We start from the raw sequence: 72,089 nt of genomic DNA, 5'->3' as shown, positions 1-72,089 counted from the left end.
TACTGGTTTCTCCTTTATTTTAGCAGTCCTGGTCTTGTGGAGAAAAGGGCAGTCTCCCCAGACGCCACCCTGCTGGCTCAAGGCCGGACAGGCTAGCACCCAGGGCTACTACCCAGAAATTAAGGTATCCTGTGAAGATCTGATCCAAGGGGAGAGGGGTGTTCATGTTCCGGGAAGGAATCCAGGGAAGAAAGAAGCTAGGAAGGAACAACACTGTTATGCAGATCCCAGCAGGTACCGTGCGGCCAGGAGGGCGGCGTGAATAAAGGCAATGTTCAGGTAGCGGTAGTCCGATAAGAGCACAGAGTATTTAGAAACATGCAGCAGGTCTGTAGAAGGCAAGCAGCAAGCACAGGGCACCAGAAGGGGGCCACATGGAGCAGAGCAAAGCCATGAAGGAACAGAGAAGATTGTACAGAAAGAACAGCACAACCAGGAAGGAAGGAAGGAAGGAATTCAAAGTTAGAGCTGAGAATGGCTGAGCTGACAACTGGACGTTTAGGTGTGCCGGCTCGAGGGAGAGCGGCACTTATCAGATGATGTTGTGATTCCAATGCTGGTAGACTAGACCGCAGCACCATGAGTTCCGGACGTGGTGGCCACGTTGGAAGGAAAGATGGACGCTGCAAGACAATGCTGACGTGTCCAAGTCGCCCAGAAGGGACGCAATCGATGAATCATGATAGCTGTATCCAAACCAGTTCAAGGTAGCAAGGCAAGTGGTCTAGATTAAGGACCTCATCACAAGTTTGGAGGTAACCCTTAAATGTGGCGGTAACGCTATTACAGCTGCATTTAAGAGTCCACCAAATCACAGGCTTGGCGGATTTACCTCCAGCTCTGAGCTGGAGGCAAATCTGCTGCAATTTTGCTGATTTTTGGCGCTATTACTTCCAGCGGTAATACCGCTGCACATTCCCCATTGGGCCCATTGGGGAATGTGAAATTCCAGAATGGGCCCAATGGGGAATGGGGACTTACCGTTCCACCAAACCTGTGATCCAGCACTAATAGTGGTAGGGCTAATAGCCCTGGTGGTAATACCACCAGGGTTAGCGCCCAACTCGTGATGAGGCCCTAAGTCTCAAGAGGTGGTGAGCTTGTAAGGGGTCCACAATGAGCACACAGTGAAATAGTTAAGGAACACACTTAAACAAGCAGGTATAAACATATTTCTTTACTTATGGCCAAATAACACAGTGAAAAATGACTACAAACAGGTAATACTATCACCCAACACTAATAATAGATCCATATACACAATCAGTGGAGTGTGGCAAACTACATATCAAACCCTTGAAAAGGACGATACAGATTAGTATTAGCACTACAAGTGAACAGAGATTAAATCCTAGCTTCAGAAGTCCATCCCTAAGACTAAGATGTATGGGGCTTTGTGCACAAAAGTTCAGCAACGTTCCATACAGTTTTGTGAAGCTGGAAAAAAATGAAGGTAGGGTCTCTGGGTTCCAATGAAAAGTTCCAAGTGTTAGGGAACAAGTTAATCTAACTAATAAACGTGCCCTGAATTTTGGACTGCTTGTGTGAACAAGCAAAAGAAAACCCAAATTGATTCAAATGTTTATAAAAGTAATCAAAACTTTTAAGGGGGACCTACAAGTTACCATCATATTACAATTCTTTGTGGGACTTGGCAGGTCTGCTGAAGAGGGTTCAAGGTCACTTTTCGTGCCGTCAGCATCAGCTCTTGATCCCCAGAGGTTGCAGGTTGAGCACTTCTCTGGTCGGCGACTAATGCTTGTGCAAGGTCTTAAGTTGAAATATTTAGCAGAAATCGATGCAGGGCCCAGCTCAGGACAAGCCTGGATGCAGGTAAGCACTTTCAAATGCCAGCCACTGATGCACTCTAACACAAAGGGTTTCACGTGCTGCGGTCAGTCTTAATTTCCTATCTCATGTTCCCTTGATGCTAGGACCACAGGATTTCGCAGAGGTACGTCTTGTTGCACAAGTTACGGGATCCCCCATGTTCCAGACCTCAACTCAGAACGTTGTCTTCTGCAGGATGCTAGCCCAAACTCAGAGATGGACTGCCACTGGGCAGTCCAGCAGCACATCCGAAGCTCTTCTTCGCAGGACTCCAAGCTGAGATCAAGAATGGATGTTCACTCCACATCAAAGGTCTCTCAGCTCCTTTGCAGGACTGCTGGAGATCTTCCACAGGACAGGGCTCTACCAGGACAGCAGCAGAAGTTGGTTGCCAGGCCTTCATCCAACAGGTCACCGGTCTCCTTGTAAAAGCAAAAGGAAATATCGAGGCTGAGTACCCCAAAAGGAAACACACCAAACACAGGTTTATAAAGATTCACAGATCTTTATTCTAAAACTGCACAGTTACAAAGAAACAGTGTCAGATACAGATAGCTATCTGGCCCTCAGTACATCACAGTGAATACCAGCCCTTTCGGTGTGAAAAGTGAGAGGTACTGGACGTCTAAACAGTTGTGGATTTTATACATATGTGATCATAATGTCCAGCCCCTCTGCAAGTTAATAATCCATGGTCTAGAGTTTGTGCCGAGTTCACTTCTGGCTTGGCCGACAATATGCACATGGATCATTCTCAGTTGACATACAAACAAGTCACAATGGCAACAGTGTATTCTTGGATTTAACACATGCCCTTTACAATGCAGTTCAGCTAGTGTCCACGTTCAGTATTTGTTCAGCATTGTGGTCGATGTATGCCCGTCGATCAGACTTATTGGTGCAGACAATCCTCTGTCTACAAGTCAGGCATGGGACAAGGTGTCTTTACTCAACCCAAACATTCGGCCAATGGACAGTTTATACATTAATTATCATACAAAGTTCAGGACAGCTCAGTTACAAGCGGGAAACACTGTCCAACATTTTGGAACACAGAGTTACACTCGAATGAAAATCAAAATGGCAGATGGACCTAAAATGGCGGCGAAGTTGATCTAGAATTGGAACTTTGCAACGTGGTTTTCTTCGCAGAGCGACTGGGCTTAGGCCAATATATACAATAAAGGAGGCACCATATGATATCCCGTTTAACATCCTTGTGGTCTTGCAGCTGGACGGTATTCTTGACTCCTTTAGTTTCTTCAAGGATCTCTCTAGAGTGGGTGCAGCGGTCCTCTTAATATCCCAAAAGCCAGGTAGATCTAAAACTCCCACTAGCCAATGATATATCTAGCCCCCCCCCACACACACATACGCAGTGGTCCAATCAGGACCAGTGACAGGAAAACTTGTGCATACCACTCAGACACAATGGCACCAGTTTGTGGATTGGGACCAGACCGTCTCAGCCAATTCCCTGGCAGCAAACCCACATAGACCTCCAGTAGCCGGTCAATAGCCTCTACCTTCACAGCACTGGAAGTCTACATAAGGATTTTCCTGGCCTCACAGGCCAGGAAGAAGGGTAAAACCCAAAATGGCCAAAGGACAAGGGAAAAAACTTGTGGCATGACCATGTTTGACTTCTAGGTGCAGTTAGTAGCCAAACACAGTAAACGTGGTAAGGCTAAAATAAAATGCACCAAAAAGTTGTAAGAAGTAACTGCTGCCACTGGCTTGTACATTTAGTGCACCTAGAGTAACCAAAAATCCACTGAGTGTTAGTCTAGGGCAAAGGAAAAGTGCACCCCATTGTACTGCAATGTAAGATGCATTGTACAATGATAACAAGTTACCACAATTGATAACAAATTACTAAAATGAGTAACAAACTAATCAGACTAAGGGAAACAATGCTTTCCAGTACTGACCACATGAAGGACATGTCTGTTTCCCCATGACAGATCAGCAAAACGCCACTGTAGTGCAGTTTAAGGCTTCACTGCATTGCAAAAACAGCAGGTGAAATACAAAAATAAAAACACTCAGTTTGGGGTTCATAGAAATGGAAGTTAAGGTGCTGTAAAGAGAAATCTGTCCCAAGAGTCATTTGAGGGTTAATGGTCACAATAATATGATGGGTTAATGCTGTGATCGTCATATCAGAGAACAGGGACATGATAATCTGAGGGGAAAATAGGGCATGCATATATTGAGTTTAAAATACCTGTGACTGCAGGCCATAGCAGTCAGTATGGAATGCTATATATATAATATCCTGATACGCAACTGGGCCAAGCGGCACACGTGTTTTGTTTTCATTTTGGAAAACTTGCATATGCTTGGAATGCAAGACGCTCAGAGAACAAACAACTTCACCACAATGTAAACCAGCAAACAAAAAATGGCCTCCATTGGAACAGTGCTCAGAGATGCAAGGGAGTAGAAGAGCTAGGACCATCTGAGAAGCTGACAAAAAAAGAGACATTAAAAAAAGGATAGGGGTCAGCTAGTAAAAGGGAGGTCTGGTAGGGAGAGGCCAGTCAGCAGCTTAAAGCACAGGGTTGTAGCAAAGCGTTTAGCCAGCATTCTGTGCGTTCTGATTGGCTGCAATGAATGTAATAGACTAGTTACTTGAGTCCATAGATCCGAGGCCTTCTTTTTTGTTACTAATTTGACAAATCCACATTAAATATTGACTGTCGGTCTTCTTTTCCCTACATTTTCAAGACCAACATTAATTGTATACACATTGGGCCTCATTACAACCCTGGCGTTAAGGGGTTAACGGCGCCGTAAAAGGCTGCGGCGCGGTTAAACCCTTAACGCCAGATTCACACTTTAACGCCAGCTTTTTGCAGGTGTTAAAGTCCAACCCGCTAATTTACGGTGCCGTAATTAGCGCCTTCCCCATTCCCATTGAGCCCTATGGGGCAAAAATGGGAATGGGGAAGGGCCCATGGTGAATGGGGATTTACCGCCCCACCAACCTTGGAATGGGGCGGTAATTCCGCCATTCACCATGGCGGACCCCGGCATGGACCATGGTGCTAATAGCACCATGGTTTAGCGCCGGGGTCGTAATGAGGCCCATTGATATAGTATGAGTTATTTTCTCAGTAAAAGAGTATCTGTGCCAATTTACCTGGAGCTGAAACAATGCTTGTTCATGCTGACAAATAAAGCTACCAAGATGAGACACGCCATAGAAGAAAGCAATCAGGAAGTGGATCATAACCGAGGTCCCCCGATTTCAGTCTTTAATGATGTTTACACAAACATGCAGACGGAAATCAGTCTGCTTTCTGTCTGTATAAAAAGGATTTGTTTAAAACGAGAAAAGATGGTCTTTCTGCTTGGTTCACTATGATGTCAATCAGGCTTTGCACTGCAATCGCATGGCAGACTGGCTGCATGAAGAGGGTAAAAGTTGTTTGAAAAATGATGTTAATGTTCTTCAAATTGCTGAAGACATATCTTAGTTCAGCAGTAACCATTTGTTGTTATGGTAAAAATTGAGCCGACATTGATGTAGAATAACTTAGTTCCATTTTTGTGTCCCGTGTGGCTGCATATGTGCTTTCACATATGCATATTTTTTAACCAGGAATGTAGAAAAATAAATGTTGCAAGTTAACTTTTTATTTGAAAAATGATAAATATGGATAAATACAGAAAAAATGCCAGAAAAATCAATATGGATAAATACAGATGGAAATCACAGAAAAATAAATACCATACATCTGGTAGTCTTAATTATAATTTAGGAAAAGAAGGATTGATAATGTAATTTCTTACTATGATTCGCACACAACAAATCAAATACAAACCAAAATTGGCTGGAGTTCAAAATTAGTTTGCAGTTTGGGGTGTTATATCACTGTCTTGCCAATGGCCAACCTCGCCTATTAGCTCGTTATCCCAATTAACATACTGAAATATTTCATGCACCGTTTTTACAACCTATCCCCATCATCTCCTTGGTCACTATTCCCTGCATCCTCCTGAGACCGAAATGGCCGAACTGTGGTTAAAGATCAGATGTGCTGACTTTCGCAGTTTGGTGGATAGCCTTATGATTGCCAGAGACAATCGGCCTCGTTACAAGTTTGGCAGTAGCCTTGCCGGTAAAACCGGCAGGCTGCTGCCGAACTTGCCAATTGTTCCCGCGCCTGGAAATGGCCTATTACTGGGTCATTACAGCGCCGCCGGACCAGGTAATTGCCCATTCCCAGGTGCCGGTAAAAAATGCTCCTCATTCACATTTGAGCCCCATAGGGCTCAATGGGAAGGCCGGATGCCCCGGTACCATTCAGAATGGTGCTGTTGCTTCCGATATGCTCTGCTCGCGGGTGCCGGTCTGCCCACCAGGTCAGACCTGGCAGACGATAAGGCACCCGCGAGCAGAACTTGTAGTTTGCCATTACGGTAACAACAGTACCGGCAAGTTTATCGGTACCATTGTTACAGTACCGGCAAACTTGTAATGAGGCCCATTGCCTTCTGGGTTGCTTGTTATACGTGCTCATCTTATTCTCCTAGCCCATAGGCAAAAGCGCTGCATCTTGTGAGTAGCTTCCACACATAAAACACCTCTCACTAAGGTATTACACATTTAGGCCTGTGACAAAATACTGCATCACAATAGTTAAAGATCAGTGTGAAAGGAGGCTGATAGCGAGATAACAGGGAACATAGTCCTATTTTGCCGCAGTGTTGCATTCCCAAGAGGAAACAGGGCCAATGGGTACATATAACACTGACAGGTGATGAATGAATACACTTAGAATTAATCATAATGACTGGCAACTGCTGTGGGCGACTTTCTCTCCAATTGTGTTTTAGCTTGCTATGGAATTACATCTAGGGAAAAACATTGAGGCCCCATCTTTTCTGCACCAGAACACAAGCAACTAGACATATTAGGTCAATGGACATTTACCTAGCTGAGCACGCACACACGGATCACAACTTCATCCTCCAACCAAAAAAGACTGTTCTCTTCCTATGTGCATGAGATCAAATATTTGACTTTGTGACTTTTGCAATATATATGAAACCACCCTTTATGGGTCACTAGCAAATCCAGATGGGGCATCTCAGAAAATGTATAATTGTTTAGGCTTCTTGCTGGGACCTGGTGATGAGAGAATGGTAAATGGTAAATGATATAAGTAATTGGCAACCATGTGTCTCTGTTTCAGATCAGGAAGATTATATCATTTCCCCAGCAACCCACAGGAAAGGAAAGTGGTAGAGCAATCTGGTCACTCCTAAAAGAGACCGGAGCCCAGAGATGACGGGAGAGAGCTTTTTCACCTTTGTATCTCAACTCTCTCAGAAGAGTGCTCCTATACCAGAAGGTGAGGTCCCAATGCAAAACCTACGTCAGAAGGCCTTCTCCAGACGGAGTACTCACAATCCTCTCTCTACCAGTTCAGGTGGACCCCCCAACCCCAATGATACAGATGTACGAATCCTTGTTGGCATGGGTCTGTCCACTCAGGAGTTAGCCCTGGCAGAGTCTCTGGAGAGACTCTTACACCCAGGGGAGTTAGGGGACAGATGACCAGATGATGGACAGGGGGATAAGTACTCTGGCCCTATACCAGGAGGTAGACCCCTAGCCGTATAGGTCTGCCAGTTAGACACCAGTCTAAATATGCTAAGAAGAAGGGAGAAATAAGCCCTACACATATCTGCTTTACGCCTCCACAGGGATCCAAATGTTGCTCGGTCCCTCGGCCCTGCCACTGTCCTCATGGCATGTCCCCATCAGATACTCCACTGAGTTGTGAATGTGACTGCATAATTTATCGATCGGGCTAATGTAAGTGCACTTACCCCTGCCCCGTCTCTACAGTTTTTTATATAGTCCATGTGTGCTCACTTGTTTGGTTGTATTTGTACTCATAGGTTTTATTTTTTTTATAAATATGCATTTAGTAGCATAGGTATGAATGAAAGATCAGTTACTGAGGGTACATTTTCTGACTGGGCTAATTTCCTTTAGGTTCCCTGGCTGTTCTTTGTGAAGGGGGAGGTGCAAGCACTAGATAATACACTTGCACTGGGCTGGTAGGTAGGGTTTATGGAATACCAAAGGTAGCTTGGATTGGCACAGCCTATGGCCTTTGTTCTTTACTTCGAAACAGGTAGTGCCAATCTCCTATGAAAACACTCAGGGTTATTTGTATATTCTCAGTGACACCACATACACTGGGTGCCTCTGAAACAACCCTCTGACCACTTCCTGATTCCAACGCAATGGCAGGTCTGATGGCGAACTGTCAGTTGAACATACGAATCGCCTGGTGTCAGGGATTGGTAGACTCACACCAGTGACTCAAAGGAGTATTCGGGCTTATGTTGAAAGACTACTTTGTTCCTTTGAAGTGTCCACACTATAAGGTGGCAGTCACTTTCCATCTGATATGATGATTATAGGGACTAGGCCAGTTCCTGGCGTGCTGCTGTACAAAGGAGCAGGAAGAGTACTGTAACAAGGTAGTAGTGGGCAGGGAAAGGGCAACCATCCAGGTCACAGATTAGTGTCTCGTGAGTTGTTCTTTGAAGAGTAGAACCTCCAGTTGCTTCAGAAAGTGCTTAAGAGAGGCTTAGGAGAGGCAATGCTCTGGTATGTGTCAGGATATAAATAAAGTCTTTGGGTGCCTAGTGTGCTATTGAGGAGCTTTGCTTCCAATCCATCTTGCATGGATCATCGTTTTCTTTTCAAAAGTATCTTTTTGATGTAGCTTGTGCTGTGAGGAGACTTGATTCCAGCTATGCGTCTTACTGGTTATCATATCACCTTAAGTGGTTGCTTTGTCTTTTCCCTTTCTCACACAAGCACATTTATTTTGTATCTGCATTGGTCTTTTCCCAGCCGTTTTAATTATCTTTAAATGAATACCAGAATTTCTTGTAAATCTAATTATTGGTTACTTCACCAAATCCCTCCAAGAAAGACTCCTTGCATTTGTATTTTTGCTTTGTATTATCCATAACGTCCTGCATCTTTTTCAGAGTACTTACTCACCTCTGGGAATATAGCCTTTATTAATTGGTAGCTACAGTTGCCTGCACATCTGTGACAGCACACATGAATCAATAGCTCCCATGCATTAGCTCAAAGACTCCTTGCTACGGTTTACCTCAGAATAATCTCCAACCCCTGCATCTCTAGATGCTATGGCCTACAACTCCCATGGTCTCTCGTCATTGACTCGGTTGGCTAAGGCTGATGGATTTATAGGCCAAAACATCTAGACAGCCACTAGTTGCAGACTACAGTCTTGTTAATGTTTTGATGTATCATCTGTTAAACTAAGAGTCCTTTGCGTTCTTACACTTCTTAACCAGCTTGTCTGCGACCACTCTCATGCTTGCTCCTCCTAATGGAAAGTCTCAGTTTCTCTATTGGATTTTGAGTTCTTGGGATTTGAGCTGCTTCTGTGGATCTACTGTTTAAAGCGGACTCCCCTGTCACCAGCACAATGTCAATATAGACATCTCCTCAAACACAACCCTTTTCACTGCTTTCTCCAGAACTGGTATTGCATTATCACCGGCGATGCTCCAAAATGGTGACCTCATTTTTAATTGCACCACAAGTATGCCTCGGAAATGTAGTTATCCATCCTGTTAATAACAAATCCAAGTTATTAAGAGGTTTGTTTATGACCTAGCCTTCTGTTGCAGTCTGTTCTTCAAAACTATATAAATTAATCTTTTTTAGCGTGATAATTACCAAAGGCCAGTCTCTAAGCGCCAGGCCAGGATTCAAACCTGTGCTGCGCTGCCTTGTCTTACTTTCAAGACAACAGCATTGCTCCTGAGCTATCCTCCTGGCCCTGGCATTACTGCTTACAACTAAATTAATGTTCAATGGTTTCATTTGGACTCAGGTAATAGTGACCAGCATATGTAGCTGTAACGAGTATGAAATGGTATTGTCATGGAAACCTTGTCCCACTAGATCAGCTCTATTTTGTTATGCCTCTTAACAATAATAATATTACATGCCTGACTAGACTTGCATCCATGAACCAATTTGGCCTCTCCCAATAAGAGGTCTCTTATCCCTCTGGTTGTTCATTTCAATATTCCATTTTGGATGGACAAAATGAAAAAGGGAGGTGGGTGTGGTTTGTTAAAATATTAGTTTTTCAATCTGTGGATTTTTTTAATTTGCCCTGAGCAAGTCGTACATGGCTTACATCAGAAGCCATTGGTACCTTTCTCCCTTTTGGAATGCTGTATCCTCCTCTGTGACGTCATGACAGACGAATTATGACATTCATAATCAGCTGCTGTGTCATCACAGCGGGTGATACACCATTTTCTCGGGCAGGTCTTTTTTTTCATTTTGGATTGCCGTGGGATGAAGTGAGAAGGACCCAAGTATCTTTTGTATATTTCGTAGAGTTCCCTCAAACCTTCCCTCTAATCACTCTGCAATGCTGGTCCACGGGAACATTGTGGCGTGTGAAAAGCAGAGGCACAGCATCCATACACAACATAAACTTATAGATAGGTAGGTTTCAACTATGTTGTGTGTTCCACCTCAAAATTCCTGGTCACATCATAGAAAACTTGAGCTTCTCTCCTGTTGTCTATCAGAGGTCCCTGGGTAGCCGTTGGGGGAATAATACAGGGATTTGCAACTTTTGGCACCACAGATGCTTTGTACTACAAATCCCAGCAGCTCTAGCCAACATAGTCTACGGTAGGGATTCATGGACGTTGAAGTCCAAAACAACTCGAATGGCGCAGATTGCAGAGCCTTCGTTGATAGATACTCATTTATAACGCAAAACAGAACACCTTCAGCACTGGGCTAAAGTTGGCTCATGGCCTTTTCCACATTACCCTCAAACTTGATGATATAGAGTGCACACTGCTAAGCATGAATGTCTCAACAGTTTTTTTTGAGCCTCTTGTTAGACGCAAAGCAATTTGTGAAGCTTCCTATGTACAGAGATTGAGAAAACATGTTAATGAAATATCACCAACATAAAGGCCCCTGTCCCCTGCCAACTATTACAAAAAGAGGACAACCTCCAAATTCGATATGAAGGTAGATTTGGGGTGGATACTGCCAACAACATTCCAGTGTTTTGGTTGATGCACTGATAGCAAAGAGGAAAGTCGGCTCGGGTATCACGTTAAGGGCCTCACGTCTGCTTCCTGCAGTGCAAACCAGTCCCGCAGTCGCTGCTGATTTAGGCATGCATTAATACAGAATTATAACTTAAAGTGGCTAAGTACAGTCTAAATAAGCGGAGTCATTTTTAAGCACTAGCTGAATGCAGCTTGTAGAACTGGGTCTCCCAGTAATATAGAAGTACAGCACTATCTTTCTACCGAGAGACGCAGCCCTGGCGTGGAGAGATCTTGGCCGCCATGTGCCCCGTACAGATGTTCTCAAAATCACCATTACTGCTGCGCTGTCATTTCGCAGCAAATGAATTGAACACAGAGCAGGACATCATTGATCAAGAGCAAAAGCAGGAAAGAACTAAAGCTGGGCGTGCTGATTGATTGTCCATGGAGAGGCGCGCCGCCAAGCGGATTCCTGGATGTGCCTGTACTCCGTTTACTCCTGGATAGCTTCGATGGGGCTCCCAGGCAGGGCAGCCATCTTAAGGCATGAGCACCTACATGTGTAAACATAGGTGTGTGCTTGGATTGGACGGTTAATAGATGCAAATACATGATTCTAACTTTATATGCTCTAAATGGGGTGTGCTAGATTCAATTGGCACAATCGTTGAAAGATGTTACACAGACTGTGAGTGGTACCATCTTTGATTTCTTATTGCAATATTTGTTTTAAAAAAAGGTTTTGCAAAAGCTGAGAGTGGTACCAGATTGTATATTTGTATAATAAAGGCAGCCCCGCCCCCCTCACGTCTCCATAGGACTGGTGTTTACACTTTTGCTAAATGACTCACCTCTTTTGCGAGCTCTCTTTAATAGATATTGGCCATGTTAGTAAAATATTGAATTCACCATACATTCATCTCCAAATCAAATCGCCCCATTTGAGTTGCTTTTTGAACAGTTTGAGCCTTACTACTTTACAAACACGAACTACACGGATATAAAAATAGGTCGTGTCATTTGATGTAGTTCTTTGTATTCACCTAGGTCTTTGGGACCACTCAATGCGGCAGTCTTCAGATTTCCTACCAGGCCTGTACCTCCTGAGGGAGGATATGTTTGAGGAAATCCAGTCACATGTTAGGCTTGACACTTAGGGCACATACCAATCATCGTTTTTATTGGCTCGGCTGCGTCTTACATTACTAATCATGGCGATGTGAATGTGTGCATGCTCAGGATGCAAGACACTTTTATTATATGAAAATTAAAAAATAAAAACATGTATTCAACTTCATACAATCCCTTATTTTGTGGTTTCTAGCCAATTCAAATGTACAAGATTTTGGTTACATAGGTAAAAAGAGCTAGCAGTTGTTTAACTAGAGCCTTTAATATGATGGCACCGTCTAAACAGAGTGTACGCAACCAAAAGAAGACGAATATTGTTTAGTATGGATAATTCATCTCCATTCTAGTGAAGACGTCGTTGGTGATGTCTTCTTCTTGGTCCTTACTACAGACGTTTCAAAACGATCTGATAAATTAAGCATTATTCTGTTAGTGTGACTATGCAGTGTTTCTTTGGGGTTATTCCGGTGGCAACACCAACAACAGAAAAACAGTGACAGTGATTACTATAGTGATTACATAAACAGTCCACATATACTGTCGTGATTAAGCAAAGGTGTGCTTGTCGGAACGGAAGATATTCTTTGAAGTGCTGACAGTGGACATACTAGGGGCTCTCTGGAAATACTTTTTCTCTGTACCCTAATTGACTTGTAAAATATTTTGTTATGTCTTTCATCTTCTGAACTTGAGGAAAACGTTCTAATAAATGGTCAAAGCTCCGATAGATTAAAGGAGGGCCAGTGAAATGGGATTTAATAATGCAAGTTCACTTGGCTGTTCTATTCTGCAGGCCAATAGATATTTATTAGGTTTGAATCTTTCTGCTGTGGGTAAGAAGCACAACATGAATATCTACAACAACTCTATCGACAGGATGGATACAACTATCGTTTGTTGTTTCACTCAGGCACAGTCCTTCGGCTTTTCCTTCTGAGTAGACACTTCTTCGAATAGTCAAACATCTGAAGGCTTCACTTGAAGTAACAAAGAATAATTCAACCTAGGACCCTGGCTGAAGGTACAGTCTGCCTTACATTTTTCCGCCAGTGAAGGAACGCTTTGAATTCCAAAGAGCAAGAATGCTCTCCTAAACATCGCCCAGGGAACAGAGGGAGATAAAGAACCCAGTGAACCCTCAAGCTGCTCCAGAACTGGCACACCACATGTCCTGCTAGGATCTGCAGCAAGCTTCTTGGATAGGAAGTGCCAGTAGGTCTCTGAACCTACAACCTAGGACAAGGCAGCTGCCTGCACACACTCCTCAACCTTGGGCTGTCCAACTTAAAGCACAACACAAGCCCATTGAATAAGCTGTTAGAAGTGCCTCAATGAGCATTTACCAATGACTGCCTTCAAATGACAATTGCAAGCCAGTCGAGTTGCTCGATCTGCAACTGATGGCAACGCTGACCATTGTCAAGTCACCGTCAGTTAAAGATATCTGAGATGTCTCGACCAGTGCTTCAGAACTGCTGAACAGCACCGAGAAAGCGATTCCCAACCCAAATGCCATGTAGGCCAGCCCGGAGCCATTCATTCAGCTTCGCTCACCGAACCATTTTACCACCTGATACCCACAGCTGACTCTCATCTTGAACTCTGTCACAGAAGCCTGCAAAGCACCCCAAGGCCAACTTGACCCTGCCGAGCAGCAAGAACACCTACAGCACAAGGTACATTGTGGTTCTGTCAACCTGGTCGTTCCCAGAAGGCCCCTAGAAACATTTGACCCTTTGCTCCCTTTGTGCTAAAGCCAAGAAACCATAACAAACTGTTGTGGTTATTAACCATACCGACTACCCTCCTGTCAACATCAAGAGTACATCCTGTTCCCTTCTTTAAAACGGTCTGTCCTCTTCATTCCTTTACAGAGTGGGATGTATTTTATAGTGTTGCTAGAACTGTCTGTTATGATATAAATGAAGTATTTTTTTTTTATACAACCTTGACTCGACAGTCGCTTTTATCATTGGGAGATAAGCTTGCCGTTCTGCCCACATTACCAAAATTGGACAAGGAGTTTTATAATTTGCTTGTTATTCCAATCAGTTCAGATCCCTTCTGGTGTATTAGAGGTGTGGGGCTCATTGATGGTTTAGAAGCCGATATTCAACCCTGCACCACTGGTACCCTGGAAGTTGATTTCACACACATTGGCCACAGACAGTCAGAACAGTTGCAGCCTTGCACACAGCTTAGTCCAGTGGAGTAACTTTGCCGAAAATGTTGCGGGGGACAGGGTTGGGGTGGTGGAAGGGTGGATGGTGGCTCTTAGGGATCGTTTCAGCCAAATTGTTAGAAAAAATGTGGTTGAATAGTAGATTTAACTGAATTCGGTCAACACCATTAATCCAAGCTGAAGATACCGAACATGAAGAGCTGGGTTTACGGGGGTGTACCCTGCTCCCCATGTTTGGTATTCTTGGCTTTGGCAGTTGCAGGGTGTACCCTGCTTCTTCAGCATTGGGGACCCAACAAAAAAAAAGAAGAAAAAGGGACCCTGCACTGTCAGATCCAACCTGCGTTAGATGGATGGATCTGGCGCTGCAGGGTACAGGAGAGGTGGCGGATGGAGAAAAGGTAAGGTGGGGAGGTTAATGGGTGTACTGGCGGTTTGGGGGGACATGGGTTTGGTTTTTTGTATCGAGGTAAAAACGTATTTCCAGCGAAAATGACTACGGTCAATTCCGCTGTGATTTTGTACCTCAGTCAAACAACCTAAAACATTGAGGGATAACACTTTACTACTACACCACATTGCCAATGCTCTGTTATAACTTTCATAATAAGACTGGCGGTGTGTCTTCAAAATTCAATTGGGCCCCCACACATCTTCAGCCAGCCTGCCATGCACCCAGTGACACAACATAACATTCACAAACTTAATTCCAATAGAACATACAAACAATGCATTATTTATCATTCATTCAGACACAAAGGTCAACACACATATGCTTGCATACACTCTCACTCACACACAAATGCACCCAGCACCGCCATTGACATACACTGTGCGCACACAACATTTATATGTACATTACACATGAAAACAGTGGCGCAACATCCATTGAGCAGACCAGACTTTATCATCCCCTGACCCCTGAAATTTTGGGCTAAATTGACTTGACCTAGCTGATCTATAAAGCCAAGGCTGAAAGGAACAGATTCACACGAATGTCAGCAATTCCCTTGATTTTTCCTTTCATTCAAAGGAAGAAGCCATCCTTTAATGCAGTGCAGTGGGTGTCCAAGTATACTTGGTATCAATTTCTAATTATCCATATATCTCCAAACTTGGGTTCTGCACAGCACCTTCCTTATATGCGTATGTGCTGATAGATTTTTTTCTACAAGATTCTGACAGATTGAAATTAAGGTATGTTTTCCTGTATTCAAATTGCTCCAAGCAGTGGACTACCGAGCGGAAGTGGCAGGTGGGGCAAGCTGCCCCCATGGCTGTTTTAAAAGCCAGACAGGAACATTTGCCATTGGGAAACCTCTCCTGGAAGGCACCTCAAAGAGGATGCACAACGTCAAAGGTGTCCCGCTGGCAGGACAATGTGTGCTGAGCAATTCCTGCCCAGCACGCACATTGTCCTGGCAGCAGGACACCTTACCTGTTCCGAATAGTAGAGGTGCCCCGCTGCCAGGACAATGTCCCAAGGAGCTCCGAGCAGCACAGGGTCCTCACGTTGCTCTGTATCAAAAGAGCATTACAATGTGAGCCATTAGGCACTGATGGGAGGGATGGGGGTACTATTAGCAGGGACTTTTGTCCCTTTAGAAATGCGAATGGGAGGGAGTGATCAGAAGTGAGAAGGGTGCATAATGGTGTCTGCTTTATGAAATAGTGACTATGGCTTTAAAACCCAAGGGGGATTTGTTTTGCTCACTTTAATCTACATGATGCTATTTTGACTTTGCATGCAGAATGGGGAGAATAAAACTAAATAAAAAATGAATATGGGAGAGTGCACAGCTTATTTAAATTATTTTCTTCTGTGGTATTGCCTTTTTGATGCTTCAGTTTGCTAATAATTAGTAGGGTGGAGCCCACTATTAAGTGCCACCATGCTGGGCCCTAAAGTTGACTCATAAGAGAAAAAGAGACCTAGCCTTTGGTGTGGGCCGCACAACCGTAATACCCACTTAGGGTTGAACAACTTAATTCTGTCTGTATAATCACTCTGAACAAGTTATAAGGTGTTTCAAATTCCTTTATTTTCTCAGAAATTATATATTGCTTAAAAGATAGTTGTGATTGGTTCTGTTTCACCAATTAGACTAATGCTGAAATTAGGGCAAACAATAACCCTTTGGCTGATGCATTTCAGAACAATTCCTTCTTCAGAGCCGGGTTTTATTGTACAATATTTTTTAGTGGAAATATACTGTTGGTGCATTCAATTTGAAACAGTGCCATTAATAATTCAGTTCAAAAACAGGGCGCCCACAGGTAAGAACAAACATGTAACATAAAGAAAGAAGAAAAAGAGAAAGAACACATTGAACTCAATTGTTCTCAATGTTAATAAAGGTTCAGGTTGACTATTCGATGCTTATTCCTACACAACGTCTCAGTAACCTGTGTCAGTCAGCAGTATGCTGATTATTGCACTCAAAACACGTGTGTGTTACCATATTTAGTGAGTTCCAAATCTTCAAAGTTGCACAGCTTGTCAGGAATATTGGTGGTAGCTATTGCACTGCGAAAACATGTGAACATTGCTTCTTTCCGTTAGCTTTTAACTTGGTGTTAACTCTCTACATTTACATGCTTACATGATCGCTTTTGTATACCAAAAGCTTGATTTAATAATTAGAGTACTTGTTCAGTGACATGTTCTAGTCTATTTCACCCCCTTCACCATGTGCATTTTGCTAACCTGTCTGCCAAAGTCTTCCCTGTCCGGGAGTCGAGATTGAATCAGTTCACCTTTTCTGCACTCTGCAAAGAATCGAGCAAGGCGCGCTGTGATTTACGCTCAGATAACGATCTGTGTTGACATAATACATCCGTATGCCAGACTGTCAATGTTATAGATTACATTTTACCTAAATTAGTCGATAACGCGGCGCTCAAAGTCCTGCTGCTGTTATCTCGAACTGCTGTGACTGCCGGCCAAAACTACGATTCGATACGTTGTCATGGCAACGTTTAGGTACCAATATGGCCACTCGCAATCACTTGTGTCGGCCATGTTGGTATGGGAAATGGCTTAGTTTACTTGATTACGCGCAGTAAGGTGACTAACATGCTCTGATCTACGTATCGTTTTATAAAATAGAATATAATGAGACGTTTGTCTAATGTTAACATCATTATGAGGTAGTAAAACTACTTCTCATCCCTTACCCTATCCGGGGTACTATAGAATGCTAATAGATAATGCTGACTGTTGGTTGGTGATGCAAATTAGGGAGAGTAGTGATGCTAATTAGTGTGAATATATAATGTTACACGCGCATGCAATTATACAATTTCGAGTATATGTGGTTGTGTCAACCATATTGTGTGCTGGTGTTGAAGTAATAAGCACGTTTGTAGCAAAGCTCACATGGTGTAGCGCCTTGAAACTGACTGTGGCTTAGTCCATTATGCGGCCGGACAAAAATGTTATTTGTCCTATCTTTTGCATAGTTCCTATGAGTATCTCTGTGGCAGTGGTGTTGATCACCTGCTATGTTAGAAGTGGCAGTGTTGGTATGCATGTATGCTTGTGTATAACATGAATAGTTGATCTGGCAGAAGTGATAAGTTTCTACTCCTGTGTTGGATACAATTATGTTGGGTGTAGTAACTACATCAGTGCAACAACACTAGCTATTTCGGTGTTTTGGACTATTATGTGTATGAAAATAAAACTAAAGCCATACTGCCATTGCTCAACATATTTCTGTGACAATGTATATAGTGTATGGTTAGGTTACTATGAAAGGCTAGTTTATTATGTAATGTGGTTTGCTTCCAAGGCATTGCTATAAATAATTAAAGCACATGAGATGTAAAGCAAAACCTTAATAAATATCTATATCAACTAAACCTGGAAAGATGTGTGTGGTTGCTTAAATTGTCCACATCCCAGTTTCACCATTTAACCAAGTGTGTGATCCTGAGCAAATCATTTAATCACATTGTGCCTTATCTGCAGCACTGCAAGTGACTCTGATTCACTTCAAAGCTTATGTTAATGTATCATGGTATAATGATGGAAAAGCCTAATGACTATAGAGATGCTCCACATATAACAATAGTGCAATTAAGGTATTTTGCACCATAAAGTTATTTGTCACTTTGCTCATTTATGGCAACTTATTCTAAAGTCACTTCCATGGTGCCTCCAAGTTTCATAGACTGATGATGCGCCTTGCAATGTCCTTTTCTGTGAAGTCACTTCTGTTGGTGCAATCCATATATTTATTAGGAAGTTTGCATGCATTTTGCCTCATAGGGCTTGGACAGAGCTCTAATAGATGAGTTTCCTGCATCTGGAATGATTCTGCAGTTTTATTTTTGTTGTTGTGTGTTAAAAAGCCATCTTCCACTAATCTTACCAAAAAAGTAGATTGGGGGAGTGGTGGGCGCCAATGAGACCATGTGGAATTCCACACATTGCATTTTGTTATTCCCTGCCCCTGACACTGCCCCCCGCCCACACTCCTGCAACACCCAGTTCAGCACCCTGGCTGCTGACTTTGAGTCAGGCCAGCCAGGGTGAGGGACTGAGCCACGCAGGGCATCCCGGCCCTGGATGTGTTGCAGCGCGGCTGCCAGGCATCTCAGCATTATGTGCACCCCAGCTAGGCTTGTGCTGTCCAATTACATCATTTATGATTGTGGCCCCCCTGCCCTCCCTCCAAAATATGGGGGGTACAAAAAGGCATGCCACAGAGGTTGGGGGGGGGGGCAAAACCCCCTGTGCCCCCCATAATTACGCCCATGGCTTAGTCACCCAAAGATAAAAGTACTGTTGCAGGAAACGTTTAGAGCACTGCTTGGTATTTGTTAATAATCATCGATATTGACATAGAGACTGTGAAAGCCATGAGCAAAGATGTCCTTCATGTCCTATGTCATGAGAGGGGACTTCCTCACAGCACCAGGATTATTAACTTGAAAAGCATCTCAGCCTCCAAGCTTGGGTATGAGTGAGGGCAGCTGCGGAAGTGACTCCAGGGGACGGGCTAGGCACTGTTTACATGCATAGTGAAGGAATTCCAGAAGGGGTGGTGGAAGATTGTGAGGAAGACAACCTCAGTAGTGTTTCTCACCAACCATCCCTCAGGGGGCCAATTGTGTTTTCCCAGCACTCCATAGTGTCAGTGAGGTCAGGGGTTACTGCAGCATCCCACAGATCCCAGGTCTTAGCACAGCCTCTAAGTGGCCCAGTAATTGTTCCAGCTGGTAATGATGTAGCGGTTAGAAAGCTCCTGCTAGAGGCGAGGAGACAATCGCTGGAGGAATAACAGCAGGACAAGGTCACCCTACAGCTGCACAAGCTGGCACTTGAAGAAGAAGGAGGCCAACAGATCTACCTCCAGCGAAAGCAGTGGTAGTGGCTCAAACCAGGGCAGCTGAGATAAGCCCCAGCACCACATCCCCAAAGACTTAGTGCAGGCTTATGAAAGGAGGAAAGATATTTTTGATTGGTTTGAAATGCTCAAGCTGCATTTTCAGCTGCAGGAGGTGGAGGAGGTACTGTTGGGTAAATCCCTGATGAGTCACTTACCGACCCAGGGGACTGATGCAATTCCTTAGATAATTCCATTGGAAAGGCCTGTTTATGAGAGCATGAAGGCAGCCCTTATCAGTAACTTCTGTAAGGCCAGGTAACAGTAGCTCAAGAGCTTCAGAGAGCTCAGAAAGAAAAATGGCTAGTCATTTTAAGCATTCATACACTTGTCGTTGAAATATCTGAGCGGGTGGGTGTCTGGTAAAAAATATGAAACATTTAAAGGGATGTACAATTTGATTGCATGTGAGAAACTGTGAGGTTGACCTATATCAGCATCTTGTGGACAAGGCTATTGCAGACCCTATGGAGTTTGTAAAGGCTGCCAACTGGTCTGTCAATGCTCAAGTCCAGAAAAAGGCTCAGGAAAGCACACTCAAACCAGATGAAATATCTTTGGACATAAAAGGTAACCAGGATGGGAAGGACAAAGGTCCAACCCACTCCTCTTCAAAGTCAGGTCCCCAAAAGCATTGCACGAAATCCCATAGAAAGGTTTTCAGTTAGCATCTCAAGGTGCGATTCTGCATTTGCAATTTGTGAAAATCTCGACGGTGCCGCTGCGAACATTGTACATAAGTTAAGTAATCACCATACTAAACTACGGGGGGGAAGCAACACCAAATATATCATGGAAGGTATAACAAATCCTACAAGGGAAATTTTGGAAAACTGTGCTGAGACTCCCCAAGAGCATTCCGATGGTGGCTATTCGTGTAGAACTAGGGCTGCAATCGATGGAGTAAATAGTCCTCTAGAAAAGTATTTGTCTGCTAGGAGAACTTTCAGAAGATCTTCCGGCTCAAGGTTACAAAATATTGAAACATGATGGAACTGGAAAATTGTCATGAACCGCCACTTGCGCCCCTTCTGGACTTCCTGGTCCATGATGCATCGTACCACCGGAGCAGTATTCCTCTCAACATGGCTGCCGCATCAATCATACTGTGCTCCAGTGTTTATGCCGGAGCAATGAATTCTTACAAAAAGGGCACGCCCCTGCGGCGCTCTGCGTCTCAACGCTCCTGTACGAGTTCGCAGCTAGAGTGCCTATCGTTCCTTCCTCGTATCGCTGTACCGATACCTCTATCCCTTTTTTTTCCTTAATTCCTGGCCCTTGTGTGGCTACAAGTCTTCTGACCGCTCGCTCTTCCTTCCTTGTTCCTTACCTTGCTCCGTGCCCACGCCCGCTTGTTTAGCCTGCAGACAACAAGTTCCTTCCTGGTTCCGCGCTTATTCCTGGACATTGTCAACCCTCGCTCCCTGGAATTCTGAACTCTTCCTCTGTCTCCAATCACGGTTCACGCTGGATATAGAGGATCACCGGCCGTACCTGTTCAAGTCCAGGACATCCCGGAAACCTGAGAAATCCACCAAGAAGAAATCGGTGCAGGACAAACAGGTAGGATCGAGTGCTGTGTGTGACAATTTGAGACGCCCAGAACTTGATACAGTGTTCAATATGGAGGCTGCTGTCCAGGACCTAATGAGAAGAATGCAGGAATTAACAACAGAGGTCCAGAACCTCAAGCGCTGAAAATGCAGCCTTAAAACAACTTGTTCTTTCCCAGGATTCCGCACTACAGGAAAGTGCTCTAGTCGGTGGCATAGTGGACAAGTATGATGGTTCCAGCAAAACACTGCGGTCCTTCCTTGATTCTTGTATGGTGCATTTCACATTTAAACTCTACTATTTTTCTACACCCCGAGCTAAAGTGGGGTTTATAATTGCTCATCTCTCAGGCAATGCCCTAGCCTGGGCAACTCCCTTAGTCAATTCTGCGGATCCGCTCCTGGATAATTAGGACGGGTTTGGGGAAGCCTTCAAAACCATATTCGATTGTCCTGAACAGGTATACAGCGCTCAGGAAAGGCTCCTAGAATTCCATCAAGGGAGTCAAGACATGCTTTCTTATGTAACACGTTTTAAGCAGTTGGCTAAGGCGGCAGATTGGTCCTAGGAAGCAAGCTTTACCCTGTTCCGTAGTCAAGGACGAACTTGCTAGAGTGGCCCATCCAAGTTCCTTCCAGGCCCTGATTGATTTGTCTCTCCAAATAGACTTTCGAATCCAGGAAAGGAGAGCAGAAAAGAAAAAAAACAAAACCATTTCTCCCAAGAGTCCCATGGAATATCCTAGCCCTAAGGAAGCGGCCACATCACACTCTCCTAATCCTGAGCCTATGCAATAACCGCCCAAGAAAGGATGCGTAGAATCAATACAGGGCTCTGTATGTGTTGTGCCTTGGATAAACATCTTGTACGGAATTGCCCTATTGCTCCACCTCGGCGTTCGAGAAATGCCAGCTCCCGATCTTGAGCGGAGACCAGCTTTGGGAAAATGGTGTCTGCTCTGCATCTGCTTCTTCCTTGCATTACCCTCGATTGAACACCTTGGTAGTCCTGCAAACATCCTTATCTATCGCCAATAAGGAGACCCATTCCGTTATGGCCCTAGTAGATTGTGGCGCAATGGGAATCTTCTTGGACCATGAATGGGCCTTCGAACACAGCATTCCCTGGGAGACTAAGGGAACAATTCAGGCTGTCGAAGGAATTGATGGAAAACCACTATCGTCGGGACCCATAACCCAGCAAACCATAGAACTGTTACTTTCGGTCAACAATCATCAGGAGATGCTTTGTTTTGACATCATCAAGTCAGCACATTACCCCTTGGTTCTGGGAATGCCCTGGCTACAAAAACACAACCCGTATATCAATTGGGCAGCAGGATCCTTCTTTCTAGGATCTGAATACTGCCTGGCCCATTGTTTACTCCAAAACATGGTTCAGAACATGGCTATGGAACCCCAGAGCCCCCAACAACCGTCTATCTGTGTCTCCAATGTTTCCCAGGTTCCAGAAATGTATCATCACTACTCTGACGTGTTTTCCACAGCTATAGTTCAATCACTACCACCTCATCGACCAGAAGATTGCGCTATTGACACAGAAGACTCTGCAGTGATACCATTTGGAAGAATGTTTATCCTCTCCGAGCCGGAAAAAAGGGCATTGCGGGAGTATCTGGATACCAATCTTGCCAATGGAACCATTCAACCTTCCAAATCTCCAGCCGGCGCATCTTTGTTTTTTGTGCCCAAGAAAGACACCAAGGAACTTCGACCCTGCCTGGACTATCGGGGACTCAACCGCTGCACCCTCAAGGATCGCTATCTGCTTCTGCTCATATCCGACATATTGGAAGCAGTCAGGGGAGCCGTAATCTTTACCAAACCTAAGAGGCGCGTACCATCTCATCGGATAAGGGAAGGCGACAAATGGAAACTGCATTCCGAACTCCCTTTGGACATTTTGAATACCTGGTAATGCCATTTGGTCTTGCAAACACCCATGCTGTCTTTCAATGATTCATGGATAGAGTCTTCTCAGATATGTTGTTCCTCTTTATCATAGTGTATTTAGACGACATCTTGATTTATTCCAAGCATCCTCAGCTACATCAGAAACATGTGACAGCGGTATTACAACGTTTACGTAAGAATAAACTCCTGGTCAAACCTTAGAAATGCATATTCCACAGCAAAACAGTCCACTACCTCGGATTCGTTCTAAGTGCAAGAGGAATTGAAATGGATCCGTCCAAGGTTCAGTCTATCCTATCATGGCCAGTCCCTACCACAGTAAAACAGATTCAATCCTTCCTGGAACTCACCAACTTTTATCGGAAATTAATTACCACCTTCTCCGATGTTGTACAACCAATAGTTGCATTGTTGAAGAAAGACACTCCCTTCATTTGGTCTGAAGCTCAAGAAACGGCCTTCCAGGAGTTAAAACGGAGATTCACTCAGGGTCCCACCCTGTGTAAGTGACTTCAATCCAGCACTCCAACTAAGTCAATGCTTATTATAGGATGCCCAATGGAAGCCCTTATTTATACATTTTTATGTCAAAGTTCTTTAAATCTGGATGATGAACCGTTATATAATGCCCCTCTCTTTGAAACGCGATTACGGGAAGACTATAACATTTCGGTTCTAGGATGTGCGGTTCAAATGTTACTGAGGTTTTTTTGTGAAGGTAGATTTTTCAGAAATAAAGTCAAGATTTCAAAAATGACAGATCGCTCTTTAAAGATTAGGAATCAATATGGACTTATACTAAGGAGCTCTGAAGAAGAAAGACACTCAACGGGCAGCCACCAGAATCGTGGCACCACCGCTCTGATCTCTGTCCATCAAAACACTTGTCCCTCTTCAGAAAATATCAGCGCAAGATGATTATTGCTACAATTATCAAGAATTATGTGGAGGAGAGAAGAATTTAGGATAGACAAAAGAAGTTCTGTAATGCAGTTCTGGACAGGTTGAAATGGATGTAATAGATTACTTTAAACTAAGAGATGACAATGCACAGTTCTAGACTAGATACTCACTCCTAGGCTTTAGAATGGAGTGGGCCTCGTCAAAGATCTGGTCAAGGGTTGGGCTTCGCTCGCCACCGGACAAGTCTCAGGCACTCTGGTCTCAGCACGGCACTGCGGTCTAGGTGGCCCCTTGAACTGGATCTGACAGGTTCTGGATACAGCTCTGCATTCTGGGTCTGGACCTTGGTTCTAGCACAGGGTTCTTGGCTAGTACAGCAAAACAACTCAGCTAGGCTGTTGGATTTTGAGATGCCCCGTGGAAGTTTAGGGGTTAGAATCAGGTTGCTAGATTCTGCAGGCCTGCTGAGAAGGGTTCAGCTTTTGGATAAGGCCTCTCTGCTTCAAAGTTCTAGAGTTTGGTTGTAGAGTCTGGTCTCTGGATCTATCTGGAGTCTGGAGTCTTCCTGCAGGGTGCTTCACCAAGAATAGTTGAGTAGTGGAAAAATGTGTGTGTGTCCTATCTGTCCTCACAGTCCCTATTTATGTATTTCCAAAGTGGTTGGGGAGGCTGATTCTCTATGCCAAACCCTCTAAGGATTTGATTGGTCTGAGGATTTCCTGTCCCCTGACTGGAGAAAGGATCAGTGTGTCACCCGGTGTCATGTTTATGGCTTAGGTGAAAACACTCCCCTTTGTGTCTGTACAGCATATCTGATTTTTCATGAAACCCCTATTTACAATAGACACAACTTGTTAATGCTACCTGAATTGCATTACAGATTGCCTAAGGTACATTTCTGTCCAACTCTTATCTTCCTAGGAGCTTTGGTTCAGAAATGACCACTTTTTGCACTTTTGGTGGGTTTCCCAATATTATTTCTGCACCCATTTTTAGACATGCATTCATATCCTCTCTGGGCATATTACTGTAGTTTCCTATGTTCATAGCAACAACACAGCAGCTACAATATGAAAAAATTCCGGGGTTTGGTCTCAGAACATCACACGGCGTCCAGCTTAGTCTTAAATCGTGAGGGAATTTTTCATTTTAAGAACCTCAAAGTTTCCCATTTTTGTCAGCTTGGTACAATTTGTTATAAGCATACATTTGCTTTCAATTCAATTCACATCTCAGTCTGGTCCACCTCCTAGAGCTGGGCTGACTCAGAGGGTCACATGTCTTGTTTCCTGCCAACACTTTGTGGTCAGTTACAGCCCAAATTAGAATTCCTATTCAGCCCAAGGAATTTATTGTTCCTTTCTCCGTGCTGCAGATAAAATCTCCTCCCTTTTTGATTAGCATGCCAATGCGACATCCTTCTTCTGGTGGGAATGACAAGGTGTGAAGGGTTCTCAGGGGAAGCAAGCCTTTTGGAGTTTTAACTGCATCAGGTTACTTTCTGATCAATTGCAACATAGTTCCTTGTGAGAAAATACATTTATAAACTTAAAATAAGCAACATATCTTTAATGAAGTATTTTTCAACATGAAATCACTGTGTGGCACTCTATATGGCATTTTGATGGAATTCTCCTCTTTGACATATTTAACTTCTGAAACACCAGTTCTCCTGTCAGAATTATAAATCGCCAGCACCTGACAGAGGCGAGTAATGGTACTACACCCATTTTGACAGCTGTCTTTCCATCAAGTATCTTTAAAATAGGATTTTGTTTTGAGAACATATGATTCTTGCTGACATTGTATTGATGTGGATTCTTGCAGTAAATGATGTGTAACACTCAACAAAGAGGTTGGATCTTTTAGATGATTTGTGAGCCATGATTTTAGAAATTTTTGACAATCAAGAAAACAGATTTTCAAACAGCTCTGTGTTTCTTTTTCAATCAGCATTGCTATTTCCTAGTGGTTTCAGGCTCCTTTGTGGGTAGCCCAATGGTGGTTTTTGGCAGTGATCTCCTGTGCTCACTAAGATAGGCAAAAGTGGATGGTGGCCTATTTTTCAGGTTTTCACTGCACAATTTCTGGTGATTTCTAGCGAGCAGCATGCTTTCCAGTGGTCATTATGATGTTTCTGCTGCCAGCAATGCACAGTGATGTTGCAGGGCTTGGATGAGTGGGTGATACATCCCACAAGCCCCCCTCTTGCGATGGCCATTGAACTTCCATCAATGGAACTTCGCAAGAATCAAATGTCAGCCTCATCTCTCCAGATTAAACAAATGGTAAAGTTCAGCATCTTTTCCTCCATCAGGGGTGGATCGATCGGTTCTCCTCACCAGTCCTGATTGGAGTATTGAGCGATACTCCGAGCACCTCAGATCTTTGCTCCCGGTCGCCGGGTCATCCTCCTTGGTCAGTCTCCATAGTTTATCTCTCTCTCTTTCTCCTAGGATGTCAAAGCAAAAACATATTTGTAGACATTTCCCCACCACTATTAATGTTGTGGGGCGGACATATACATTTTATAAATCAGGAGACATTTTTATTATTGTATTTTTTGGACTATATGTGGAATATTTTAGGGTTGATATTTTATGGATCTGGAGTGGCCCCCTTTGGGGTTCCAGAAGACTCCTCCAGTTGCTGCAGAGTGTGCCTAGGATGGCAACACTTCAGCTGATTAATATGGAACCACTTATCTTCCCCTTCTGCCAAACTGCCTTTTGGGGATGCGGATCTTGTAGGCGACTGGTGAGATCTTGTCTACAATTTCAAAAGGTCCCTTCCAGGTAGGCAGAAATTTCCGCTGTTTGGCCTGGTTCCTTTGAACCTTTGGTTCCTTTGAATAGATAAACCCGGTCTCCTACCTTGTATTCTTTCCTAGTAGTCTTTAAGTCATAGTGGGTCTTCATGCTATCGGCTGATCTTTCTAGATTTCGCTGAGCATAGGCAAAAGCATGTTAAAGGTGTTTTCTTAAATTTCAACATACTCATGAGTTGTGGAGGCATTGATCAATGTCTGCTCTTGGGTCCTGTAGAGCAGATGCTGGGGAAGCACCATCCTGCGTCCAGTCATCAGCTCAAATGGTGACATTTTAGTTGCAGATGAAGGGGTAGATCTGATGGCCATTAGGACAAGAGGTAATCGGATATCCCAACTTGGCCCAGAATCTGCCACAAACTTTTTAAATATGCTCACAACGGTTTTGTTGTAACGTTCCACTGCACCACTAGAGGCTAGCCGGTAAGCAATATGTAGCTTCCTTTTAACCCCAAGTAGCTCCCACATCTTTGTCATGACTTCGCTGGTGAAATGGCTACCTCTGTCTGACTCGATCCTTTGGGGTAGTCCAAAACGCGAAAAAATGTGGTTGATCATCAGGGCAGCTGCTGTTTCGGCCTTGCAGTTTGTGCCCAGGAGACATTCCATCCATTTAGGAAACAAGCATGTCACAGTCAACATGTACTTGTTCTCCCTAGAGGAGCGAATGACGGGCCCGATGAAATCTACTTGCAAATTTGACCATGTCAGTGTCATCCCCCTCTTTTGGAGAGGCGCACAGTGTGTGAGGGATGTTGGCTGAAATTGTGCACACACAAGACACCCCTTCAAGTATTGGTCGAGGTCCTGCCCCATGTGTGGCCACTATGCGACCTCTCTTAAGATTTCAAGTGTTGTATGAAAATCCCTATGACCGGCTGTGGCGGCATCATGGGCGTGACTTAACATCAGGCTTCAGAATGAGGTAGGAACCGCCCACTGATCATGACCAGCTAAGGATTTCCTTACCAACAAACCGTCTTGGATTCAGAACATTTTTGGATATTCCATCAACACTCTGAGGTCCTCTTTCCCAATGTAATCGGTATCCATCAGTGGAAAGTTCTCAGGTTCCTCAATGTGTTGATAAAACCTACCAATTATTGGATCCCCTTTTTGAGCCGTGATCAAATCAGCACCTGGGGTCTCCTTACTCCATTGTGCAGTTGAAAGATCATTGTGAGCATTTGCTGGGACCTAGTGATAGCAGTGACCTGTATTTCCCCCAACAGGGACTCAATCTCTATTAGATCCCCTTGGATGGCCCCGGTTTTGGCCAGCTGATCAGCTAAGTCATTTCCAGTTTTGTCTGGTCCCTCTACTTTGGAATGATCCTTGATCTTTTTCCAGTCGATGGTCATCCCATTCGAGGTGACCAGATCATCAATATTTTGAATTAACTTCCCATGTTTCAAGGGTTTGTTATTAGCACATAACATGCCTCTGGTTTTCCAACTAACCAGGTGTTCCACAAACCCGTTTCGTACATAATCCAAATCTGTGATTGTGACCAGTTCGTGGAGTTTATGTTGGACAGCATTGAGGATGGCCTGATGCACAGCCATCAACTCTGCCACTTGACTACTTCGGAGACCAATCTTGTACCCAGCGGAGGGTTCTGGGGATTCATTCACCCATGCATTCCCTACGCCGGCCACAAGTTCTTTCTCCCCATTGTTGTCAACATGGTAAGAGCATCCATCCACATAGACAGTGGGCATTCCCTCACACTTGTCTTCTTCAAAGACTTTGTGTGGGGAATTGAGGTATGCCTCCATGTTGTCCTTGATTTTTAGACTTTCGTCCTCGAGACAGTTTTCTCTGGCACAATCATGCAAGTCAGCCAGACCTTGCGCGAGGGGACTCTTCTTGTTTTGGCCATATCTGACCTCCACAGGAAAATCTTGCATTGACAGAATCCAGGAAGTAATTCGGGAATTACTCACATTTCCGGCACGGATTCTGTCACTTTGGAGATATTGCAGAGGCTGGTGTGGAGTCTCCACTATGATGTGTTCCCCCTGGATAAACGGGTGGTAATTCTTCAATGCCCACACCGTTGCCAGGAGTGCCTTCTCACAATCGTTGAATTTTTCCTCCACAGAGGATAAAGTTTTACTCACATAGGAGATTAGTTTATTGACCTTGTCATGCTTTTGGTATAATACTTCAGTCAAGCATGTATTAGAGAACCAAGTCTCCAAGAAGAACTCCTTGTTTTTGACAGGGTAAGCTAGGCAAGGCGCTTGTGAGAGGCTTCTTTTGAGCTGTCTTACTGCCTCGGATTGTTCTGGACCATATTCCCACTTGAGCCCCCCTTCAAAAGATGAATCAGGGGTCTTGTGATCCCTGCGTAGCCCTCAATGAACTATCTGCTGTAATTAGTCAGTCCAAGGAGGCTCCTTGGTTCCCGCAGAGTTGTGGGGTCCTTCAGTTTCAGAAGTGCTTCCACTTTCTTTTCCTGGGGACAGAGGCCCTGAGGAGTAATCCCATGCCCCAAGAAATTAACACGGTTCTACACCACTGTGCTTTCTGAAAGTAAAGTTTTGCTCCGGCGGCCCTCAACTGTGTCAGAACATAACGGATCTCTGCTATGTGTTCCTCCACAGTTGAGATTTTGATGAGGACATCATCTACATAAGCCAGGTTACCCCTTTCACCCAGGCCGGGCATGGCCTTATGTAGAAAAATGTTGAACTCATTGCCGGAGTTGAGGTATCCGAAGGGAGTCCGGGTCCATGTGTACTGCTGGCCCCCAAAGGTAAAAGCCAGCTTGTATTGGTCCTCCCTACTGACAGGTACAGTCCAGTATCCATTGGCCAGGTCTATTGCAGTGAATACCTGTGACCCCTGGATCTGGGCCAGCCCTTGGTCGATGTAGGGAAGAGGCCATCTGGAAGTATGGACCCGTTTGTTGAGCTCCCTAAGGTCAGCGTTGAGTCTCCACTGGCCGTTTGGCTTCAATATCCCCAGCACCGGATTATTGAAGGTGCTGTGGACTGGACGGATTATCCCACGGTACTCAAGGTCCTTAATGATTTCAGTAAGAGCCTCAATTGATGCGAGAGGTAAGCGATATTGCTTCACAAATACTGGAGTCATACCAGGGTCCATGGGAATTGTTGTTGTGTGGATGTCGGTGCAACCACAGTCATATGAGTCCACCGCAAAGAGATCTTGAAACTCCAAGAAAACTTGTTTCAACTTTTGCTTCTGCTCCAGAGTCACACAGGCATCAGCTAGGTTGACTCTCCCTTCAACCATCTGCCTGAAGCCTGGAAAGACTTCTGGTTTCGCTATCTCAGCAGCCTCCTCCAGCTGGGTGGAGAAGTCCTTGGTCAGAGTGCTGATTTGGATTAGTGGCTTCAGGTGGGAAAGGCAGCCCTCATGGACCTGGAAAATCACCTCATCCCTCCTGAAGTCACAAGTCACATCTTCCTTACCATAAGGGCAGGAAGTGTACACCAGGAAGTTCCCCCCATGCCGGGTAAAGATCCTGTCTGGTGTTGTGTTCACTGTCACTGTCCAAAAAGTCCTTGGGGATTGGTCCTAACAGTTCATTACCTAGATGAATGGAAACTTGTCAGTCATCAACCGCCATTCCAATAATGGTGCCTGCGGCTAGAGTGATACTCTTTAAGTCGCTGTTATCCACCTTTATTGGAATGGTGTCATGTTCTATATTGAGAAAAGGTTTTGGGTTTACCCCTACCCCTTGCTGTTGGAGAGAAGCGTTTAGATGAATATAAGCATCAGGGTTTTTCAATTTCTGTCCTCTTTTTAACTTTCACTTCCAGGGAGAATTGTTGGGTCCTTTCTGGGATGGTGACTTCCTCTCCAATCTGAATTTCAACTGCATAAGGTAGCAATTGAGCTGACCTAAATGCTTTCACTGGATCATCAAAGCCCATGGGATTATCCGCTAATTGGGACCAAGCTTTGAAGTTTATTAGGTCCAAACTAATGGCAAAGCGATTGAGAATATCACTGCCTAAGTAAAAGGCGGCAGTGATGTCTCGCACGACCCAATAATTATGGACTATGCTCTTGTTGCCCATGGAGATTTTGAGCATACACCTGCTTGGCAGGATATGTTTGGAATTGGGTGCTTCCAGATCCATTTCCCATTTGTCTATGAGTCTAAATGTGGAAATGGCTAGATCTTTTGGGAGTTGGCGGAGCATGGCTTCGCTGATGAAGCTCTTACCATTGTTCACACACACTTGGGCGAGAACAGAGTCCTTCCCTTCATTTAACTGAACCGGGATGAACAACTTCTCTCCAATTTGCTGAATATCAGCCAGGCTCTGAGCTGATTTCACATCTTTCTGGACTATTGGAGTGGGAATGTCTGTTTGTGGATTGGTAAAGAATTTCAGAGTGTTTCCTTCCAGTGTGGAATACCACCTTAAACTGGAATGAAGGTTGATTTTCAGACATAGAGAGGACCACCCCATCACCAGTCTGTTGTCTTACTGCTATTACTGTCACGTCTGGAATTTGGTTGTTCTGAAGTGAAATTCTACTTGGTCAGATTTTTGTTCAACCATGTGGCAGGTGCCATTTAAACTAACATGGTTGACACTCTGTTTCAATATTCTGGGTCGTCTAGTCTGGGTCCAGAGGACCTTGTTTACACAGTCTATTAGGGGTGACAACCTTCTCAGGAGGTCATTCCCTAGTAAACAAGGGGTGCCCTCTGGAGTCACTACTATGACCGGGTGTTTCACCTTATGTCGCCCAATTTTAATGTCCAAATCCGCAGTCCCCTTGACGCAAATTTCCTCCCCGTCGATGTTCTGAAGTTGTCCAGGAAGGGAGGTGAGAGGAATTTGGTAATTCTCCCCCCTTCCTGAATTTAGTTCATCAAAACCTTTTTGGACAGAAGGGTAGCTTGGGATCCGGTGTCCACCAGTGCCAAAATTGTACCCTGCCCCTGTACTTTAACCGGGGCATAGTATCTTCCCTCCTTCTCTGCAAGGGGGCACATATAATGCACATTCTTGGACAACTGGTGGGCTAATTTTCTGGTTTTGGACATTGAGAGAGAAGAGATTTGGGCAGAATTCTGTGGGGAGTCTTGGGAATCTGAAAGAAAAAGTTGGCAACTGGAGATAGGAGAAGTTTCTGGTTCTGGGCCGCCCTCCCCTTTTTGGAGGCAGTCACCAGGATGGGTTTGAACCAGAGGATTTTGATGTTGTTGGTTCTGGGATGGGATGATGGGCGGCGCTAGCTCAGTCCCCTCATCTACCCAGTCTGGATGTGAATCCCTTGGGACCCATTTTTCTTTGGGAGGAGTTCCCCCCATCTCTGAAGGAGAAGATCCTTTTCCCAGGATCCTCTCAGGATCCCTCTCCTTCAAATTGGAAGATTTTTACCCCCTCCTCAAAATGGGTCTGTTTGGGTCCTTTGTTTCTCCTACCCCCTCTCTGCTCCTTGGGTGGCAGACTTTCGGGGGTAGGAGATTTTGTTTCCAGTTCCTGGGTTTCCAGGGGCTGTTTACAAGTGGGGAAGGAAGCTTCCTCCAAGGCTTTACACCCCCCTTCTCCTTGTGCCTCCTCCCTGGGAACCGGTGAGTTAGCTGCCCCGTCATTGTTCTGGAGCACCAGGTCCAGAGTTTGGGGCATTCTGTGCCAGCATGCTCATCGGAGGGTTCTGCTGAGCCCTCAGCATGCGACCCAGATCGTGTGCCATATTTTGGACCTGGCGCTCAAACTGTGAAACCCGCTCAGGCTGATACGGAGTTCTGTTTTCTCCCCTGGGCTGATCCCGGGAAGGGTAGCTATCCCTTCTCTGGTAGTACCCCGGGTTGGGAAGATTTTGGTACCCATCCACCCTTGGCCTCCCCTCTCCCGGATTAGGTGGTCTGGGCTCAGGGAAGTGGGAAGGAAGGATGGATGATTTTGGGGTTGGAAATTTTGTGGATACTTGGGGAAAGAGTTCTACCCAGGATTTGGTGAATTTCTGCCCTCCTGGGGGAAGTTAGGAGGGAAGTTCCCTGGGTTAGGTGCATGGTTGGATCCCCCCTTGGGCTGGAAGGGTCCACACATAACCCAGGATGGGTCGGTTTCCCTTGTAGCGGGGACTTACATAGTCAGGGGAGTGAGGGACCCCATTTGTGGGACTACCTCCTTGACTCCCTGTCTGTGAAAGGCCCGAGGGCCTTCTGGGCTTAGAATTATTCTGTGCAGGCAGGTTTTTAGGCCCCCCCATCTCCAAATCTAAAATGGGGGCAACATTGACCTCTACCACCTTGGCAGCGGCAGGTGTGCAGGTCGCTTTGGGGCTTTTCTGAGCATTATTTTTATTTTCTATGGGCTTCTGCACCTCATAGATTTTGGTGGCCTGTTCAATGACCCAATCTAGTGACCTTTTCCATGAAAATCTCTCACTAGCTGGGTCATGATGTATTTCGGCAGTGCATGGAAAAACGTATGAACACATTCTTCACTGTCTGTGCGCACCCTTTTGGTAGTCTGCGCAAAGGCACACTTCAACTCCTGCACAAATTGTTGTGGGGCCTGATCCTCCCCATATTGCAAATTGTAGGCTGCCTTGCGAGCCTCTTGGGGATTTCTATGAACAGAAAAGTGCTTTAAGATGGCCGCCCTGTATGTGGACCATCTTGAATGATTTTGGCCCTCCAGCCCCAAAAAGAAACTGGAGTTTTCTGGAGAGAATGTCGATTTGACGTTCTGAATGCAGCTACTGCTGTCTTTCAAATGGAAAGTCTCCATCATTTGCTCAAAGAACTCTAAGTGTTCCCAAACAGAATACTTGGCGTTCTTGTGATAAGGCGTGATGACACTGCTTATTGCCTTAATCTGTTTTAAGGAGTCCTTAAGCAAGGCCCTTTTTTGCCTTATTAGCCTTCTTGGTTCGGGTAACCCTGGTCCGTTCATCCTCTGACTCAGAGGCACTGCTCCCAGAGGTGCCCATTTGATCTTCCAGGTTTTCCTGGATTCTGCGAGCCTGGGAATGGCTGGCAGAATGTGGGGACCTAGTCTCCTGTGTCCTTGGATGCTCAGAGGAGTCTTCTGATTCCTCCTTGCTCCCAGGATTTGATGGGTACCCCCTCACTGACCTAACTGGGCAGAGGTTTTCAGGATGCCCTTAGTCGGCCTACTCTCCAGGGGTTCCCCACTAAATTGCACTGTACTTGGGTGCCCATACCCAGATGCCCCCCCTTCCATGCCTGGGAGGTACTGGTCCATGAGTCCCATATTTCTGACTGGATAGTAGTCTGCCATCCCCATGGCCCTGGGCTCATGTGTGCCAGCGGACATGGGGGTGGCAGAGTCCAGGGACTGGGAGAGATGAAGGCCTCTGGTACTAGGGCTCCTGAGGTTATGCTCAGGTGATTCCCTTTCCCAGCGAACCTCATCTCTATCAGCCCCTGCTCCCTGTTGCCATGCAAGACCCTGAGCTTTCTGTTCCTCAATCAAGGCCTTACTAGACTCTATCAGTCTCTCTTGCATGGCTACCTGTAGCTGGAGCCTATCATTGTGCTGACAGAGAGCCTCATTTTCCCTCTGTGTTTCCTGGTTGGTCCTGGAGTACTGGGCCAGTCTTTGCTGCAGGAGGGTTACCTCCTGAGTCCCATCCCTACGGGCCTGCTTATTTCTTGCCAGAGCATCTTCCACCCTCCTGGTGTGCTCTAACAAGTTCTGATGCTCTTTTTGGAGGTCACCCACTCCCTGGAGGGGCAGGTGATTTTCTTCCAGCTTCCCTTTTAAGTGGCAGACTTCCTGGCCTAAGGTATCCCTTTCCTGAGCCTGCCTCTGTACTGCCAGGTCGTCCCTCTGCTTTTGAAGGGCACCAGCTTTCTGGCGCTCTTCCTCAAATTCTGCCTGGGTGTCCAGGTCTTTCAGAAATAATTTGTTGCACTTTGCCTTCTCTCTATCCAGGTGGCTTTGCAGGGTGACTACCTGCTCTGCGCATACCCTATTGAAATCCAGTTGTTGCTCCAGCTTTTTCTGGCTCTGCAGTAGGGAGTCCAAACCTTCTTGATACTCCTTCTGCAAGGCCAGAATTCTGGTATCCTGGTCTGCCCTTTCCTGTTGCAGGATACCCATATCCTCTTTTATTTTAATGATATACTGCCTACTTTCTTTTTCTGACTCCTGGCTCCTCTGCAGCCTCTGCTCAGAAGAGTCCAGATCAGATTGGACCTTCTCTAATGCCATCAGTTGCCTACTTGCTAGAGCTTGGCCTTCAGCACATTTGTCCTGTATGGATCCCATAGACAAATATAGGTGTGCTGCTAGCCTGGCAATCTTATTGTGCTCATCCTTGGCCTTAAGGGCCATGTATAGTTCACTCAGGGCCACATTTAAGGGACCCTGATCTCTCCAGATATCTAACTCAGTTGCAGTGACCTGTTGTGTGATCGCCTGCAACCACGCATTCTGGTCCTGCTCAGTCCACTTACCTCTCACAAATAGTTTATATAAAAGGTGCTCTCTAGCTATCTCGATGTCTACCAATGTCGCCATTCTGGAAATTGATTTCCTTCCTGATTTACAGAGGTTTATTATTTTATTTTCCAAACAGACTGTTTCCGTTTGAGGGGTGCTTTTACAGCGTAAAACAGCGTGGTAGCCCAACAGGATTTATGTATCCTGTCAGTTAGCACACTGTATTAAGCTGCACAAGTGGTAGATCTAATCCAGAAGTCCCGGTTACCGAGCCCCTAATCTGTAAGTGACTTCAATCCAGCACTCCAACTAAGTCAATGCTTATTATGGGATGCCCAATGGAAGCCCTTATTTATATATTTTTATGTCAAAGTTCTTTAAATCTGGATGATGAACCATTATATAACGCCCCTCGCTTTGAATCTCCCCGACCTCACTGAGCCAAGAAGTAGGTTTGTTTTGCAAATTAAAAGGTTTATTTGAAGAATTGAACAATATATATATATATCACACTTTTATGAATAAAATAATATCTGAATAGCACACTTCTGTAGATGAACGGTAATCAGCAATGGGGAATATTACAATATCAACAATCTCTTTAATCAGTAAGGAGTAGGAATAGGCAGGATAAGGTAGCAGGGAATACTTTATATGATTCAAGGAAATGCAAGATGGAAAAAATGCAACACAGAAATAAACTTGATATGGTTTCAATCAAAAGACAATATGATCACTCTTTCCCCGGTGACTACTCACTCCCCCCCTATGCAATATGAAGAGATGGAAACGATGGCACACAGGTTTCAGGAATACAATCAATAATGCAGTTCAATTGCAGTTCCCCCAGCAAGTTTAGAGAGAACAGGTATGATTTTAAACACAGGCAAAAATAGTTTTGAATGTGATTGCAATGAATGGAAAAATATGCTAAAATTATTTTAATTCACTAAAGGAGATTCAGCACCAGCGAGAATTACTTTGGATTGGTACAGGTCAAACCTAGCAATAATTCATGAATGATTATCAGATTGAAAACGAAATTCAGTAGTTGCAAACAAGAAACAGCTATTTTGACAAGTGGTGAAATGGAGCTAAATTGCAATTCGCTGCAATTTTTCCATGTGCCTGAAACGCGATTACGGCAAAACTATAATGATTTGGAATGTCGTTTTAGGTTTGTTGGAAAGATTAGGATCTTATCTTCAAAATGATAGTTACATTCTAGGATGTGCGGTTCAAAAGTTACAGAGGTTTTTGTGAAGGTAGATTTTTCAGAAATAAAGTCAAGATTTCAAAAATGACAGATCGGACTTTAAAGATTAGGAATCAATATGGACTTATACTAAGGAGTTATGAAGAAGCAAGACACTCAACAGGCAGCTACCAGAACCGCGGCGCCACCGCTCTGATCTCTGCCCGTCAAAACATTGGTCCCTCTTCGGAAAATATCAGTGCAAAGATGATTATTGCTACAATTATCAAGAATTATGTGGCAGAGAGAAGAATTTAGGATAGACAAAAGAGGTTCTGTAGTGCAGTTCTGAACAGGTTGAAATGGATAAATAGATTACTTTAAACTAAGCGATGACTATGCACAGTTCTAGACTAGATACTCACTCCTAGGCTTTAGAATGGACTGGGCCTCATCAAAGATTTGGTCAAGGGTTTGGCTTCAGTCACCACCGGACAGGTCTCAGGCACTCTGGTCTCAGCACGGCACTGCAGTCTGGGTGGCCTCTTGAACTGGATCTGACGGGTTCTGGATACATCTCTGCTTTCTGGGTCTGGACCTTGGTTCTAGCACAGGGTTCTTGGCTAGAACAGCAAAACAGCTCAGCCAGGCTGTTGGATTTTGAGATGCCCCGTGGAAGTTTAGGGGTTAGAATCAGGTTGCTAGATTCTGCAGGCCTGCTGAGAAGGGTTCAGCTTTTGGATTAGGCCCCTCTGCTTTAAAGTTATAGAGTTTGGTTCTAGAGTCTGGTCTCTGGATCTATCTGGAGTCTGGAGTCTTCCTGCAGGGTGCTTCACCAAGAATAGTTGAGTAGTGGAAAAATGTGTGTGTGTGTCCTATCTGTCCTCACAGTTCCTATTTATGTACTTCCAAAGTGGTTGGGGAGGCTTATTCTCTATGCCCAACCCTTTAAGGATTTGATTGGTCAGAGGATTTCCTGTCCCCTGACTGGAGAAAGGATCAGCGTGTCACCCGGTGTCATGTTTATGGCTTAGGTGAAAACACTCCTCTTTGTTTCTGTACAGCATATCTGATTTTTCATAAAACCCATATTTACAATAGACACAACTTGTTAATGCTACCTGAATTGCATTACAGATTGCTTAAGGTACATTTCTGTCCAACTCTTATCTTCCTAGGAGCTTTGGTTCAGAAATGACCACTTTTTGCGCTTTTGGTGGGTTTGCCAATATTATTTCTGCATCCATTTTTAGACATGCATTCATATCCTCTCTGGGCATATTACTGTAATTTCTTAAGTTCATAGCAACAACACAGCAGCTACAATATGAATACATTCCGGGGTTTGGTCTCAGAACATCACACGGCGTCCAGCTTAGTCTTAAATCGTGAGGGAATTTTTCATTTTAAGAACCTCAAAGTTTCCCATTTTTGTCATCTTGGTGCAATTTGTTATAAGCATTTTTATAAAAAAAATACATTTGCTTTCAATTCAATTCACATCTCAGTCTGGTCCACCTCCTAGAGCTGGGCTGACTCATAGGGTCACATGTCTTGTTTCCTGCCAACACTTTGTGGTCAGTTACACCCCAAATTAGCATTCCCATTCAGTCCAAGGAATCTATTGTTCCTTTCTCCGGGCTTCAGAGAAAATCTTCTCCCTTTTTGATTAGCATGCCAATGCGACATCCTCCTTCTGGTGGGAATGACAAGGTGTGAAGTGTTCTCAGGGGAAGCAAGCCTTTTGGAGTTTTAACTGCATCAGGTTACTTTCTGATCAATTGCAACATAGTTCCTTATGAAAAAAAATATGTTTATAAACTTAAAATAAGCAACATATCTTTAAATCAAGTCTTTTTCAACATGAAATCACTGTGTGACACTCTGTATGGCATTTTGATGGATTTCTCCTCTTTGGCATATTTAACTTCTGAAACACCAGTTCTCCTGTCAGAATTATAAATCGCCAGCACCTGACAGACGCGAGTAACGGTACTACACCCATTTTGGCAGCTGTCTTTCCATCAAGTATCTTTGAAATAGGATCTTGTTTTGAGAACATATGATTCTTGCTGACATTGTATTGATGTGGATTCTTGCAGTAAATGACGTGGAACACCCACCAAAGAGGTTGGATCTTTTAGGTGATTTGTGAGCCATGACTGTAGCAATTTTTGACAATCAAGAAAACGGATTTTCAAACAGCTCTGTGTTTCTTTTTCAATCAGCATTGGTATTTCCAAGTGGTTTCAGGTTACTTTGTGGGTAGCCCAATGGTGATTTTTGGCAGTGATCTCCTGTGCTCACTAAGATAGGCAAAAGTGGATGGTTCCTATTTTTCAGGTTTTCACTGCACAATTTCTGGTGATTTCTAGCGAGCAGCATGCTTTCCAGTGGTCATTATGATGTTTCTGCTGCCAGCAATTCACAGTGATGTTGCAGGGCTTGGATGAGTGGGTTGATACATCCCACACCTGGCCCAACCGGATATCGACAGACCCTTCCTGGTAGAATCTGATGCCTCAGATTATGCAATTGGGGCCGTCCTAAAACAGGAATTCGAGGACAACTTGGAACACCCCATTGCCTACCTGTCTCGAACATTAACTCCCAGTCAAACCCACTACTAAGTGCTGGAGAAAGAGTTGCTCGCCATCCGGCAAGCCTTTACTGATTGGTGCCATTTACTCCTGGGTGCCAAGTTTCCTGTCCAGGTACAAACCGATCATAGAAATCTACAGATTCAACAATACCTGGAATGCAGGAACAGTCGCCAAGCTCGTTGGGCTTATTTATTTGCACAGTATCCATTTTGCATTCATCACGTTCCAGGAACTCACAATGTAATTGCTGATGCCTTATCTAGATGCTCGGATTACGAGCCAGTGGAGGCCCCGACACTTTCCAAAGATGTTTCCTGACATAGTGTTTGTGGCTCAAGCCGACTCCTTGATGGAAAGGTTCCGAGCTGAGATCCCATCCTCTGAAATGTGGAAGGACTACGTTGGAAAGAACCAATGGTCTTTAGTCACAAAAGATGGTTACCTCTTTAAAGATAATAAATTGGCAGTACCCACGAACTACTTGAGAACCAAGATCTTACACCTTTGTCATGACACCTTCCATTCCGGGCATTGAGGCATTACTTCCACCCTTCATCATATTCAGAGACAATTCTGGTGTCCTAACATGAAAAATGATGTAAAGACATATGTCCAGGCCTGCCCAATCTGCAGTCAGAATACGTCAGATAATAGGAAACCTGCTGGCCTTCTCCATCAACCTACTTTGCCAGACCGTCCTTGGGAAATAATAGCTACCGACTTTATCATTGAGCTGCCCCCTTCCAAGGGATTTACCACCATAATGGTTACTATTGACCTGTTCACCCACATGGCTCATTTTACCCCATTGCACAAGTTACCCTCAGCCCGGGAAATGGCAGGGATATTTCTGAAACACATCTTCAGATTACATGGCCTACCCTCTAAGATCATTTTAGACCGTGATCCTCAATACATCTCACAGTTCTGGAAACATCTATGCCACATGCTGGGCATCCAACGTGCCTTGTCTTCAGGTTACCACCCTCAGACCAATGGGATTACAGAGCGAGTTAATCAGACCCTAGAACAATATTTGCACTGTTTTTCAGCCAAAGTCCAGGATGACTGGTCGATCTTGATTCCAGTGGCAGAATTTGTGTATAACAATTCAGATCACTCAGCCATTAAGACAAGCCCCTTCTTCTGTAGTCAAGGTTTCCATCCATCAGTCCTGCCAACGATCCTACCTCATACCGCCCCGGTCCCATCGGTCAATTCCTGGATTGAAAGGTTAGTCACCACACACAGGAAAGCTAAAGAACATTTGAAAAAGGCCAGGATGAATGTCAAAGACATGCTGATGCAAGACGGAGACCTGCCCCTGTCTATGGAATCGGTGACAAGGTCTGGTTGTCATTAAAACTACTACCTCTACACCTACATCCTAATAAATTAGCCCCCAAATTCTATGGGCCATTCCCTATCAAAGAGGTCATCAATCAGGTAGCTTATCGACTCCAGTTACCAGACTCCTGGAAAAGGATTCATCCTGTCTTTCACACTTCCCTGCTCAAACCTTATCTTTCATCCACTAGGTCAACTCACCAACCCAATCCTGTGCCATTCATGATCAAACTGAATTTTAGGTCTCCAGGATCTGCGACTCTAGATGTAGAAGAGGTATACTTCAGTACCTAGTGGAATGGAAAGGATATCCTCCCAGTGAACGAACATGGGAACCTGTCTCCAACATGAATGCCCCTCGCCTGGTGCGGAAATTCCATCTGACTCATCCAGGCAAGCCTGGTGGATCGGGGTTTAGAAGGAGGCATGCTGTCATGAACCGCCACTTGCACACCTTCTGGACTTCCTGGTCCATGATGCATAGTACCACCGAGCAGTATTCATCTCAACATGGCTGCCGCATCAATCATGCTGCTCTCCAGCGTTTACGCCGGAGCAATGGATTCTTACAAAAAGGGCACGCCCCCGCGGCGCTCTGCTTCTAAATGCTCGTGTATGAGTTTGCAGCTAGAGTGCCTAGCGTTCCTTCCTCATATCGCTGTACCGATACATCTACCCCTTATTTTCCCTTAATTCCAGGCCCTTGCAGTGGCTACACGTCTCCTGACCACTTGCTCTTCCTTCCTGGTTCCTTACCTTGCTCCGAGCCCTTGCTCCTTCGCGCTTATTCCTGGACATTGTCAACCCTTGCTCCATGGAATTCTGAACTCTTCCTCTGTCTCCAACCACGGTTCACGCTGGATATAGAGGATCACCGGCGTACCTGTTCAAGTCCAGGACATCCCGGAAACCTGAGAAATCTACAAAGAAGAAATCGGTGCAGGACAAACAGGTAGGATCGAGTGCTGTGTGTGACAAAAATGCTCAAGGACACTGAGGGAATGGAAAGGAAAGTGTGTAGATCATTTATGTATTTACATTTTTCTCTAATCCAGCTGATGGAAAATCCTGGAAAGGTGAAAGAGAAGTTAAAGCATAGAGATTGGATTCACTCATTAGAAGGAAAAATGAGACAACAATCCCAAAGAGTCACTAATAGTCTTCAAAGGAAGAGAAACACAATACCTTGTTATCTTCAGAAATTCCCAAGTTCACTACATCGAGACTTATTATTGCAAATAAGATTAAATGTATATTCAAACAATGAATATCGTCATAGGACAGGAAGAAGGGGAGAGAATGAAGGTTGCTGTAGGCTTTGTAAATCCAAAGTAGCCTTGAAACAGTGAAACATCTATTATTGGACTGTAAAAAAGTAACTGACGTGAGAACAATGTTCATGGGAAAGTATATGGGCAATTATCAAACCTTAACAGCCAAAGGCTTGTGGCTGATGTTCTTGGAAACTCATAATTACGCTATGGTTTGTGTCGGTATCAACTTACTGGAGAAATTAAGAAAACAACTTGACAATTCAGAGGAAAATAAACTGGCTGACAGTTTGAATTGCCTGTTGAATGAAGACTGGGATAATGGCCAACTTGTAAAACAGGGACACTGATTGATGATGGACTAGTCCTAGCTTTGGATTTCTTCTGTTTGTGTAATTTTAATTTATGAAGGAAATATGAGGATTGATGTTAAAATGTGTGTACAAGTTTAAGAACAAATTAAGTGTACAATAAATAATAAAAATAAAAAAAATCCCATAATTCTAGTTCAGCGGTGCACCCCAAAAAGCAGAGTGCAGGAACCCCTAAAACTGGGACACCTACGTTCTCTCAACCTAAAGGTTGTTTAGTGTGTAAGCAGCTGGGCCATATTAAAGAGTATCCTGCCTGCAAGGGCTTACCCAAGTGTTAGGAAAGATTTCTTAATTGTGGGTAATTTACCTTCCATGTGGCAACCCCTAAAATTTTTCCTGTTGTTTTCCCCATGATCTAGACTTTGCCAGAGAAGTGCAGCCTTCTGCCGCACTCCTCTGGGCTTTCGCTCCATTCTTACGGGGAAACTGACATGCCCTTAAGAAAGTCAGTACCGGGAAACGTTGTTTTCCGTAGTTCTTTTATCATGTTGCAGCTTTCGCACAACATGCCACAAGAGGGCACTGTAAGCTAAGTTACTGCTCTCTTGGGTCTCCAGTCTTCTACAGGCCCTAGACACTCTCTTTGGATTGTTAATAAACAGTGCAAGTGAATCACGGATGGGACTGGTGGCAGCGATCGTTTCTTTGTGTTTTAATCTCCTTTTGGCTGTTTAAGCACGTTTCTCGCGCTTAGCCCAAAATGGTGGCCTGGCTTCCAAAATGGCTAGACCACAAGGCTCTTTGTCCTGCCCGCTGACCGTCTTGCCCCCTTCACCTTCCCTAGGTCGAGCCGACCCGGGCCTTCCTTATTTGGGCATGTACTTTCCCGCGAAACACAGATGCGTTTGCGGGCTTCTACAGGCCTTGTGTGTGCCTCCAGGATGTGGGCTGGGATGTCTGGTCCCAATACACATCCTGGGTGCCAGAGAGTCTAGTGTGTCGTGAATGCCTGGGACCACCATGGTCCGTGATAGGTCCACGTATGGTGTGAGTGTTTTGTGAGCAGATCTCCCATTGGGTCCCCTCCGTTTTGGCGCGAAGGGAACCGTGGATAAGAGGAGGCTGGAAACACCACTACTATGTCGATCTCCTGAGTTCTCACGAACAAAGGAATACAGGAGCCAAGTATCCTGCAACTACGAGGCTGAACCGAGGAACCGCTGGTGACCCGCTGAAGGACTGCTCCTCTGCACTGCTGTCGCTTTGTGAAACCCTTTCTACCTCTGATCGAACGAGAAGGCCTGTACTGGTACTTTGACCCTTTGGAATAGTGGGAACAACTATTCTCGGCATCTTCACCATCTCCTGCACGTAAGCCTTCGGAAGTGTCTCTGGGCCATCCAGTGGACTGACCAGCCTACCCAGGAGTCTTGCTCTGTAACCGCCGTCAGGTTGCTGCTGTATTACGAGTCCTTGCCACTCTCACATGATTCGTACACTTGGCATTCCCAGGTCTGAAGTGAGAAGTGTACATTGGGCTGAAATACACACGGCCGCTCCGTTGCCCTGCTGTGGTAACAAACTGTGCAGGTTCACTGCGTTTGGGACATCCTCAACTCTAACTTCTGCTGCTGCGGAATCTACACAACGCCGAGACGTCCCCTGCTCGTAACTGAACCTGCCAGCACTGAAACTGACGCGGAGAAGCCTGGGTCTGCCTGCATCGGGGATCGGTGAGTAGCATCGCTAGGAACTGGTCACCCTCCTGCAGTAGCCCATAGCTTTTCCCCGCTGTGTCAAACAGCACGCCTTTCCGTACTCGCGCTCTGCTTCTGCCCACAGTGGAGGCTGCGCTTGAGTCGCGGAGCTCTGTTCATCTTCAATTGTTCCCCGAACTGAACTGCCTGATTCCCTCGAGGAGACTCCCCTTGGCCCGTTGGCACACGCGTGTGCAGGTACTTTTGAGCACAAGGCTCCACTCTTCGTAGGGCTCAGACTTCCTTCTATTTAGGTGCTTCTGAAGGCGGACTGGGTCTAACTATTATTCGCACTGCCTGTTTTCCTCCCCATCTAGGTGTTCTGCACATTTCGTGCGTCTAACTTGTTAGACTTATTGGTAATTGTATATATATTGTATTTGATTGTGATGTGTTGGTTTACTTGAGTTTTATTGTGATTTCTCGCTACGGTCAATGTTACAAAGGCCTTGTAATAAATGTGTCTATATTTTTAATATAACACCTGCTTGGAGTAATTTGTAAGTGTCCTTGCTTTGTGTGCTCATTGCGGGCTTTCAGTCACCCTCACCCCTCTTGAGACCTAGTCTTGACTGCCGCGATCGCTACCTTGATTGGTCGGGCTTGTCCAGAGGTTACCCTGTTCCAAGAAACTAGGCTGCCCTTCTGAACCTCTGCCCTCCAGGACAGAGTTCAGAAATCCATCTTAACACCAAGCAAGCCATAGTGAATTTTAAACCCATGGAGGAGGCCATAATTAGTGTGGGCCTCCTAGAGGACTTCTCACAAGGCCAAAGAGGGGCTTAATTTGGATTGGTTATACTGGGTGGGAACGGTACCGGAACTCCAGAAGATGTCCCAGTTTCCAATAATACTCAACTGTTCTTAGAATATGTGTATATGTATTGACACAAAACTCTGGCGGTCAGAGACACTGCCGCGAGCATCACTGCTGTCACCTGGCAATGGGTACAACAGGAACCAAGGGTGGTTCCCAAAATATATCTGCAAATTACAAAAACAAAAACTTACTTGAAAACAAATCAGAAGCTAAGGTTGGAGTATGAAGCTCCCCATCCCCCGCCTACAAAATCAGACAACAGGAGAGGATAGAGGACCTATAATTCAATTAGGTCATGCAGCAGGTACTCTTCCAAACATACCAATTACCTGAAAAAGAGAGTAGCTGAAATAAAACCAGTCTACCTTATTGCAATTTTTACAGAACATTAATGTTCACATTTAATCCAAACATTTTCCACATGAACATATTATATAACATTGAGCATAGTTCATTTGTCCATGCATACAATCAATTATATTACTAAAAACAGGAACAACAAAACATGATACCAAAATATTAATAAATCCAGAAAGCAACCATGTGAATCAAACCGACACTTAATTTTTGTAAAATGGCATAAATTCATGACATAAATTGCATATCATGAAAAACTTTGTGTAAATAGGTTGAGACTGTGCAGAGAGTGAAACAACTGACGACTATTTTCCAGCTCAACAATACCATAAATCTAACTGTGAGTCTATGTCAGTGCGACCAAAACTATGGGCAATATTTCATATATCAAGTCCTTATACGGTAACACAGTAACAAACTTGTGTAATGGTCGCCTAATAAGAAATTAGGTAGCTTCTCCGTAAGGTAAATTGACGTTTCGGCTGGTATCTGGAATTTTATGACCAAAGCCTTCTTCAGTACCCATAACAATTGCTTTGCGGGGACCCTGCATATAAACATAAACCTCTAATGAATATGCATTCACCTTAATCAATGTGAAACATTATAACATTAAAAAATTGCAATACAAAGAAAGCAAAGGGAAAGTGAAGGGTGTGCCCCTACACATTGGAACATTGGAGCAAGATTGCAAAGTCAAAGTAACTGACCTCTGCGCATCTGTGGACTAATCTGCAGGTAGTCAAATATTTCAATGGAGTATCAAGGACAGAGAAGAATATAACTCCAGGCGAAATTAAATACAGAAAATTGTAGTCTATCTGTAAAAAACACATTGCAGACAAAATTCAAAAACAAACAGTGAATAATGGGAATTGCAAAGAGTCCCTGTGTGCCATCAGGTCAGATGAGACTGTTACACTAAGTGCTAATACCATCACAAAGTAAAACTAAAAACTGAAACTAAAAAGAAACAAAAGGAAATTAGGGAAAGGGGACAACCACTCACCCACAGTGAAATCGAACAAGCAGCAAAAGCCATGAAAGAGGCTGAGTGTGAAGTGCTGTACACAAGAAGAGTTGCTGATATATTCACAGATATGCACCTATCCAAGCGCCTTCAGGGTAACCAGGGTGACGGTCCTCCATAATGGAGGACAGAGCGTTCAGGATGTCAGAGGAATCGAAAAAAGGGGGTGCAACAGGGACAGTATATTGATGGTCTTTATTGTAGCATCAGTGGGTTTGAAGGAAAGGGTATGTGCCCCTTGGCGATAGTAGAGTTCAGCTGGGGATGTGAAATGACCCAGCACTGTGAAGCGATGAAAGACTCAATCCCTGTCCCATGACTATTTGGTAATGATCTTCCTGACCCCGAGATAGTCGTGGCAGCAACCAGATCGAGGGCCAAAGAGGCTGCCAGATTGAAGACTCTCAGACCCTTGGGCCTGGAGTGCTTCCAGAGAACTTGTTGGAGTGACCAGCGTGGCCAGTAACCCCTGGTCCAGTTTCAGAGACTGCTGAATCACCTACTCCTGTGGGTGACGGTCTAGTAGCCACTCAGGACAGTTTGTTGGTAGCAGGAGACTAAGTGTGAGAAACCTGAAGGTGTCTCCCTAGCTAGTCCCCGGGAATTTGTCATCCAGGTGGCCAGAAAACACTTGTGTATAGGCGCGCTATAAATAAAATATCATATCAGGACACGGCCATCGCTATTGGATCCAGTTCCTGGGGGGGGCACTGAGGTAGGATCACCTGGGTGGGGGGTCTTCGGGGAGTGAGAAATGGACACCGACGGGTGAGACGTGGTATCCCCTTTCCTTTAACACCTTTTCCCCATCCTCTCACGTAGGACATTCGAAAACACTGCCCCCCCTTTCCGACACGAACACTTTTGCACAACACGAAAGACAACTGACTAACACCAGAGCCGTTTAACTGACATGTACCAAAACAAGGGTCAGGCAAAGTCAGGCAATTTACCAGAATCACACACACCTGATGGCCCTTTCCCTTCATCACAGGGATGAAAGGTTGAGCCAGAGAGCACAGTACGAGCAAGGCAGGCCGCAAAACGAGACAGTTATCCAGGACCAGCAGTTAAAAGAGGAGGAGAAACGTGGCGAATATCGGGAGGCTGACAAGGGATGACACGATCTTGCCCTTTTCGATGCAGACCTGCAAAGCCTCTGCAGATGGAGTCATAAGACCCAGGACAATAACCCAAGTGTGTTGCAGCAGATGCAGATGGTACACAGAGTGTGTTGACGCTGATAAGTGGGAGCGAGGGAAACCCTTCTACTGTGGTACTGGCCTTGACTCCAGATATAAGAAAAGCCAAGCAGTTCATCACAGCCAGTGAGTCGAAGGAAGAACGGCTAAGAACCAGGTTGTGGTGAATGAAAGTCACAAAGTAGCATGTTCTAAGAACTGTAAAATTGTGAGGGGAAGACCAGCTGCAGAGGGAACCGGCACCACGTGGGTGCTAACATGAGAGACTTTGGTCGACCAAATGTTGATAGAAACTACAGATACCAGAAGGCCGTAGGAAAGCTGCCAAGACAGGTCAAATGGGTCATACAGGAGGTTAAGTGAAATCCCCATACAGTCAAAAGTATTTGACTGACAAACTGGAAAGAAAGCAAGGGAAGTGAATCACACAAACATTGACAGTAAAGAGAATAGTGAAACGGCAAGAGTGAACCTAATGGAGGAATGCCAGTAAAGAGGGGCGAAGCCTAACAGTGTGTTTACAAACATGAACCCGGCAGAGGGATGTCCACGGGGATCTGTTTAACAAGACATTAAGATTTGTGAGAAACAGAAAAGCCATAGTGAACCCAGTGTAGGGAGGTTGAAAGTAAAGAGGGGTAAGCACCCAGAAGATGGGGACCAAGGGGTGAATAATCATCACCCTAAGGAAAACAAGGAAACAAACTTTCATTTGATTGAAGAACTTTTGGTTATTTGAATACGTTAGGTCCTCGAAGGCAAGACACTTAAATGAGAAATGAGACTTGGCCATCGAAGGCCCTGATAGCTGAAACGGAACTGTCATCTCATGCTGGGAAGGTGCTGTGCTGCAAGATCCCACCTTATCCCATGCTGAAAACGCGGGGAAGGGAGACCCAGGCTACCGCATCCTGACATATTATTTGTGAACACTTCTATTTGTCTTCTGAATTCTATCCCATGCCCTTTTTAGTATTAGTTGTAAGGTTTGGCAATAGGTTTCTTAGTATAGGCCCTTTTTATTTGACAAAATGCCACCAGGACTGCCTTATTTTAATTTTATGGTCAGCGCTTGCTCACACCTTAAATTTAGATTTAGATTCAGCGTTTTTTCATCCTGCATACTGTTTATTCAACACCCTTGAACTGTAATCACTTGTGTCTTTCTTTACTGTTGCCACCATGAGTTCCTTACATCCGTGACTTCAGAGTTGCCTGGGGCAGCACAGGAATCTGAGGTAGAGGACCCAGTGAGTTCAGATCTGAAGGGCCTGCCCAAGCTGGACGAATTTGCATCACCTAAGGGCCCAGACCAGGCCTACTTCTGCATAGCCCAGAAAAAGTGTCCCACTATGGCAATACTGTGGAAGAAGGAGGAGAAGCAGGGTAAGGGCGAGGCCCCAGGACTGTTCAAACTTTACTGGGGGGATGGACTCCTCTACAGTGAGCCAAAAGACTCTGAAGGTGAGAGCACCAGATGGATGGTGATTCCCCAATGCCACCAAAAGTTGATTTTGGATTTGGCTCACCAGATTCCTTTAGCGGGTCACTTGGGAGTGATTAAGACATTGGACGGGTTGTCTGAGCACTTTTACTGTCTGCAGTTTGGCGTAAAAGTTAAGAAATGTGTCTGGTCATGCCCGACTTGTCAAGCTTCTGGCAAGTTAGGCAGTGCCACAAAGGCCCCCTTAATTCCACTACCAGTGGATGGGGGGCATTTTGAGAGAATAGGCATGTACATTGTGGGTCCCTTGGATCCCCAAACCAGCTCAGAGAACAGATACATCTTGATGATGGCACACCATGCAACTAGGTACCCTGAGGCTGTCCCTCTGAGGAGCATCAAAGCCCCTGTGGTTGTGAAGGCTCTGATGGGATATTCTCCCATGTTGGTTTCCCCAAGGAAGTTGTTTCTGACAGGGGAACAAAGTTCATATCAGTGTATATGAAGGCTGTGTGGCAAGAGTGTATAAACGGAAGTGGTGAGAGCATAAAGGAAAAAAATAATGGATCACTGCACTGATCTTTTATCGAGTTCTATGGTGCCTCCTGCTGCCAAGACCTGGGTTCCTGTGGCACAATGCTCCCAAAGTCCTGTATGATTATGTAAAAGTAGAAGAATGAAGCCCTTTCTTTGTTGGCGCTGGGTGCCAATAGTTTTCACTAGAAATGTTGGTGCGTATAGCAGAGGTAAATGATGAGTCTCAACACTGGGTTGTACGTGTAATGGTCATTTAATTGGCATACAGTTGCCACAGTCATGAAAGCACCTGTGGTACCATTCACATGGAGGAAGCCAACACATGTTTCGACCAATGGGTTTTTATCAAGGCTGAGGTGTTGTGGCAAGGTAAAATTGACATTTGGTGAGGTGATGAGAGGAGAGTGGATCTGAGTTGTGATGTGAGATGTGATGGAGTACATAACCAATTGACATGTAGACATACAATTGTCAAATGTACAATATGGTGATGCGAGGTGAAAGTGGTGTGACAATTAAAGGCATGTACATGTTCGACGTTTATACATAGTTGAACATTGCAAGGTGATAGGCCCAATTGGGTTCACATTAAATTGTAGAGAGGTTACACCAAGGAGCGGGAGGAAAGAAAAAATATAGGGTTAGATGGGTTAGGCCTGGATGCCGGGATTAATGTTGAGTGGGTGTGGTGTTGCTTACCGGAGTGCTAATGTATATAGGTAATGCTTGGTTAAGGAAGCTGAGTAGCAACTGGAGAGAAGGGGAGAAGGAGAATGGATATGCCAAGTGAGTAGACAGTGGGAAAAGAGCTGCTGAGTGGGGATGGGGGTGGAGGAGGCCGCAGTCTGGCTGCCAAGGATCAAGGTTATTCTTTTAGAGTAGTGCTGTGAGTAACGGGTGGCGGAGTGGTGTGGGAGCAAGGAGAAAGGGTAAGCCTGAAGGTAACTTGAAGGCAGATTCACGAGTACAAATTACAGGGCTTGTGAGTGCTCAAAAGTCGGTGAGAGACGATGCGTAGAGTGGGGGGGGTGAGCGATTTACCTGTCATACCAAAAGGACCTTTCAAAACAAGATGAGCGGCCATACCGATCATTCGATCGGGACGCCATCTTGTTTACCTATATATACATAATGAGTGTGCCGGTTGGCTAGCCAGCCAAATGACAGAGCGGCTTTGATTGGCCACCGGGTTCCCAAGGCATAAAGGGCAGAATTGTCAGTGGAGATCAAGTGCAATGTGCAGTGATAGCACTTGAAAAAAGTTAAGTATGTTCCTAAAATAGATCCCAGAAATCAAGAGCCTGGTGGTAGATGGAAGAGTATCGCCTTGAGCGTCAGAGGTAATGCACGGGTGTTGTGCAATATAGCAGAGAGCAATAAGGAGCAAAAAAGACTGCTCTGGGCTTGGACTTTAACCTGGACTTGGGGTTTCCTTGAGAACAAATGTGATATTGTCTCATGTATTTTGTGATTTTGAATTTTATTTAGTAAAAATGAAATATCCCAAATCCATTGTAGGACATATTGGTCTACAAAGAAAAAAGTCATAATTGGAATACGTCTGCTCACTCTGCATCAGACTCATTTGATTGGTCTTGATTCAGTCCACTATAGCCACCCTTTTCATTGACTGTGTGGTTTACAAAATCAGATCTCCAAATGGTTCATTTTGGGACTACCCCCTTCTTTTGTTTAGATCTTTATTACTCATTTGTCCACTAAATTCTTTTGAGTCGACCCTTTGGATATTGTTCGCCTTGACAGTCCTGGCACTCTTTAGGGTCATTTACAATTAATTATTATAGGTTTGGCTTCGGCCTGTGACTTGGGATGTGTCTATAGGCCAAATAACAACTCCAATTCTTAGAGCGTGCCAAGCCTTGGTTTCTATATACCTCCCCCATTTGTCAGATTGATCCTGAATTGTGGCAGTGACATGTGATTCATCAAATGTTGTTGTTGCAGTTTCGTTTTCCTAAACAGCATGCTGGCCAGGCATGAATTCTTTTATATATATTATTGATCATTATCAGTTTGTTTTGATTATATTGCTTTTTTCATTGGATGATGTGTGTTCCATATGTCCAATTCATTGTGTCATTGGTTGCATATTAGAAAACACAGTCTGTGTATATTGTATAATGTATCTCTCTGTGTTTCCTTGAGCACAAATGTGATACATACTGTCTATTGTCGCATGTATTTTTTGATTTTTAGTTTTATTTGGTGAAAATTAAATATCCCAAATCCTATGTAGGACCTATTGGTCTACAAAAAAAAAAAATCATTGAAATATGTCTGCTCACTCTGTATCAGACTAATTTGATTGGTCTTGCTTCAGTCCACTATAGCTTCCCTTTTCATTGACTGTGTTGTTTACAACATCAGATCTCTAAATGGTTCATTTTGGGACTACCCCCCCCTTTTAATTAGATATTGTGGAGCCAGGGGGCATGGAGCTGGTGGCGAAGAGATTAAGGAGGGGGGTATGGGGCCCTATGGTGTGCGTCAAGGAAAGAATGTTGAAGGCACAGAGCACACACAAGATTGCAAGTGCAGGATGAAGTAAGAGGGGCAAGGGAGGGCTGTCATCAAGGTGGATGTTGTCCGGTGGGGAGGGACAGAGCTACTGACTCCTAAAACCAGTGGGACTCTGGGCAGAATTCGCAAATGGCTTCCTTCACTGCAAGCCTGGCTATTGCATCCCAGCTATTTACAACTGCAATAAAGTGTGGCCTGCTAAGGGTGTTGGAAACAAACTTTCCCCAGACCTATTGCACTGAAGGCTCATTTCTGTGAAGGGCAAATGGCCTAGCCAATACGTGAATGGAATAAGGGAACTGCTACAATCAAGAGAAGCTGAACTCTGAAAAGAATACAAGAAAATAGAACGTTTTCACATCGAAATGGTGATCCACTTCAGATAACAGGACATGATGCCATTTGTCAGCAGGGCCTCGTGATATCAGAGATCACAGGGACGGCTTATTATCTGTAGCGTGAGATCTCTGTGTAGCTGATCCCCCCCAAGTATTGACGACCTGCAGCCTACCAACTTCAAACAACAAACAGGCTAATACAAACACAGTCCTTGAAGCTCTGGTAAATGGCCGGAAAAAGGAAAGAATAAATGCATAACATGAAGATTTCCCATGAGTTTAAAAGGACTGTCATAACGTATGCATTTTTCTCCGCAATCACAATTCGTATTGCATTCATTTATGTGCCATTTTAAGATAAATTCCAGGCAATTTTATTGAAATAAAATTCATCCACCTGCAACTTAGGCAATTGTGTTGGCAAGCTAAAATGTGTTCCTGACTGCTCTGAGATTAAGTATTTGGAGAGTAAATTGCATGTTGAAAACTATTATGCTCTTTGCATAAATGGCAGAGAATTGCCACACGACTGTGCAAAATGGTGCAAGAATCGGCTGTCATTTTATAGAATTCCCCATGATTAGTTGAAGTGGAATATATATATATATATATATATTCGGTGAAAAAACAAAGAGACATTATGGTTAGGTTGCTCTAGAAAAAACCTATGAAATTCAGTGAAAGAACATTGTTAAAGGGACGGGATGTTATGGCTAAGTTGGGCTAATAAAAACCTATAAAATTCAGTGAACAAACATTGTTAAAGGCACGTTATGGTTAAATTGCACTAATTAAAACCTATCAAAACCAGTGGAAAAAGTGTGTTAAAGGGATATTGTGCTTACAAGTAAAATCGATAACCCCCTGAAATTCGCCAGTTATGATAAGCTAAGCAACCATAACTGGCGCCACCACTGTGTACTGCTAAGACTAACACCCATGACATCAAAGATAACCTCACAAATGTCATTGATGACATCACTGATGTTTTCATTGTGGAAGGATGGCATGCCATCATCTCTGAAACATGTGCAAACAGCCTTGTTAACGTTGTGCCTCGCTTTCTCCATTTGCGGACCAAATGTACTGTAGTGCAGCCACATCTTTCTCTGGGCAATGCAAGAAAAAATTACTCAGAAGTTTGGAAACATGTCCTTCCAAAATGCCTCCTTCATCGCCAACTGCAGTGAGATTCCTGTAACATGACCTAAACTGTTCTTGCCACAATGAACAATAATAATGGCTGGATGATGGTGCACAAAAGGGAAGCAAGGCCACCCACTTCATGCTGCACACTCCATACCAGTGCACATCAACATGATCAAATCCAAGATGTGCAGCCACTCCACAGTGCTCTGCATAGACCTGCAACCAATGTATTCACAAATCCCTCACAGAGGCATAGCTGTAGCCATCTGCATTCCTCTCAGCAAACCGACCTTCTGCCACAGTCTCTCCTTGCACATCACATCGAGGGAACCTTATTGGCCAATCCCCTGGCCTCCACAGTCCCATTTCCATGTCTGCCATCCTCAAAAGCCCAGATGTGGCATGTGTGATTGGCAGATTACCACACTGTCTGCAGATAAATCGTCCAATTCAAGGGGGTGGGGACGGAAATGTAACCCAGGGTAGGAGATTTCCCTTTTAGTGGTGGCTCTGAAACAAGCCTTATTTTCATTTTTTGAAGGTGTTTGTAAACAAACACCTTTTTTTCGTATTTTATTTTTTGGCTGTTTTCTCTTCTTTTCTTCTTTACAGTCTTACATGAACCTCTTCAAAACATCCCTTACATTTAAAACAAAATGACATTCCCAACGAAAGACAAAGACATGCCATCTGCAGGAAAAAGGTTCACACTAAGAGAGTTAATGTTCTAATTGTGGAAAGAGAACATCACAGCACTACACAAAAATGCAGACATGCCTCTGTTTACAAGACACCTTCCGGCATCTTGCTGAGGACAGAGGACATTGGGGTTGTTCCATACTGCTCTAGGTGATATGTGTGAGAAAACCACCTTGGCACTGGGAGAAAGCAGCATCAGTGCCTTCACCAAGTCCTTAAGCGCACTGAACAAACTTAGAGCACTGATATAACCCAAATGCAGTGCTCCACAATGCACCACTACAACATCAGTAGTACTGAAAGTGGCCATATCTCTGCAAAGTGGAATCACTCCTTGCAAATTGTGGCCAGGCACACTACACCACAAAGCCTCCACTCCTTGATATCCAAGATTGGCAGAAATGCCTCTTCCCTCTGCATACCTCTGCAGATTACTTACAAAGGAATCTCCCACCATCAGCACACTGACTCCCTGCATCTCTGCCATTTTCACTGCACACAACAATGAAAAAAGATATTACCCTCTCTTCCTATAGAGCACAACCTTAACACCTGATTGGCTAATCCCCACAGTCCCATTTCCATGGCAGGCATGCTGAGAAGACCTGGATGAGGCATGCCCTGTCCGCGGATCACTGCGGTGTCTGCGGACCTCGTAACACAGGGAAGCCCTTCTTCCCTTTCCACTTCACTCTTTGCAGCACTCCCTCATTGGCTACTGTTAAGCAGTCATACACCCAACCACCAATCACAGCCAAAGACTCTACATCTAACTCTGTCATCACAGTTCAACACTTCAGATGTACTGTTCAACACTTCAGATGTACTGTTCAACACTCAGAGTACAGGTCTCCAGTTATTTCCAAGCACCTGCATTGAAAAATTCTGTGGAACTCTCCAAGATTTCTACTTCCATGTTCATCATCATCTGCATCCATCAACACAAACTACAAGTATGCATATGTTCTGGGCAGTACATTTGCAACTCTTTTACAAATGCATGTGAACAGAGTTCCTGCCACTTACTTTGCATAACCTACTCAATAATCATACTCACATTTGTCCCATATCCTGACATCAAGTGGTAGTTACTTACAATACTGTGTGCTTTAAAAGTGTTCTTTTAACGTCCACCTGCATAACAGTTTCAAACCACATATTTCAATTTTAGTAGCGTACTCTGTGATTTTTTTGTAAAAAAAAAAAGAAAACCACATGTTCAAGTGCCAGATCCTATGGGAAACTTCAATATATTACCACAACATGCATGCCTGTGCATATCACCCATTCTAATGTGCAACCTCGTATTTTCTTCTTTCATTTTGTCACTTTTAAAACCACTTCTCTACTAAGACACCTGAAGTAAAACGCCCACAATGCACACAGAAAACGAAACGTGCATGTATGTTAACAAAGCCTGCCACGTACATAGAAATTAACAGCAAAATTAACAAAATGCACTGCGTTGACAACTACTCATTTCAGCACCATTTGAAAGAAACCAAATAGACGCATGTGTACAGTGTTATTTGTAAAGTTTTGTAAATAAATGAAAGGAAAAGATTTCTCCAACATTCTGCAATGGCACTCATGTAGCACGCATTTATGTGTGGGAAAGTTAATGAAAATCACACACACTAACATTCTTCTTTCCAATCTGTACATCTTTCTGGGTGTCTGCCTTTTTTTCTCAGCCGTCTAGAACTTGCATTACTCCATTTCAAATACAAATGGTGAACCAACAACTCTCACACTTGGAAAACTGCAGCCCCATAGGGCATACTTATTACAGGACTACTGGCCCCAATACCAGCAAGGCTCCCAAGTCCCCATTCCTATACAGTTTATTGTATAGGAACCCCCCCCCCCAACATGGCCTGTAATATCCTAGTGACACTGGGATGCTTGCTGCCAAACAAGTATTAAGGAATCTAGTGGCAACCCATCTGCACCAACAGCAGTGTTACAAACATATTTGTAATCATGTGCAATGTTACTAACTTTTTTCCCAACAAATCCTCCTACAGTGTAAAAAAATGTGTTCTCCTAGTACAATTATTTATTATTTTGCCGTTACAACATATACCCACTCATTTTCTTCTTTTGCAATTGCAGTGAAGGACAGCCTCCTGAAAGACAGAAATGTCTCTACTAGGCGAGAAAACCCAAAAGAAAACTAGTTTTCAAACCCAACAAAGTAAGTGCAGCAGTGTAGTAGTATTCTTCCTGTTACTCATACAGTGCAGTGTTGTTGTGTAATAGCCCACAACATTCTACCCAATCCATCAGCATTTGCTTCACCCTTACTAATTGCACCTCAGCATGTAAACTGTTTGTATTCTCATCTGAACATCGGTATTGTAACACCTACAGGTATCATGAAAACATTGTAATATCCTTACTTATTCATGCGCAGTGAACTGCCATACAGACTGTAGCAAACCTTACACACATCAACAGACACAGCTACTAGTACACCCATCCCAACCAGAACTAACAGCCCATTGCATAGTTACAAACCCCTCTATTTATGCCTGCCCTGATATTGAGACACTCATGCACAGTGCACGTAAATACATTGAACAACTTTGAAACCCGCACTTTCCTTTTCTCTCCAACAGACAGAAGAGAATGCCTACCAAAAAGCATTTCTGTAGAAAACAATGCAAAAATAGAGCAGATACAACTAAAAGCATGCAAAATAGTCATGCACTCTAGCAAAGTTTGTAGCAAATGTTCAAACACAACAGCTAATACAGTCTCTGCACAAATGTGAACCAGCTAGCAGGAAAAAATTATGGCACCTCTTTCAAAATATAAAAATAAAAGAAATGCATTAAAAAGAATAAAACTACCAGTAGCGCTAGCACTGCACCTACTAATGTTAACATAGCCACAGTTAAGCATTCCAAAAAACACATTTGACAAACATTGTTCCACCATAGAGTCATTCAGAATCTTATAAAAACAGCAGAGAAATCATGCTCAACCCTTAAAACTTACTGCCGAAAACTCATCCTGGAAGCTATCATTGACAGTGCAATGCTCCTCAAAAGAAAATTGTTTATATTCATTTTAAACAGAATGAAACCACTTACAAAATGAATCAGTAAACTACAAAAATGACTTTGCAACATGTGCAATATCAACCTAGATACCTTTGCAAACTTCTGTGCAGTTGAGTGGATTCACACAACCAGCACAGAGCAATATTTCAATGAAGAGGCATACAAACAAGAGCAGACAAACCCAATTGCCATAAATAGCAGGGGCCGAGGGTATGAAATGGTAGACAACACCATTATCGCTGAAGAGACCCTCACTGAAAGAATATCCCCAACAAAGTTACAATCAGCTCTCCATTCCACTGAACCAATCCGAATGTCCATTTACAAGTGGCCCTGCGCCTCAATGTGTAACATACTAAAACAATCCTTCAACTCTTTACGGCAATTCCACAATCACTATGTGAAACTGAAAGAGAAAATGAGCATGAAAATGTTGCAAACCATGGTCTCCTGTCCAGTGCGCAAATATACCAGACTTCGAGGACATTCATTAGCCTGCATTTCCAGATCTGTTTGCAAAGGCACCTTCTACCACATCAAAATGTTAGTGACACACCATTCCACTATACAGAATATTGTCCAGAGACTGCACTATGCAAAATGTCATGGTTTAGAACTGAAAAGCTTTAATCACATTCTCCTACATCGCACAAAGAACTCCTTGAAGAAATAGACCACATCCAAAGCAAATGTTTTGGAAGTGAAGAGCAGTTAGGAAATCCAGTACCTTTAGAGAAGAGTTGTGACAACCTTACAGATGCTTACCTTCTAATATACATGTACAAAAAAGAAATAGCAAAGTTTAAAAGCACATCTGCTGATGTATCAAACCAAAGTATGTGTGTGTTGTCGCAGAACATTTTATACAAAGAGCACCAATACTGTAGATATAACGTACAAAATAGAAGACAGTGAGGAATCCCAATGGTTCTAATTAGCTCTCTATCTTATAGCAGAAAACAAATAAGAAATTACTAACCCCTCAATACTTTGCACATCCTGCCCTACAAAGTGTGATAATAACCAAATGCCTTCACGGGCTATCACTAATAACTTGGAAATAGTCCCCTTTCCAAAACTTCTCCAACAGCTTAATTTGTATGAGAGCTTTATAATCCAAACAGTACACCCATTTCAAGCTATAATGCACCTTCAACCTGAAACAGTTAAGTTGCCTCCTTCTGAATTACTAAAAGGCATTCATGGGCAAAGTAGTTTATTTGCCATTAGATTTTAAAGAAAATGTATACACTGTGGGAGAGCAATGGGCAATAGATCAATCTTTGGTAATCCTAGCGAATGGTGTAACTACGAAAGACAAAACAATGTGGCAACAACTAATAGACTTAAAGTTAGAGAAGCCCTACAATATCTTAAAGAGAACAATGAATACTACAAATAAATAAACATTCCAGAAAACCTAAGGGAAAACACTGAAATAATTCAGGATTCCTCACCCACTGGCCAATTTCAACTTGTAGATCCAATTACAGCATCCAACATTTTAGACCAGTATACAATTCACCCACTGCACTCCAAAGACAGCATAGATGATGCACTAGAAACATATCAAATGCGGCAAGATAAAGGATCTCCAATCAGCATATGGGAAAAAAGTTTAGAAACACAAGCCTTTCCTCTGCTCTTTCCTACTGGAAAAGAGGAAAAGTATGATGAAAGATGCATGCAAATAACAGCATCTGAATATCGCTCTTTACGAATGTATTCTGAAGACCCCAGATTCAGTGAAAATGTTGAATACTTATTCCACCTCCTGTTTGAAAGTGAACTAGCAACTCTATGTTACGGAGTGGTACACACATTGAAAACAGGTTCCTTTTTTTAAACATGTCTACTACGCAACTACTTCAAAAGGTACAAAACAAAAATGAAGTTTTGGAGTCAAGTATCATAAATCTCTTGGCAAACATGCATTGTACAAATGAATACAGGTTCCGAAGTCACAGAGATGTACGGTGTATGCTACAGAACCTTGGCCCACCCACATTGTTTGTCACTTTAAGTTGTGCACAGTATGCATGGGAAGACTTGCACAACTTCATACACATAGCAAACCAAAACAAAGCAGGGATAGACATAAAAAGACCAGGAGAACTCTTTTCTCGTGACCCTGTAAATGTATCAATGTACTTCCACCACCGCTTTATTGCCATGCTGCACTTAATCTGTAATAAAGCAATTGTTCCCCTCGGAGAAGTGCAACATTTCTTTTGGAGAAATGAATGTCAATCCAGAGGAGCACCACATATCCTCATGCTTTTGTGATTAAAAGATGATCCTAAGTTTGGTCAGGACAGTAATGCGCTTTGTTTTGTAGTTCATTCACAAATATGCAATTTGCGACATCCCTTCAGGAGGCACACATAGTGAGCTACAGACACACATTTTACGGTTCCAAAGACATAAATGTGGCAAATATTGTCGATACAGATATAAAAACAAAGGCAAATACTTCACCAAATGCCGCTTTGGTTTCCCTAGACCAGTTTTGGCAAAAGGACAAGTAAACAGCTTCATGTCTTCTGTTAGACACAGGCCCTCATTCCGAGTCTGGAGGTAAGGGAAATACGATGCCGGTAAAGGATTACCGGCATTGCTTACCGCTACGGGCTATTCTGACAAACCAGACCACTATTTACGTCATTGTAAAGTACGATGACGTAAGTAGCGGTCAGGGCGTGTGCACACGACACACCATGCCGGCATTAATGGCATGCCATACACTGGAGAAGATCACAAATGATGCGGACATGCAAATAACGGCCTCCTGAAGGCCGAAAAAGTGCATACCGGCATGGTGTAAATACCGGCATCGCCGACCAGGCGTTAAGAACCCTGAGGAGTGTTTCCAAGTGCCACAGGTACACACAATCAGCACAGGTGGAGGAAATTGAGTCAGGGCCAGTACAAAAGGAGCACACCCACACACCACACCCCCTACCACACCAAGATGATACCAATAGTAGTAGCATTATTGGAGCTGGAGGCCCTGCTTGCAATGCCTCAACAACAACAACAAAAGCCGCCACCATAGAGGAGACGCAGGAGGAGAAGGAGGGTGAGACAGGCACAGCATGACCCACCAGTGCAGACAGCGTTACCACACGGCAGCCCCCAATCCCTTGCATAAGACCCACTCCCTTCAACCTAACACCTGAGCAGATCCACACCCTGTACCGGCTTGACCGTGAGACCATCACCACCATAGTGGACCGGATACACAATGACATAGTGAGCCTCATAGAAATACGCACCGCCATCCCCCCTCTACTGAAGGTAGTGTCTGTGCTCCACTTCCTTGCCACAGGCACCTACCAGCACACAGTGGGGCACATGCATGGCATATCACAACCCTTATTTTCCCGGATACTGAACCAAGTGCTGGTTGCCCTCCTCAAGCACACAAGGGACTACATATCCCTACCACAGACTCCCCAGGAGATATTCGATACAAAGGTTGCCTTCCATGCACTGGCAGGCATGCCAAATTGTGTAGGTGCCCTCGACTGCACCCACGTGGAGTTGGTGGTCCCGTATGCCATGGAGGTGATGTATCGCAACCGCAAGCAATACCACTCCATCTATGTGCAGATGGTATGCAACGCCAGCAACATCATCACACATTGCTGTGCCCGATATCCCGGATCAACTCATGACTCTTTGGTACTGCGGAACTCCACGCTACCACGCTACATGGAGCGACATGCTGGACGACGTGCCTGGCTGCTTGGTGAGTTGCCTGATTGGGCCATGGCAGTGCATCGGGGTTGTGAGTTGGGTGGCTGCATACTCCACCTGGCTGCGAATGGGGGGGTGCATTCTCCACCTGGCTGCGAATATTGCCGTCAGTGGACGATGTGCACATCACCGAACACTGTGCCCCAAAGCAACTGAAATGGTACATGCCAACCAAATCCCATATTGATGAAGTCAGGCTGACACCTATCACTACATGACTAACAGGTAACCAGCCCACATCCCACAACACAACTCATCACTGATTTTGCACCAACACTGCTGAATGCATATACGATGCACGTGGAACAAGATGTCAGTGCACACCATGACCCATCTTGAAGATGCAACCCACACCATTAGTCCATTGCACAGGACACATAGCGGGCCAGAAATGGGGTCAATGCATCCAGGGGCATGTGCATGTGGGCACAAATTACCTGCAGCCATGTGAGACTAGTACAGTTGTCCAACATGAATGTGAGAACATTTACCTTCATTCCCTTCTCATGCAGGTGATGGTGGCTATCCCTTGAAGCTGTGGTGCATGACCCCTGTACGAAACCCACAGAACATGCGTGAGGAGGACTACAATTGTTCCCATACCCGTACACGTGTGGTGATTGAGCAGACCTTTGGCCTGTTGAAGGCACGATTTCGCTGCCTCAGCCGGTCGGGTGGGGCACTCCTCTACAGCTATGGGAAGGTGGCCAAGATCACCATGGCATGTGTAATGCTGCACAATATGTGCATCTGTCGGAATGTGCCCCTGCCCCCTGACATGGAACTGCTACCACCTGATGATGATGATGAAGGGAAGGAGGAAGATGTGGCAGGACATCATCACGGTGCCGATGCACAGGAGGGACGTGCTGTGCGGCAGTCAGTGATTGCACAATATTTCTGACACACAGGTCAGCAGAGGGTGACATAATGTTAGGACATAGGGCACTGGGTGTGGGGATACATGTACACTATGCACTGTACAAGATTAAATGACACATGCGCAATGATGAATGTCCACTCTGGTTATTTTTTTGTAACACAACCGGTGTATTGAAACTGAAAATATGAACGTGAAAAACAAACCCTCCACCAGCCTCACCCCCTCCCCCTACCCTCACAACTCCCCTACACACTCTCACCCCCCTCTGCCTCCCCCTACAACTCCTCCACACACCCTCACCCTCCTTCCCCTCCCCCCACAACTCCGCCACACACCCTTCCCACCTCCCCCTCTGACCACAAAAACCCCACACAGCCTCCCCCCCTCCCCCCTCCCTCCCACCACAACAAACCCACACTAGTCCCATAGGGTCCACGTAGCCCACATGAGGCTGCCAATATAGTCACTCTGCGCTCCCGGAGCCAGGGGGAGGCATGTCCTGTCAGCGCTGCGCACAGAGCGACTGACGGAGAGGGCTGGTCTGAGTGGAGTTGCTAGTCGATGTTGTGTCCTCATGCTGAGGCTGTTGGCCAGGAAGAGCAGCCTCCAAAGCATCGGCTATGCGGCCGAGCGCCTTGCAGAGGCGGTTTGTGTTGTCGGTGATCGATTGGCCCAGTGCCTTCAAATCCGCACGCCACTCCTCCATGGCCTGCCGATTGTCCTGCACAAATTCAGATATCAGGGCAGAGAGCTGGTCAGCCCGCTGGTCTCCGGCGGCTGTACCAGTGGTCCTGCTGGGGATCGGGCTGCCATGTCCTGCCAGTGCATCCTCAACAGGACTGTATACGGGACTGCCATGTCCCTGTGTCTGTTCTTGCACAGACTGCTCTGCTGTGTTGTCATCACCAGAGTCACTGAAGGATACCTGGGGGGTTGACAAATCTGCAAGGGTGTGGACAACTTCCACAGTGTCATCCTCAATGGTGCCCCAGATGTTGTTGGGGCTGTCCTCAAGTGCGAGGGGGCCGTGGCTGCCACCTCCCCAGCCACACTGGACTCCTCTGATCGTGGCATTGGGCAGGTGTCTGCAGGCAGTGCAGGGAGGGGTGGGGTTGGTGTGACCACCACAGGCCTTGCTGGTGATGGTGGTGTATGTACCAGTGGTGGCTTCCTCACTGGGACACGGCGGCCCCTGCCTTGGCCCCTGGAAGTGGAGGGACGGTTGCTGTCTTGGTCCTCACTGTCATGCTCACTGCCTGTGGGGGTGAAAGAGAGGGACGGCATGAGTGATGTTTGGATAGCCATTATACATACATTGGTACGATTGCACATCCACACAATTGTGGGTAATCAGCATTTATGTAGGGAACGGCAGGTCATTCCATACATGGGTGATTAATGCAGGCATATATCGGTGTCAGGTACTGTGCTGTCTAACATGCACACTGTTTACATCAACGACCCTGTGGGCCTCATGGAATTTGCAACTTTGTGTGGTATGTGTCATGTATGTTACGCCTTGCACCAGGCACTGGCTTGGGTCACACTTGCTTTGGCATAATTTACAGTGGGTGTGTGTGTGGCCGACCATGGCGTCACACTTTGGCTAGACGTTAGCAGTGACTTTCATCACATTTGCCTTAGCAGTATTTACTTTGGACACTCACCTCCATCAGAAGATGACGTGGCGCCACGCTACATTTCTCTGACCCCTTCTATGGATTTGCCCCTATCATGCTCGCACATGTCTCCTCCCAAGTTGTCAGCTTGATTGGAGAACCTAGTCCACCCCCGGTCTCCAAGGCCTGGGCACGGTGAGGAGAAAGGATGTTTCACACCCTCAGCCGCAGGTCATCCCACCTTTTGCGGCAATCCTTGACGGTGCGGGTGGTGTTGCCCATTGCGCTCACCTTCTGGCATATCAGTGCCCAGATTTCTTTCTTTCACAGCACAGCCTCCCTCCTCATGTTGCTGCTAAACATAGTCCCAGCATGCTCGTGTAGAGTGTCCACGAGCATTTGTAGCTCATCTTAGATGAACCGCTCCTTTCGGAGGCGGGCAGATCCCTTTTTTGGTGCTTTAGGCTTTCCTGGGTGCTTGTAGGAACTTTCTGGTCAATCACCAGTGTGCCAGGGCTCCTGTGTGGTGAGGGTGGCAATGGATTGTGTTTTTAAAGATGGCCGCTGTGCTCCTTCCCGTTCCTGTGCAATGACACTATTTACGGTTCCGCAATTTAACAGTGACCATAAATAGCGGTGACCGCTATTTACAGTCACCGCTAATGCCTCGTTGGACTATGGCGGTAGTGTTGTCTACGGTCCAATCCATGCTGGTAGGGGGTTTTTCAGGCCCTTTTGCAGCATGGCGCTAGGTCCCTTACCGGCATGGCGCAAAGCTTGTGCCCGCGAACTCGTAATAGTACGCTTTTAGCAGGTTGCTGCCAGCTCAGACATGCTATTTGCGCAATGCCTGTAAGTGACGGTATTTACCTCCAAACTCGGAATGAGGGCCACAGTGTGAAAGGCAAATCGACTGAGAACACACACTGCTTTAAAAAAACAAAGCTTCAAAATACATCAATGATTACAATACAATCGTTGCCCTCTTGTGGAATGAAAACATAGATATGCAGTACATTGCAGACAACTCTACTGCTGTTGCATGATATGTCACAGCCTACCTAATCAAAACTGAAAAAAAAACGAGCTGAAAGACCTTTGGGATGACATATCATCTGACAAAACACTGTCACAAAATTGATACAGCTTTGGCATAAAAATGCTCTCCTGTAGAGAATGTGGTTGCTACAAAGCTGCAAACTTTTTAACAGGCACAACCTTATATGGTAAATCTGAAAACATAGTCTGGCTAAGCCTTGGTCCTGCTGCATCCAGAAAAAGAGTGCTCATCACGTACCAAGACATAGAAACAATAGCCAACAACAATCGCAACAGCCAGGAAATTTTGAAAAACAATTTATTGGACACATGCTACCCAAACAAGAGTACTGCTTTGGAAGACATGTGCCTATACCACATAGCCAAAGAAGTTCTCATACAAGAATAATATTAAACCAGATGAAAAAAGGTAAATACATAGTCAAAACTTGTGAAGGCAGCCTTACTACATGTCCCTACTCCAACTTTGTAAACTATGGAAAAAAGAAGAAGATTTATTAGACACCCATGACTCCTATGAAGATGCTTTCAATGCACATGAAAGCAGTATAACAAATATCAATTTCAAGCAGTACAAAAACATGTTGGTCAATGATGAGCAACGTAGCATTTTCCTGGAAGTAACTATAGAAATTGAACATGGTGTGCAGCACAAAACTAAAACTTGTAGATGTCAAAGTTATAAACCTATACTCCTGTATGTAAGTGGTGAAGCTGGTTCAGGGGAAACATTCTTAATAAAAATCGTCAGCAAGACAAAAGAAGCTGCTATGGAGCAAGGCAGAATTATGAAACAAATGAAAATGGTCCTAATAGATGAGGTGAGCATGGTCTCCAACCTAATGTTGGCTTTGATTCAGTTCAGATTGCAAGAGGTCCTTAAAACGAACTACGAAGAACTCTTTGGAGGAAAACAAATTATTGTTTTCAGAGATCTCCAACAATTAACACCAGTGAAAGGTGATCCTATTTTTGAAACCTTAGGACACAAAAAACTGTGCCATAACACACTTGGCAGCATAGGAAATGTAAATCTCTGGCAACATTTCCAATACAGAGAACTGACTCAAAGCATGCATCAGTCTGCAGATCTCACCTATGCTAACATTTTAAAAAGCATTCAGATTGGTCTTCTTTCTAAGGGTGCACAATCTATCTTAAATAATACACTCATTCATGAGCTATGCAGCATAACAAATCTGCTGCTGATGTCATGGAACAATTAGCACACAAGAATGTGAAATGTATGTCCTTAATGCCAACCCTAGCAAGCTGTACACAATTCAATGAGACAATGTTAAAAAAAGAAATGCAACCAATGGTGCAAATTAACTCCACTGACAAACTGGAAGTGCACGGCATGACACTTTGTATGTGTCAACAAGCCACAGCATGACTAAATAGCTTAGAAAACTGTATCTCCAACAGAGCCAGTTTGGAGAAAATGTTAACATTATGTTTAAACTGTAGAGTAATTCTAAACCGTAACCTTGACATGGAGCGAGGTTTAGTTAATGGAGCACTTGGTACAGTTATTGGCTACCAGACATATCCACGTGACAACAACGTTCAGTTTGTCAATATCCACTTTGACAAACTTTCAGAATTAAGAGGATAGGACGCTCAACAGCACGATGCCTTCTTTTCAAAGACATGTATGTATGCAGAGAACAGTTCTCTCTGTCTCTTGCATATGCAGTCACTATTCATAAATCACATGGCCTAACTCTAAATCAGGCATTGATTGACATTGGCAACACAGTCTTTAAATGAGGTATGAGTTACATAGCACTGTCACGGCTATGTACACTCGAAGGACTATTTCTAGTCAATTTGGATGCCAACAAAGTCAAGGCTGACATTCCTTGCATCCTGGAGTACAACAGACTACATGCACTCTACACACCGCATCTCAATATGTACCCTGTTCCTCAAAAAGGAAAACTTATTAAAAGAAACGTAATGCAAACAGAATAGATTTCCCAGCAGTACCACCAAAGAAAGTGAAAGCACTTGCTTCTCCATCAAGAGCAGAACCACAAAAATATGTAGTGCAAATGCAAGTGCACATCCAACAGCACAAACAAGGAGAAATATGTCTTCTCAAAACACAAGTGGAGCTCCAGCAAATTACTCAGAACTCTCAGGGCCATTTACATTTTCCAGTACAACTGGTGTAAATTGCTATGCAAATATAGCAATCAATGTTCTGTTCCAATTGCCACCATTTACTTGAACGGCGCAGACCAGTTGTGTTTACTTGAGTGAGTCATGGGTGTGGCAGTTTTTCACTACCATTGGGGCGATGCCAAAGCTTTGGGCAGCCAAGGTGAGATTGACTGAGTGGAAGGTTGTACTCAGTCGCACAAAACCTGTGCTGTACTCTTATGGAATGGAAACGTCCAAAATGACTGATAACAAATGACCGAATGCGTGATCTGGCCGAATTTCAGCTGTTTGAAAAATTCGACCAGATCATGCATTCGGTGTTGGGGTCTGCGGGAGTGTCACATGCAGCCAATCCCAAAAAGACCCCAAAAAAAGGAGGGCTGGGAGGGTGTCCCCGCATCCTTGCTCACTATATTGTGAGCGAGGTTGCAGGGGTGTCCCCCACAGCCATCCCAAAAAATAAATAAAAATTAAAAAAGGAAAGGACCATCCAATGCTGGTTCCCGATCACAGAAATGAAAGGAAACAGGCGTTGCAGGGATACTGCGAGTCAGCGGCCACAAGGTAATTTGGGGGGGTGGGTGGTGCAGAGGCCAAGTTGGAAATGTTCAAGGGAGAAAAGACCAACAATTTTTTCAGAAAAATAATCTTCAGTCTTTTCTCCCTCAAACATTTGGTTATTGGGCTTTCAACCCTAATCCCTTTCGGACCACCTCCATGTGGCACCAGACCACATCCAAGCATTTGGGTACTCTGAAAAAGGCTGTTCCTTTTTCTGGGAGAAGTAGGCTATCTTCCTCTACCACATCTTCCTCAACCACTCTTGCTACCACACAGGTTACTCCTTTGGGGCTGAGGATTCCTCTGGCTGCCTCACAGGCCATACAAAACACTATTGACCTGTACCTTTCGAGAGTCAGAGTTTTATGTTTGTTTTGGGATGCACCAATCTTTAGGGAGGGCAATTTTGTATTGCTTTTGAGGCTGCGGTCAAGAAGCATGACATCCCACCCTCTCCACCTGACCCTCGATCTCTGTAGTTGGTGCACCTTCCTTCCCCTCCCCACCGTGCACCTTCCTTCCCCTCCCTCCCCACCTTACCTTGCCTCTCTTGAAAAAATATTTAAAAAAGACAAATAAAATACAAAATCAAAAACACACTAAAAGAAATGGTTAATTTAAGAGCCAGCTTTCACAGTAAAACGACAGAAAATCAGAGGCCCCTTTGCAGCCTGCATAGTTCACATACAGCACGGTAGTCCATGAACATCTGGAAAATTCCTGGCGTGGCGTTGGGTAATGAAAATCATTTAAATTGTTTTTCGCAAAGAAATGGTGGCTCTGAAAAGAATCTTTTTTCTCTTTTTGACTTTTAAATATTTTTCAATTTTTTATTTTTATTTAATGCAACTTCTAACAAATACTTGAATCCATATTTTATGTATTTACAGAAACTGCTTCAATGCATTTTGAACTTTTTCCAGAAGAATCTGATTGCTTGCATCAGTTACATTCACTAGACCTCTTTGAAAAATGTTGGCAATATCAAATGTATTGTTTTCATTGTGAAAAGATGTCATAACAACATCCCTCAAAAAACCACATACAGCTTTATTCACATTACGCCTTGCTTTTTCCATTTGTGGACAAAGTGAATTTTACGCATCCACATGTGTCTCTTAGCAGACCTGAGAATAAAATGTTTTGAATGTGGAAACAGTTCCATTTACTTTTTAAATGTAGCCTTCATTGCAAACTGTAATTAAATACTGGTTATGTAGCCCAAATTATTCCCTCCACAGTGAACAACAATAATGTATGGATGTTTCAAGTGAATAATATTGTCACAAAAGGGGAGAGAATCGCCCCACTTCATTCTCGCACTCCATACCAGGACACTTGAAATTCATGGAATCCAAGATTTTCAGACAACCCTCAGTGCTCAGAATCGACCTCCAGCAAATGGATCCAAGAGTCCCCCAAAATCCATACACTCTGCCTCCTCAAAGACATAGCCATAGCCATCTTCAGTGCTCTCACCAAACAGAATTCCTGCTACCTTTTCGTCCTATACACCACAACCAGGAAGCATGATTGGCTAATTCACCGATGTCGGCGGACATCTACGACTGTCCACAGTCTCCGTAGTGCCCTTTCCATGCCTGGACCCCTTAAAAGACCCGGATGTGTCACATGCCGTCCGCGGATTACTGTGGTGTCTGCAGACACCGTAGCACAGGGCAGCCTCTGCTTTCAGTCACACATTCATCCACTAATAACACACACACACACACGCACACGCACACACACACTCTCTCTCTCTACATGGCCTGCGGTAGCGGCCATGTAGTCATGGTTAAGTTGCTCATCCCATAGGAAGAGCACTTTTTGGGCAGCTTATAGCTTCGCTCCGCCTGGATGAATCCTCACCAATCACCAAAACAAGTATATAGCCCACTCTGAATTTCTTTGCAAAGTCTGGTGAGCTTTGGTCCGGGGGGGGCAAAGTTATAGAGGGGGTCCCAAAATGTCTTTTTTTCCCATAGACATAATGGGAATAAACTTTGGTCATGCCTACAGCCCAAACCTCTGGACGGATTTTCACCAAATTTGCGGCAGAAGTGGCGGCTTGGTCCCGAAAGCGTGCTTTTGTTAATTTGGTGTAAATCCATCCAGCAATGTCTTTTTAAATGACCAAAACGTCAGGAAAAAAAATCTATGTTTAAGCACCCTGGGTTCCTGCTTTGGGAACCAGGGGTGCTAATGGCCTTTATCCCCCATTTCAGGGGCTGCAATTTACGATAATGGTTCGTAGCCCTCCTTATTTATTTATTTATTTATTTATAACACATCAAAGCCTGCAGACATCAGGCTGTGTGGTTACAGTATTTGTTGAGGAAGATGAGGTGGGGGAAGACAGTTTACTACTTGCTGAGAAAGGAACACTCTTTCTGAGAGCATTGCTGTCATTGGATTTGGTGTGGCGGTGCATGGAGGTGATCCCATAGGAGTACTGTCCAGGTAGTCTGTGACTGAGTACAAAACTGCACTCATTGCATTTCACTTTGGTAGTTTAAGCCTTTGGTACACTCCCAATAGTAGCAAAGAACTGGCATACCTATGATTCGATCTTGGTGCTAGAAGTAGGCACTTCCCCTACCTCATCTTCTTGGTCATCTTCATTGTCTTTGAAAGTACTTCAATTTTTTCGTTTTGAAGGTCCTCCAGCTGGTGGTGGTGGTTGCTCTTGGGGAGGAGGGATGGCAATAACTGATGCCATTTTTAAGATAAAGTAGCAGTTTTGATAAAAATTAGCTTATCATAACTGGTGAATTTCAGGTTTTTTTTTATTTTACTTGTAACCATAACGTCCTTTTACCAAAGTTCTTTTACTGAATTTCATAGGTTTTTATTAGTGCAACTTAGCCATAATGTCCCTTTAACAAAGTTTTTTCATTGAATTTCATAGGTTTTTATTAGTCCAACTTTACCATAACGTCCCTTTAACAAAGTTTTTTCAGTGAATTTCATAGGTCTTTATTAGTGCAACTTAACTACTACGTCCCCTTAAGAAAGTGTTTTCATTGAAAAAAAATATATATATATTTTTTTTTTTTTTTTTTTTTTATTTGTATATAATCTTTCTAGATTTTTTAACAAAGTTTCCAAAAAAGAGAAAAAAAAACAGTTGAGAGGAAAGGATTTGTTCGAGAGAAACGGAAGAAACGGTGGAACTTTTCATTCAGTCTGTGTTGGAAGAAGCACGTTAAGGATGTGTTTCATGATGTTTATAGTTGCCAACTGCCATGCCTGTTTGTCTCCGTCCAACAGTTTGTTCCAACACGTTTCTTCCTTTTGAAGAGTAAAATTTGTAAAAATGTCTGTCAGGTATCTGTCACGAATTTCTATCGTCGCCGGACAGTTCAGGAGGAGGTGGCGTATGGTTTCCTTGTCCGTAGTGGACTTGCAGAGACGGCAGAAGCTGGATAAGGATTGTTGTCTAATCGCCAGTATTTCATTGGTTTCTAGAAGGTTCAATCTTATTTTAAAAAAATAATTTCGGGCCGCTCTATTTGGAAATAATTTCAGAAAAGGTTGGATAGAATCAAGTTTCTTAGAGAAGGGAGGAAGGTGACTGGCAAGTTTGTATTTTGAGGCAGAGTCATTGGTGTTGATCCAGTCAAGTTCTTTGATTTTCTTGACAACTCGAACGGGATTGGCGATGAGATCTTCTGTGTTACAGGCAACTGAGTCTAAGATGTTCAAGACTTTAGTTTCCCATCGAGTGAGCATATGGCAAGTACCCAGTCGGATTTCTTCACTTATCAGTTGGTATGCGTAAGGCGTTTCTTTCTGTCTACATTTCCGATAAAGCATGACGCTATTGCAATCCACAATTGATTTTAGCGAGGAGAGAGTTAGTTCTTGTCTAATTACTGATATCGGAGTTGTTTTCGGCAGGCCCAAGATTGGGCGCCAGAAGTTTGCTTCTAGTTTTGGCCATAAGTCGTGAGGAAGGTTCGGCATTGCTTCGGCGCCATATGTCAAGGATGGGATAACTTTCATTTTGTAGAAATCTCTTACAGGTCTAATTGAGAATCTACCATATTTGATGTCAATCGCCTTTCCTTGTGTGGCTAGCTTGGTAGTTTTGGCGCGTAGGGACTCTTGCATTGCTTTTTCTTTGTATGAGCTATCTAGGGTGACTCCCAAATATTTAAAAGTTGTGACTTTTTCAATGGTAGTAGTGCCAAGTTTCAAATTCGGTGCCGATTTCTTTTTAGAGAATTTCTCTATTGTCATCATTTTTGTTTTGGATTCATTTATTTCCAAATTGTTTAAGTTTTTTCATTGAATTTCATAGGTTTTTATTAGTCCAACTTTACCATAACGTCCCTTTAACAAAGTTTTTTCAGTGAATTTCATAGGTCTTTATTAGTGCAACTTAACTACTACGTCCCCTTAAGAAAGTGTTTTCATTGAAAAAAAAAAAAATATATATATATATATAGAGAGAGAGAGAGAGAGAGAGAGAAGGTTCCTGCTACTTACACTGTAATAAGCTTTTCAAAAAGCATATTCTCTTTTTTAACCACTCCAGCAAAATCCATGAATTGCAGCATTCAGCACCTGCTCACATCAAGCAGCAAATAGTTTCAATGCTGTGCATTTAAACACATTTCTTTTTAGGGCCAATTTGATCAAAGTAAAAAAATGCATATGTGCATTTATAGCAGCATGTGTGTAACATTTTTCTAACAGAAAAAAAGCAGATGCAAAACATTTGTAGAACATTTTTAAGTGGCACTAGTTGTGTGCTTCTTTAATATGTTGGCAGTACATGCATACCTGCCAACATGACCTTTTCCAATTTGTAGATGCTAAACAAGTCTTCATTTTTATCTTTGCATTCTATGAATTGTAATTCCATTTCTCCTAATATAAAACTAAGACTACAAGTACCACAATGCAAAGAAAAAAACCGACTGGAATGGAATATTCAAAGGTGTGACTTGTATATTGAATGAAAAATATAAAATGCTGTGCGTTTAAAAAAATATATTTTTAGAAGCATTTTCATGGAAGTAAAAAAATGCATATGTGCATTTATAGCAGCAATGTGTGTAACTTTTTCCTAAAACAAAGAAAAAG

Source organism: Ambystoma mexicanum, chromosome 3p (assembly GCF_040938575.1).
Source record: "Ambystoma mexicanum isolate Mex_15411 chromosome 3p, UKY_AmexF1_1, whole genome shotgun sequence".
NCBI classification, from domain to species: domain Eukaryota; kingdom Metazoa; phylum Chordata; class Amphibia; order Caudata; family Ambystomatidae; genus Ambystoma; species Ambystoma mexicanum.
The sequence above is the reverse complement of the archived record's forward strand: the minus strand, read 5'-3'. Positions refer to the sequence as shown.